The sequence below is a fragment of the Carassius auratus genome, chromosome 23 (assembly GCF_003368295.1).
Source record: "Carassius auratus strain Wakin chromosome 23, ASM336829v1, whole genome shotgun sequence".
NCBI classification, from domain to species: Eukaryota; Metazoa; Chordata; class Actinopteri; order Cypriniformes; family Cyprinidae; genus Carassius; species Carassius auratus.
Genome location: NC_039265.1, coordinates 9,735,755 through 9,807,843, shown reverse-complemented (window position 1 = coordinate 9,807,843; position 72,089 = coordinate 9,735,755). Strand labels below are relative to the sequence as shown.

The 72,089-nt window shown below is 35.9% G+C and overlaps 2 protein-coding genes across 3 annotated transcripts in view; one reads left to right on the top strand and one right to left on the bottom strand.

The window, feature by feature from the left end:
* Nucleotides 1–15,065, top strand: part of LOC113041243 (podocan-like) — a 16,291-nt gene extending 1,226 nt beyond the window's left edge. Inside the window, exons 2-10 of one of the 2 annotated variants that reach the window (XM_026199672.1) lie at nucleotides 1,085–1,456; nucleotides 3,510–3,603; nucleotides 4,357–4,421; nucleotides 7,200–7,309; nucleotides 7,386–7,542; nucleotides 10,047–10,162; nucleotides 10,296–10,953; nucleotides 12,321–12,469; nucleotides 14,444–15,065. In XM_026199672.1, the coding sequence (XP_026055457.1) occupies nucleotides 1,184–1,456; nucleotides 3,510–3,603; nucleotides 4,357–4,421; nucleotides 7,200–7,309; nucleotides 7,386–7,542; nucleotides 10,047–10,162; nucleotides 10,296–10,953; nucleotides 12,321–12,469; nucleotides 14,444–14,597 (1,776 nt within the window). In that variant the 5' untranslated portion in view covers nucleotides 1,085–1,183 and the 3' untranslated portion in view covers nucleotides 14,598–15,065. Of the gene's footprint in view, nucleotides 1–1,084; nucleotides 1,457–2,823; nucleotides 2,908–3,509; nucleotides 3,604–4,356; nucleotides 4,422–7,199; nucleotides 7,310–7,385; nucleotides 7,543–10,046; nucleotides 10,163–10,295; nucleotides 10,954–12,320; nucleotides 12,470–14,443 lie in introns of those variants that run through there. The other variant, XM_026199673.1, reaches the window with a different exon arrangement.
* A 7,546-nt stretch (nucleotides 15,066–22,611) lies between these two features.
* Nucleotides 22,612–68,550, bottom strand: LOC113041745 (excitatory amino acid transporter 5-like). The gene is made up of 11 exons (XM_026200387.1): nucleotides 68,355–68,550; nucleotides 53,528–53,607; nucleotides 36,280–36,495; nucleotides 33,209–33,251; nucleotides 31,828–32,062; nucleotides 31,625–31,724; nucleotides 30,483–30,716; nucleotides 28,583–28,777; nucleotides 25,496–25,630; nucleotides 24,849–24,948; nucleotides 22,612–23,023 (listed from the first exon to the last, which is right to left on the bottom strand). The coding sequence occupies exons 1-11, from the start codon at nucleotides 68,493–68,495 to the stop codon at nucleotides 22,760–22,762; spliced, it is 1,743 nt and encodes a 580-aa protein (XP_026056172.1). The 5' UTR covers nucleotides 68,496–68,550; the 3' UTR covers nucleotides 22,612–22,759.
* Nucleotides 68,551–72,089: the final 3,539 nt, after the last annotated feature.

Genomic DNA, 72,089 nt, shown 5'->3' with positions numbered 1-72,089 from the left:
AGGTCAAGTTCGACCGATGTTCACATCAGGCTAGCATTTCTCTTGGTTTTAGTTCATGGTTGCGGTTGGGAACACAGTTACAACTATCCTGTTTGACTAGGATGCTGTAAACAAATGATGGTTGTGAGGAATTTGGAGCAGTGTGGTTATTGTTCAATAAAACTGAAACATTCACATAATTTTTATGAACACACTCGTGTTGGCTAGAGAAAGCCATAGATAGATGACACCCGTTTGTGATTGTTGGAACTCATTCCTGAATTTTTTCCCAGTTCATTTTCCTTCCAATTTCACAGTAGTCTTTGGGAATGCTGGGCTTCAAGGTGTTTGTTTGAACACATTGGAGAAAACTGCTCTCAGATCAGGGGTTCGGTGCTAGATGAACCCAGAGCTGAGGTGCAAATAACCACATTATCATTTGGAGCACCACAGTAATTGCTGTTGTACTTTATATGGCTTTTCGCTAATGTCAAAATATAATCACCCCATTCAACTGTCCTGTATCAACCCAATTTAAACTATAGATATATATAAAAAAATTCTGAACTCCTCTATGAGAAATTAAAGGAACAGTTCACCCAAAAATGAAAATTTGCTGATAATTTACTCAGCTTCAAGCCATCCAAGATGCAGTTTGTTTCTTCAGGAGGATTGGATTTAGAGAAATGTTTGCTTGCATCCCTCGCTCACCAATGAGTCCTCTGCAGTGAATCAGTTTATGTCTGATGAAGAGAAAAGCTGCATGTTTTATAAGAAAAAATAAGTCATTATTAATGTGTTTTAACATTAAATGGCCAACATGTGGCAAACAAACCTGGAAATTTATGTTACTCAGAACTTTGACTGAAAATAAGAGTATAGACATGCAAATTGAATTCTGATAGTGTAAGTAGGATATATGATGTAAAATATTCTAGTTCATATAGAGAACTTTTACTTATGATTGCAGGATTTGAGATGTTATTTTTCCATTCTTTTTGGAAAACTCTTCTCCTTTTGTTCCTTATTTTGTAGCATATAAATACTCTTACAAAAACAGATTCACTGATTGAATCCAGAAAGCATCAATTCTTTTGAATCACAGGTCACAAGTGTCTAGCTGGATCTGTAAAAACCATTCAGAGAGGGGCGAGGGTTTTCAGATCTGGTTTGACACGAGGGAGAGCACTGAGGCCCGGAAGCCATGGGTCAGCGGCGCGGCCTGCTGGAGCTGCTGGGTTTGGTTCTGCTGGGCTGGACTCTGGTTCGAGGTCAGGTGGAAACAACGGACATAAAGCTGGATGAGGAGGACGGAGAGGCGGAGGACCCACCCGTAACAGTGAGAAATGTGGAGCTACAGATCTCATGTCCGGAGAAATGCAGCTGCAGCGAGGAGGAAGCGGTGGACTGTAATGGAGTCAGTCTCACGGAGTTCCCCCAGGATTTATCCGAACTGACCCGTCAACTGTCCCTGCAGGTGCGTGGGTTTGTTTCCAGATTCGGAGCGCTTCCCCATGCACACTTCTCCTGAATCTTTTGCTTCTTGTTTATTTGGTGATCTGTCAGCCGTAAGCATCTGAAATGCTTGGGATGTTAGAGTTGGGAGGTCTGCTCCTCTTCAGCTGATTAATTTATTCATAAATCAAAAATTTCACTCATTTAAAAACTAATTTTAAAAGTATTTTTAATTGTTTTTCAAAGGTCTCTTATGCTCAGCAAGGCTGCATTTATTTAAGCAAAATATAACTAAAAACTGTTGTGAAATACTATTGCAATTTAAAATAATAACTTTTTTCTATTTGAATGCATTTTTTTATATAATTTTTATTGTGGTACAAAGCTGATGTTATTTTAAAACGTATTAATATTTGACAATATTACTGTTTTTACTACTTTTTTTTTTAAAATAAAACAATTGCAAACTTGGTTAGCAGAAGAGACATCTTTCAAAGTTTCACACACACACACACACAAACGTATATGTATGTATGTATATATATATATATATATATATATATATATATATATATATAGATAGATAGATAGATAGATATACACACACACATGCACATATAAACTAGTTAATATATTTTTCCAACACATTAAAGCGTTAGATCACCTAAAAATGCCCCTCATGTTATTTCCAACCTGTATGCTTGCTTTGTTTTAAGAAATACAAATGAAGACAGAATGCAGAATGTCAAGATTATTTCAATTACAAGGCTGTTGAATTTCAAAAAATACGATGCACCATAACAGTTCAAACGGCTGGTGCATATTTCAGTTCTTCAGATGTCATATTACAGCTTAAATGTGATAAACAGATGAAAGTCATATCAATGTTCAATGAGAAAATATGATGGGTGCTTGTATTTTGACTAGGCCTTTCAGTTTAATGGTTTAATTTAGGATGATTAAAAGAAACACGCTAATTATCACACTTTGTGATGTTTTAAATGTAAAAGTTGCTATAGTTGTATAAAAAGGTCTGCTTAATTAAAAATGTGCATGTAATTAAAAACAAACTTTGTAATTAATCACACAAATTCTGTATTAAGGGATCCTTCCGCTGTTTTAGCAATTGACACTTCAACTCAATCAAACTCTTTTGTAATTCTTTACATAAATTATTCATTTTAAAAATAATAGACAGTCTGATAACTGATGATGCACTAGTCTGAATATGGAAATGCAATTAAGATTGCAAAGCAGACTAAATTATTTTATGGCTCCAGAAGTCTTAAAACTTAATGTATGTAAAACTTTTAAGGTGCTTTTTTTTTGTCCTCTTGGATCTTGAAAGCATCCATTCCCATTCATGCAACTTTTATTATTGTATAGAAAACAGCAGCCGGGACGTTCTGCTAAACTTCTCCATTTGTGTTTCACAGAAGAAAGAAAGTTGTAAGGGTTTGGAACAACATGAAGGTGAGTAAATGATGACAGACAACCCCTCTGAAGCCTGACATATGAAATAATAATCCGAAAAATTACATTTATTGAAATAGTACAGTTTATCAAAGCTTTAGTCAAAATATCTAAAAGAAATATTTGCATATGTGTTTTTAGTTTAGTATCATTTGATACATCATTCTTTTATGTCTCATACAGTATAATATGTTTAGATAAAATAACAAATATCAGTCTTCACTCGATATCTGCCAACAATATGTCTTAGTAAGATGATATTTAAATGCTTACTTTTATGATCAAAACATAATGCCATGCATTATGCAATACAATGATGACTGGTGTATGTTTGAGCAAGTGAACCCAAGATCCTATAAAAGTTATTCTAACATTTATTTAATAACCTTCAGTATAGATTTGACAGCAAAAATACATGTGAAGCCCGTGCTTGATGTGGGTGTTTGTACAATTATACTAAAAGGCCTTTTACTTGCTAAAAAAAGATAAGAACTGTCAATCAGACGTCAGGAGGCATGTGCTTTTCAGCAACGGTTTGATCATGTTGATATGTGGCTGGTGTCACAGGGTTAAATGGGATTTGTTTTTCTGTCCTGTCCCAGAATAACCAAATCACTGAGGTCACGCTGGAGCACCTGTCACGTCTTGAGCAGCTGGAGACCCTAAACCTGCAGAACAACCGGCTCACGACGCAAGGTACGGCTGATGAGAGAGAGGGTCAGGGCAGGACAGCAGCTGAAAACAGCACAGAATAATCTGTTACAGAGAGAGAGAGAGAGAAGGGAAGAGTGCTGAAAGAGCTGCTGGCTTCGGATCATTGGATCTCTTGCATGTGTGCTCAACATGACTGTTTGAAGTGGAAATGAAGTTTTTAATTCAATAAATCGGCAGAAACATCAGAATACATTCCTTTAAAGCATAAGTGTGGCCAAAAATGAAATTCCTGATATTATTTACCCCCTCTCAAGTTGTTCAAACACATACATACATGCACACAACGATGCATTAAATTCATCAAGAGTGACAGTAAACAGATTTTTATGTTTTTAATGTACCAAAAGATTTCAGTTTCAGAAATGTGCAGTTCTTTTAAACGTTTTATTCATCAAAGAGTCTTAAACAAAATATGAAGCGGCACAACTGTTTTCAACATTGATAATAATCAGAAATGTTTCTTGAGCTGCAAATCAGCATATTAGAATGATTTCTGAAGGATCATGTGACGCTGAAGACTGGAGGAATGATGCTGAAAAATAAATAGCATTTTACAATATAAACAAAAAAGAAAACAGTTATTTGAAAGTGTAGTAATATTTTGCAATATTACTGTTTTTACTGTATCTTTGATCAAATAAATTAGATAAACATTAATAATTCTTTAAGTGAAACATGAAATGAAGGTCAATAACGTACAAGCAATGATGTGTGTGTGTGTGTGTGCATGTGCAGGCCTTGACGATGAAGGGTTTCATATTCTGGAAAGGCTGAGTTATTTATACTTGGCAAATAATAAGGTGAGTCATCAATGTTTATTCTCAAACTCTCATCTCTCTCTCTCTCTCTCTCATTCACTAACTTGAATGCAGATCACAGGCTCAGATGTGAAGCTTTCCTGGCTTGAGTTTAACGAGGCTATACCCTACATTTTCCCTGAACATATATCATTTTAAGAAAAGCTTTTGCACCAAATCAGTTGTAATTTAGTTTTCCATGCTTAGAATGAGTTGTTTTTGCTGCTGTACGTTTAAGACTCTTAAGGCTAGAGTAGTTGGCAGGGCATTGCTTTGTGGATGCTATTATGTTGCCAGCATGTATCAGCATATTGCTAATCAGATAACAGGGAATATTCTCAGTTCTATGGTTAACGTTCTGGCAAGGTTCAGTCAAAGTCATGAACAAAAATTTTTCCAAGTTTAAATGGGATTTCTACATCATAGAACTTTTTCCTGTTCCAAAGGACTTTCATGGTTTATTTTAAAAACACTTTAAATTTTCCTACTTGTTTTGGAATGTTCAGAAGACATTCAAAAGTAACATTCCATTAATGCTTCCAAAATCTTTATGGAATTTTAACGTTCACATGACCCAGAAAATATGCCCTCAAAACATTAAAAAAAACTGGACATTTGAACAAAACAACTAAATCTGTGTTTCTATTTATCATGTAATCAGACTTGCTCTGGTATGATTTAATTGTGACATTTTTCTTGCCAAAGTGCACGCTTTTTACAAACTACTAACAGAATTAGATGAGTCTCTAGAAATAAAACCTGTAAAATATAGAGTTTTGTTTAATGCCAGGGGTTTCGGTCACGGCCCCTGAGAGTGACTCACTGACGTTCACTTTCCAAGACTGAAGCCTTTCCCAGGTCTGTTTAACGCTGACTGGTGGGAGCTGGAGTTTGATGTTTATGTTGGTTTATAATGGTCAGTCGTGTTCTGTCATTGGCAGCCAGTGTGGCATGAGCTGCTCCCCTCAATCCCTCGTTCCGTCAGTGCTGTGGATTGTTCTTATGCCAGCTGGTAACAGCGATGGCAAGGCTTTAACACACACACTTGCTCTCTGGACATACCGTGCCAGCTTTCCATGTTAATCACCCAGCTGTGTGCGCCAGGCGGCGGGAGCTAAAGCAGTCCCGGCGACCTCTAGAGCATGCGCTGGACAGATTTGTGGCTGATGGACTTAAAAAAGGATAACGGCAAGAGAAAGAGATCCTACTGAGATTTTATCTGACACTGGCCAGTGTAATCTCACCGTCCTGCTGGAAAAGCAAGACAAAGACGCACCAATGAAAGCCAAAGCACACAGAAGAATGTAAGACATGTAACATTCATTCTTGCTGTACTGAGTCAGTAAATTTGGCACATTTTGCTAGCTTTGTGGCTTAAAATACATGCAAGGTTTTCAAACTTGTTCAATGCACTTAATAGCATGTTTGTGAGCAGATGATTAATTGAATTCAAACACACAGCTTTTGGCTTCCTAAAACATGAATTGATGGACTGAGGGTGAGTACATTTTCAGTGAAAAATCCATTTACAACTTGAACATGATTGGCATGATTCCATGACACTTATTGACCTGGGAGACAAAACTGACTGTGGAAGAAGTACTTTATGCATACTGTAGTGACCCTAAAAAAAGCAATGCATTATGCATTGCCAAATTTGCCTAGCTGAATCTGAAGTACAATGTTCAGAAGTGAAACACATAATTAAAGCTCATTACTGAAAATAGTTGAATGGCCAAATATGACACATGCACCACTATAAATGTGATCGTGCAGCTCAGTAACTGCACCATTTTATATCTTCTTTCGTTTCTCTGCTCATACATCTCTCTTTCAGTCTGTTCACTTCACACTGTTATGCTCAGAAGGATCTCTGGAGACCCTCATCTCGCTGGAGGTCTTGGTCACAGCACTAAGAGGCACAACACACACTTTGTCTCTTTCAAAGGCTCTTGTTCATGATTTCCTTGAGCTCTGAATGGAATATTTATTTTGCAAACATTACTTTAACTTAAACAAAAAAATGTATTATTATTTTTTTAAAGACAAAATATTTCTCAGTGAAGTACAGTGAGTATGCAACATTTGAGTTGCATAATAAAGGAGAGCCAGGCTTTTCAATGCAATATTGTGGTTCTTTTTATTCATTGTGCCTGGATTTATTTTTTCTTTTTAAACAAAAACACCATGTTGAAGCCACAAAAAAAGGAAGAAGAAAAAAAAAGTGGAGCTTTGCATTTGTTAAAAATAATAATAATTTTATTCAGCACGGATGCATTAAATTGATCAAAATTGACAGTAGAGTCCCTTCTTGTAAAAAAAAAAAAAAAAGTCTGAAAAAAATCCTGGTTTCCACAATAATATGATCAATGTTTTCAACATTGATGATGATAATAATAATAATAAAAATAATAATAATCGAGGAACGATGCAAAAAATTCAGCTTTGTTCACAGGAATACATTTAATTTTAAAATATATTCAGAAACCCCTATTTTAAACTGGAATAACATTTTACAATATTACTGTTTTTTTACTGTATTTTTTAATCAAATAAATGCCGGAAGTAATGTCTTTTAAAAACATAAAGAAATCTGGCCAGCACTAAACTGTGTTAGTTTAGCTCTCTTTCTTCTCACATAATGAAAATATTTCAACCCAAATCAATCTTTCATGTCCATTTATTGCTGTATTTGGTAACACTCCATATAAAGAAGCCATTCCACTACATAGTGTTTATTTAGTCATAATAACTGACTTGTTTTGTCCTTTACACTTGTAGCTCACAGCAGCTCCCAGACATCTCCCTCCCTCTTTGGTCAGCGCTGATTTCGCTGCTAACCAGCTCACTAAAATCTACCCCAACACGTTCGGCCAGAAGCCGGCTCTAAAGTAAGCCTGAAGCGCTCTCTCCACAAGGTTTGTGTGTTGCTTTGAGACTCAGTATTAACTGTGTGCTGTGCTTCAGGTCAGTGTATCTCCATAACAACAAGCTAACAGATGCCGGTCTGCCAGAGAACATGTTTAATGGATCAGACAATCTCGAGATCCTCATTATGTCCAGTAATTTCCTCCGTTATGTCCCTAAGGGTCTCCCCACCGCCCTCAACCGCCTACACCTGAAGGTAAGACCACTGCGAGGCTCATTAAAAGGTGAAAAAATGAGTACAGTCACCATGTAGTCAGTCTTATGTCATTTTAAACCACTTTCGTTCTCCTAAGAAATACAACTATACATTGCACAAGGTCTAAAGTGGTATTTTCTCATAAAAAGCACCATCAAAGTGGCCTGTAAGCACTATATTTCAAATCTTCTGAAGCTATAGAAAGCTTTTTAGTGAAAGGACTGTTTTGAGCAGATGAGAGACTGATTGTGCTCTTACATTTAATAGTTTGTTTGAGTTTAATTCCAGGTGGTTTCCCGTTGTTCAGCCTGCTAGAATGACCTGAATGCAGGTTGTAAATTAATGACTTGGATCTTTTTGGATTTTCTTTCAGCCAAATGAACTAATATTTATTCGTGTCATTCTGCACATTTGAAGAGTTCAATTAAAATGTTGTATTTTCAATTGCCAAATTCCCCAAGCACATCCCGTATCCAATCTTTGAAAATAGTCTGAAGTAGGTATAGTCATTGGTGCAGCCAAAAATAAATTTGAGTAAAAAGAGATAAGTTCCCCTCCTGATTCTCTAATGTGTCTTAGGGTGCAGATCTCACATCTCATTAATGCTCATCACGGACAGTCTTGTTTTATTCAAATATGCTGCATCATGATGTGGTTGTCTCATTGTTACAGGGATAGTTCGCCCAAAAATGAAAATGTTATGTTTATCTGCTTACCCCCAGGGCATCCAAGATGTAGGTGACATTGTTTCTTCAGTAGAACACAAACTGAGATTTTTAACTCGAACCACTGCAGTCTGTCAGTGATATATTGGAAATCAATAAATAAATAAAAAAAACATACACAAACAAAACCAAATTAAACCCTGGGAGTCGTGACGATACATTGATGTGTAAAGACATGAGACGATCAAACTGAACTTTTTTTTTTTTTTTTTTACCTCTGATTCACCACAATAACCGAACTGTCCTGAGAGAACGTTCACTTCTTGTTCTTCAGCTAACGCGTTGTTTTCTTCTTCTTGCTTTACGGCAGACTTCTAAGTGCATTACCACCACCTCTCTCTCAAGTGGACCATTGGTACTCATAATTGAGATTGTAGATGAAGTGAAGTGACATTCAGCCAAGTATGGTGACCCATACTCAGAATTGTGCTCTGCATTTAACCCATCCAAAGTGCACATACACAGCAGTGAACACACACACACCGTGAACACACACCCGGAGCAGTGGGCAGCCATTTATGCCATTTATTCGAACCCCCAACCTTAGGGTTCGGAGTGAAACTCTCTAACCACTAGGCCACGACTTTCCTAGAGATAGAGTGTGAATGGTCAATATAAGTCTGTGATCTGCCATAAAGCAAGAAGAAGACTCGATTATGGTAAAAATCAGAGGTAAAAAAAACAATATAAATACTGTTCAGTTTCTTGCACAGACCAATCGCTTCATGTCTTTACAGATCAATGTATCGTCACGAGCCGCAGGGTTTAATTTGGTTCTGTTTGTGCATGTTTTTTTTTTTTTTTTTTCTGAAAGCCGTGATTCCCATCCACTTATATTATAAGACTGACAGACTGCAATGGTTTGAGTTATAAATCTCAGTTTGTGTTCTGCTGAAGAAACAATGTCGCCTACATCTTGGATGCCCTGGGGGTAAGCAGATAAACATCAGATTTTGATTTTTGGGTGAACTATCCCTTTACTGTCAAATGTGTGTGGTTTGTCTTGACTAGGGTTTCACAATATGCCACCACCATGAGCCAATATTTCCCTTAAGAAAAAAAAAAAAAAACTTCAGGATAAAAAAAAAAAAAAATGAGTAGTATATTGTTTTAGCTTATTTAAATTTTTAATTACTTGTTACATCATTTAGTACTGAATTAACTAAAGTTTAACCATTTTAAGAACATATGTTGGATGGAGCGTTTTGTTTGTGTGTTTAAACTTATAAACTTTTTTTTAATACTTTTTATGTAGCAGATTTCAAAAGAAGCATTTATCCATGCTTCATACTACTAATGATGATAATGTTTATAGTGATACATTTGCTTGTACAGTAGCTTGCAGTTAAGGTTTACTTTGCTTTACTATTTTTATTTTATTTATATTTTTTTTGCTTGTAAAATTAAAATATTAGCAATATTCTAGTTATCAGCCATGATATAAAAATAAGTTATCTATTGAATTTCTTTTTTTTATGCAAATCCTTCATTTTTCATTTTATTTTGTGATCAAAATGTCACCATCGATGCATTTTTTTTTTACAATTAAATGTCTTTAATGGCAAATGTCATTGGTTCATTGACATCAAACCAAGCATTATACGTTTTGATGCAAATTGTTAGTTTGGGTGAACAAAAAAAAAGAAGAGAATTGCAGCAGGACATCAAAACAAAAAGCAGATATGTGTTATATAAGACACATAATGGAATCATTGCATCAATGCACTTCAAATGCAGTTGTTATGATTACTTTTTTTATTTTTGTCTGTTTCTATGCAGAACAACAAGCTGGAAAAGATTCCCGCAGGTGCGTTCGATAATTTGTTCCATCTTCGAGAACTCTACCTGCAAAACAACTTCCTGAGCAATGACGGCATGGACAACGAGACCTTCAGGTCAGCATGACTGAACAAACCAAGAACCAATTTACCTTGCACTCTTTCTTCTGCATGGCTCTCTATTTCCTAACCTTCTTGTAAAACCACTACCTGAGCTGTAACTGATGAAAACTATGCCTTCTCTCATCAGTCACTTGAACAGTCTGGAATATCTGGATTTGTCCAATAACAACCTGAGCACGGTTCCTCTCGGGCTTCCTCGAAATCTCATCCTGCTTCATTTGGAGAAGAATTCAATCCAAAGCATCACAGTGAACGCATTGTCGTCCATTCGAAACCTGGAGTACCTGCTCCTCCACAACAACCGGCTCCGCTCCCGCTCCATCCATCCGGCCGCCTTCCAGGGTCTCAAACGTCTCCACACCGTCCACATGTACAACAACCTTCTGGAGCGCGTCCCCCGCGGCCTTCCTCGCCGCGCCAAGACCCTCATGCTGCTCCACAACCTCATCAGCGAGATCGGACGCAACGATCTGATCACGCTCTACACCCTGACGGAGCTCAACCTCAGCTACAACCGCCTCACCAGCGCCAAGCTCCACAGAGAGGCCTTCAGGAAGCTCCGCATCCTGGAGACCCTGGATCTGTCGGGAAACAAGCTGCAGACGCTGCCGTTGGGTCTTCCCAAGAGCCTCCAGGTTTTGAAGGTGAATGACAATCAGATGACCGAGATACCGGAAGGAGCTCTGATGGGAATGAGTTCGCTGAGAGAGCTCTATCTGACCAACAACCAGCTGAAGCTGAACTCCATCTACCAGGGAGCTTGGCAGGAGCTGAGCGCGCTCACGGTGAGAGATCATCCGTCACTCGAGACATTTTATAATTGTTACTTTAATGATTCGAACAAAGTGTGGCAACGGTGTATGAATGAAAATTTAGGAATGCATTTTACAGAGAGTGGAACATTTTGGGGCTGGTGCTTGAGACATTACTGCTAATTCAGTTTTTCTGTAATAAAAAATACTACAAATAATATAACACATGATAAATTCTGACAGACTGCTGTATGGGCTCAGGAATATTAATGAATACATATATACGTAGAAAAAATGGGGTGAAGTGATCAACTAGATTACAATCTTGACTAACATTATAAGTGAACCTTATAATTTACTTGAAGATTTTATTTCATATTATTTTATCATTTTTTATATTTAATATTTTTATTTTCTGTTTATTTGTTATGTTCGGTTTTGCCTGTGGGATAAGTAATAAATAATAAACAATAGATTTATAGAAAAATGGGATAAAGTTTGTCAAGTGATCAACTACATTACAACTATTTCTGTGCAAGTAACCCTGACAAAAAAATATAAGTGGACTTCAAAAAACTTCAAAAGTTTATTTTATTGTGTATTTGCTTTTGTTTTTAAAAAAAAAGTTTTCCCCATTTTATTTTGTTTTGCATGTGGGGTAAGACTGTAGGGGAAAACAGACTCTATAGTCTAAATAAATAAAAATATGTTATATATTTTCGCTTATAGTTTTTCAATATCTTATTTTTTTATTTTTTATCCCTATAGTGAAAGCTTGTTTTTCTGTTATCAGCTGGATAAGAAAAGCAGTTGCTCTTAATAAATAGCAAATTTATAAGAAAATGATGTAAAGTTTGTCAGGCGTTCAACTAGATTACAAATGTTTTTATTTATTAAATTAAATTAAATTAAATTAAAATGAAATTAAATTAAATTAAATTAAATTAAATTAAATTAAATTAAATTAAATTTTAATTTTAATTTTAATTTTAATTTTAATTTAATTTAATTTAATTTAATTTAATTTAATTTAATTTAATTTTATTTTATTTTATTTTATTTTATTTTATTTTATTTTATTATTCGATTTCATTTCATTTCATTTTGTTTTGTCTTATTTTATTTTGTTGCCTGTGGAGTACGTAATCACAAAGAGAGCTTGTTTTCCATTATCAGCTGGATGAGAAATGCAGACCCTCTGCTCTTACACGAGAAAAAAAAGATAAGATGTATAAAGAAGCAGTCTCTTTCATTGCATGATTTCCTAAGAGATCTGTTTCCAGCTAAGGAAAGATTCTGCTAGAACGTAATGTCCAATTTCCCATTTCAAAGGCTTAGCTGAATCTCCCTTTGATAAATGGAGAAAGCGGATGCTTGAACATGTTTTATGTGTGCTTCAGACTCTGGATCTCTCCGGTAACATGTTGTCACACGTTCCTCCTGACCTCCCCGAATCTCTTGAGTTCCTCCACCTGCAGAACAACAGGATCAGCTCCGTTTCTGCCACAGCTTTCCTCAACACACCCAACATCAAAGGCATCTTCCTCAGGTGACTCCCCGGTCCTTTCCTTTTTCTGCCTTTTCACTCATTTTACTTTTGCATCCTTTAGCTAAAAGTCATAAACTGTTTAGCAACCCCTAAGATATCAAACTCTCATGTAAATGTGATTTTCTCGCACATTGGATTTTATGAGCTCATTTTAATAGCTGTCATTATTTTGTTGAACATATATAAACACCCAAGCAAGCAGATCATCCGTGTCCTCAGATCTGGGTTTTATTGTGTCTTTCTTTTTCTGAAAGCGCTTGGATCTGCTCTGCTGTAATGGACTCAATATCGAAGCTTTCACAGCTGCACTTTATGCCACAATAACGTGAGGCAAGAACATTTCCCATAAAATCATACAGTAACAGCGTTCAGACTGTAAACGGAGACTGAGAACATGTGGAGCGAATGAAAGAACGGACAAAATTGTTTTCTCATCTTGACCTGATTATCGGTTTCAGAAACATGCAAACGCAGAGATTTTAGGAGATGCAAAACCAGCAGGTGCCACGGCAGATGAACAAATGACTTTCAGTATTATAGTTATTTGGGGGTTTTAACAGAATATATATTTTACAATTATAAACACTCTTTTTATGTAACATTTTGACAATGTTACAGCAAATAGGTCACTATGTCGGAACAATACATTGTGTATAGCTTATAATAAAATTGTATGAACAATACGTATATTTCAGTATATGGTGCAGTAAAAATCATAATAAAATCATATGTACCTCAGTGAAACTACTTCTAAATATTTACTATGACTAAATTATTTGTTAGAATTAAAATAATAATTCATACTTGTAATAAATCCATCATAAGTATGGTTGCATTTCATAATTTTGGTGTTGAGGATAATACGAGTAGTTTATGTATTTTAATAATGCATTTTGAAGATGGATTTGTTTAGAAAGGCTGAAAATGAGGAAACATAGTGCAATTTATTTGTTTTTAAAATTATAAATGGTTTAAGCAGTGAAAATGTTAAGTTTTTACTGAGAAAACCATGAACAGATGTATTTTTGTAATGAAAAGAGCTTTATTGAAAAAACTATATCAGGTAATTTCAATTTACAGTAAAATGTTAACCCTTTAATGTCACTACACTAAAAAAAAAACTAATCTGTAAAAATGGGTCACAATGTACTGTAGTTATATGAAGGATTTTTCTGTATTGACTTATTTAATTTACAAGTGTGCTATCTTAATTTTTAATTTTGCACTTAAAATGTCCTTAAAATTGCTGAATAATGTCCTGGCAGAAAATTTACAGTACATTACCTTTTGTTTTTGAACCAGTGTAGACCTACAGTACATTGTCCTTTAATCTGTTACATTTCAGGAATTTTTTATAAAATACATTAACAATAAAGCATTGCAGGAGCAATATAAAAGGAACAGTTTGTCCAAAAATTGTAATGGTCATTCGCATTGGAAAAAGAAGGCAGATCTTCAAGAAGCATTAATAACAGTGAACATAATTGTCCAATTGTGATGTATAGAGTTGATTCCCAAACCTAATACTCACGTGGGAGAGGCGATTCCTCTCGAACATAATGTCCTGTCTGCTTTCTACAGTCCATCAACAAAAAGATGGAAGAAAATGAAAAAATGGATTCATGTGCGTCAATAAAGCACTCTGTGCTCAGTTTCAAGTGGACAGACATGAACTCGATGGACGTTTCTTAATGGACATGCCCGAGCCATTACAACCCATGTCAGAGTAACTTTTGGGCAATTTAGCTAGTCTGTACAGGCTCGTCCTCGCTGGATTCCTGTTTGATTTGAGAACATGTGACGTTTCAGGATGAAGCCACTCATCTTTTCTGAGAATTTGCTCCACTCGACCGTTTAAACCGGAATGAGTCTCCAAATTGCTTTTGATTTGCAGGTTTCATTTGTGATGACTTTGAAAACCAGCCTTTATATGCATTAACTCTTTCTCTGCATCTCGTCCGCTTTCTCCTTCAGATTTAATCGTCTCTCAGTTCATTCGGTGTCCGAAGAGTCTTTTTCTCACCTGTCCAAGCTTCGGGTGTTGGACATTGGCCACGGTAACATCTCTCCCAACCGAGGCCAAGCCGAGGAGCAGGTGGAGGAGGAAGAGGAGCCTAAACTTTCATGAGTCACGGATGGAAATAACAGTAAAAAAAATCATGCCCTGAACTTTCCTTCACTCAAAAATAAAACAAAAATGACAACCAGTTTGAGATTATAAATTCATTGTGGCAGCTGACAGAAAGTGAGTATTTCCAAACGCAGTGTTTGATTACATCCCAGTGCATTGGAAGATATTTTTAGACATGAGAAAGGAAAATACTAATTGTGCTACTACGAATTGCTGTCTACTAATTAAAAAAATGTGGCTTTATATTGTAATAGATGCAATAGTAAGAAATCCAAAGTCATATGGATTAATATCTGGTGCAGGATGCTGGAAAACTGTATTGGTTGTCTTTTATTTTTAGTTTTTGTGGTGTTTGCTCAGTCATGGCTCATTGCTCATTGTGTTTACATGCATAAAGCTGTTCTGCTGTGCTATGAAATTATAATTTCTTGCTCCAGAGAACAGGCTCTGGGTATTTTTTCTATAAGGGAAAAAAATGCTTTTATCTAAAGTCATATAATAGTTTTGTGAATTTAAGTCTTAACACTCTTACATCTAATTTCATATTCAAAAATGGTGCATCATTGTGCAACACTACATTTATGACCCTGAACCACAAAGTCCACTTAAGTCGCTGGGATGACATCGAGATGATAATGGTATAATTTCCAAAAACTTTCACTTTGAAGCCTGTTTTCAAAAGTACCCCATGACCCCACCAATCCAATTGAAATTAATTAAAAACGTCCAGAGCATTTAACTTTAATTTATGCGTTGAAGGTTTAAAAAACACTTCATTCCCAAGAATGCACTCAAAATTCCTTTTTCTTTTAATTACATGGAATTTCACTTTCTGTAATTTTAGTTCAACTTCTTGTCAGGTTACATCAATTTTATTCGATTTGAAAACTTTTTTGGTCATTGTGTAGAAAAGGCTTTAAAAAATTCTCCTTTTTTGGACTTGTTGGGAAACAGGGATGATATGAGGGTGAGTAAAAATAATTTTATTTTTAGATGAACCGACTCCTAGTTTGACAACCTTTCGAGTCTGATAACTGATAATTTTTCTCATCATCATCTACAGGAAAATTTGAACACCTCTTCATTTTGTTCAGACATATCTATTCTTCAGCATTACTCATCATAGTGTGTGGTGGTTTTCTCGGAAAATCGTTTTCAGAGCGTAATAAATGGAAAATTCTTCTGTAGCAGATGGGGTGTATGAACTGGTAGTCATTTCACAGAAATATTTTAATTATAATTATTTCCTGTCTGAACTAATGAACGTAAAGCGGTGGGTAACTGTATATAATACATGGACAAACACATCTTGTGTAGACAGAAATCTCGCCCACACTATACTAATTTGCTCTACTTTTTTCCTTCTACTAAAAGCTCAAGATTGTGAGCCTGTCATCCTCGCAATACATTGCATTGAACATGTATTGAACACTCCCAATCTGAATAATGATTTGCAAACCATTTCAGATCAGGACAAAGTGCATTTATCACAATTATCATGAACCTTCGAGATCCAAAGTTTAGATATGAATGAAAAGATTCACGAACCCGTTCCGAAGTCCCTCGCTTCAAGTCGCCATCTGAATCATGATTCACAATACTCAATTTCACCCATTTTAAAATGTGGACCCCCTCTTTTGATATGTTTTTTTTTTTTTGGCTAGTGAATCAAAGAGTTTGAATCAATCAGAGCGGTTAAATAATAAATGACTCACTCACTGAATCTGTGTCTGTTCCTCCAAGGCTTTAGCCATGACAGTTCTAGCTCAATTGTTTTATGGCATTAACTGAAATCAGCATAAAAAGATTGATGTTTACAAATCCAACACATATTGGGCTCTATCATACACCCGGCACAATGCGATGCAAGGCGCAGTGCAAGTGTGTTTGCTAGTTTCAATCCGGCACCGTCATCTCAGAAGTGCATATAGAACTTTGTGCTTGCCACTTACTCACATTATCAACTCCTCTCTTCACTCTGGAACATTTCCTTCAGTGTTTAAGCAGGCTCGGGTAAGCCCACTGCTGAAGAAACCATCTCTAAATCCAGCGCTTCTTGAAAACTACAGACCGGTATCCATTCATTGCAAAGAAACTTGAGCGAGCTGTGAGTCTTAACAACCTGGAGCTTAACACGCTCAAAACAGTGGAGATGATCGTGGACTTTAGGAGAAACCACCCTGCACTTTCCCCACTCACCATCATGAACAGCACTGTGACTGCAGTGGAGTCATTCAGATTCCTGGGAACCACCATCTCTCAGGACCTGAAGTGGGACAATCACATTGACTCCACTGTGAAAAAGGCCGAGCAAAGGTTGTATTTCCTTCGCCAGCTGAGGAAGTTTAACTTGCCACAGGAGCTGCTGAAACAGTTCTACTCAGCCGTCATTGAGTCTGTCCTGTGTACTTCAATAACTGTCTGGTTTGGTTCAGCAACAAAATCAGATGTCAGAAGACGTTCGGCAGGTTTGGACTGCTGAAAGGATTATTGGTGCTCCCCTGCCCACCCTTCAAGAACTGTATACATCCAGAGTGAGGAAAAGGGCTCATAAAATCACTCTGGATCCCTCACATCCAAGTCACCCCATCTTTGAACTTTTGCCATCTGGCCGGCACCTCAGAGCCGCAAACACCAGAACAGCAAGGCACAAGAACAGTTTCTTCCCCCAGGCAATCTACCTCATGAACAGTTAAATGTTCCCCACTTATGCTTATAAATGTGCAATATCCTTATATTTATTTGTTAACCCTCCATCCTAGAACATTCCTGCATCTCAATCCTATTCCATTATCATTTATAGCACAATTGTTTATACACTTATTTATTTGCCAATTTGTAATTCTCCTCTCTTTTTTTTTTGTCTGTGTGTTGTTGTCTCTGTGTACTGGAAGCTTATGTCACTAAAACAAATTCCTTGTACGCGCAAGCATACTTGGCAATAAAGCTCTTTCTGATTCTGATTCGGATCAACCAGCTCTCTATGTTCCTTGTACAGAACAACCTCCTAGACAGCAACCAAACTGGGTTCAAAAGCCTGCGACTGGCAAGAGCAACTTCCAAATCTCAAGGCTCAGTACTTGGACCACTTCTCTTCTCCATCTACATGACGTCATTCAGCTCACATTACTCCTCTCCTCATCAGGCTACACTGGCTACAAGTAGCTGCTCGCATCAAATTCAAGGTACTGATGCTTGCCTACAAGACGACCACTGGCACGGCACCAACATACCTAAACTCACTAGTTTAATCTTATGTGCCCTCCAGAAGATTTTGCTCTGCAACTGAACGACGCCTTGTGGTGCCATCCCAAAGAAGTTCAAAATCACTCTCAAGGATCTTTTCCTGGACTGTGCCCAGCTGGTGGAATGACCTCCCGATCTCAATCCGAACAGCTGATCCTCATTTTCAAAAAACATCTAAAGACTCATCTTTTTCGCCAGCACTTAATCAACTAATACTAGTACTTACCTTTTCATATTCTTAAAAAAAAAAAAAAAAAAAAAAAAAAGCCTGGCTACGTGTTCTGTGCTATAACTGACACTTGTCATGGCACTTATGCTGTTGTTGTTTCCTTGTTGGTCTGATTGCTTCTATTGTTCTCATTTGTAATTCGCTTTTGATAAAAGCATCTGCAAAATGATTGAATGTGAATGTAAATGTAAAATAGGGCTCATTCAGTTGAGGTAACCCATTTACTGATAGCTAGTAATCTGATTGTATTAGTCTATATAGGGTTATAGTTGATGTAAAAAGAGCAAATGGGAGAAGATGAACAAGAGCAGATGTAGCCTATATCTTGTTTTTCTCTTCAACAGCACAGGCCTACATTTTGCAGTCTTAATTGTAATAAAATAACTTATGAAATAACAGCTGAGGGAAACAACATTAACATGCATTTGAACAAACGAGAAACTAAAGTTCAATTCAATTATTTCTCCTCTCAGCTAATAATTGGACGCACCTAAATATTTATCCTTTACACAAAGTTACATTTATTTAATTTAGTCGAGGTCATATTTTATTTTACTGGCTTGTTTTCCAGGATGCATTAGCATCTAATTTCGCTAGTTGCAAACAAGTTACATATAAATACTGTTGTGTGTGTTTGGACAAAACCTTTAACACCACCAACAAAAGATAAGGTTTTTTAAATTATTATTATCCTACCTCTAAATTAATTTTACACTCCCAACTGTGCATAATTACATGTTTGTGTTTGGCATAGCAGCCCTGCTATTTTTCCCTTAACAGACCATATATTTGAGTTTCGGTTCGTTTTTTTTCGTCGTTATGTGCTTGTTTGAGGTTAGTGGTTTGTGCAAATCACCAGTGCTAATTGTGCAATAACTGCTACTAACTCATCAGATTGTGCAAGTAAGGTTTGGGTATTACCACACACATTTATTATTGATGTTTATTAAAAAGGATAGATTATCTGAAAGGTAAGAAACATGGAGTCCTGCATTATTTCCCGATTCATCACAAACAAAAGATTGTATATAAAATACTTTATTGATGCATTATTTTCCATAGTATTATCAAAATATTGGCCCATGAATTCTATCATGAATTATCTACATACAGTTCAGAGGAAGTGGGGGATATTTATTGGTTCACAGATGGTCCTTTATGTGTCATGCTCAGGGTCCAAAAAAAAAAAAAAAAACATTCCCTAACCAACAAAATTAAAGTAAATATTGGATTTGGTTACTTAATTATCTCCTGTTCATTTCCTGTCTTTTGTAGGAACTTCAATGCAGCGAAATACATTTTTCTTTATTGTCTTGCTGTATATATATATATATATATATATCAGTATTTTAATGATCTAGAGGTAAATAATGCTGTTTCTAAGTTCAGTGTATCTACTCAAGGAGAAACCATGTCTGTCAGCGATGCACATCCACATCAGTGTGTAAACTTTAATTTTATCACCCACAAACTCAATGTTGATTAAATGCAACATATCTGAAACGGTGAGTGATGTAATATTTAGTTTATTTCCTTATGAAAAAGTTGATATCACAAAAAAAAATTGCACCATTTACACATTTCCAATAAAGCTGCTGTCATATAAATATCCGTAAGTCTTTTCTCTGCAAAGGTGGAGCAGAACTCAAAGATTCTGTACCTGTGCATCAATGTCAAATGCTGAGAGAGGGATTTCAGCCTAATTCAGTTAATCACAAAGAGCACATGGAGCACTCTATGTGTGTCAGTGAGAAAAGCTGTGAGTACAGCTGAGCGCTTTAATCAGCTCTTGAGAGAAGACCGCAGCCAGCCATGAACCGTCCTCCGTGCCACGGCTTTACTGAGATGGGCCTTCATAATCAGCACAAATGAGAGTGAGCCATGCTTCAGCAGAGATTAGAGACCATGACAGACCACGACACACATGCTTGACCGCAGAGAGAAGCCTGAAATATACTCAACACAAGTATGTGAACGCACATGCTTTTTCATTTGGCTATGAAATCTAGGCCTATAGGTTCCATATTCATTATTTCCGCAAGATGTGCAATCACTTAAGTGCTCACTTAAGTAAATTTATAGAAATTAAAGGGGCTTTCGCGCCAGAGGAACATTTCATAGTTCCTAGAACTAATGATAGAAATACCCACTTTTGGCATGTTTGCATCGAGATAACAGTGCTGGTGCTGATGTCACAATCCAAAAACGCCGGTTTCGCGGTCTACACAATAACACTGAAACCGGAGTTTTAAAAAAAAATCTTCACACTGCAAGGCGTTTTCAAAAAAAAATCGGTTTCAGTAACCTGGAGCTGCATTTGATTGTGGACGAAGGGTCAAATTGCATAGAAAAAGCTGTGTTTTTAAAATAACCACGTGTGTGTGGACAGGGCCTCAGTTCAGAGTAGGGTCTAAAACAGTTCTATAGGAACTATCAGTGTATGATTGGCCAAACGCATACGAAACACAATGTAAAAGTTAAAAATACTTTTTTTAACGAACATGGAACTCAACGATAAAGGCATTTACCTGTTGTCTGCAGCATTGTGTTCGTTTCTTAGTCTCGATGATATGTGACACTGCAAGTTGTCTTAGGAGATTTAGCAGATTTAAGTCACATATATTTGTGCGTTTACATTACATCTCTGTTAAGAAACCCACATCACACAATGAAAAACCGCTCAGATCACGACATCGATCCTCCATTCACTGGATGTTGACGTTTGTAAATGCTGCACAGTCCCTGTCGGCCGTTTCAGAGTTCCTGCTGCCGGTGCAAATGCAAATGCAAGCAGGAAAATGGCATGGGAGAAATTGATTTTCTAGGAACGCAACCATGCAGTCACTCACCAATGGAGCCTCTGCAGTGAATGGGTGCCGTCAGAGTCCAAACAGCTGATAAAAACATCCCAATAATCCACAAGTAATCCATTCCAGTCCATAAATTAGCATCTTGTGAAGGGAAAAGTTGTGTGTTTGTAAGACAAGACATTTGTAACTTCAAAATGCTGCTCTCGTCTGAAATACAAGTCCTCTATGACTTCATAATATTGTTTTCTTTAGTGATAAAGTTGTCTCAACGGAATCAGCAGAGAATATCAAGCACTGTTTACAAGCAGAAAAGTTCTAAATGAATATGTGGGTGGATTTTGATGTGAGAGGAGGACAACAAGGGAAAGACTTTTTCACTAAAAAAACATCATTATTATGAGTTACAGACTCGTATTTCGTCCAGAAGTAATGGGTTGAACGGTAAAAACATTTATATTTACATTCGCATTTAGTCATTTTGCAGACGCTATCCAAATCTATCCATAACCTGTGGTTTTCGTACAACTGAGGGATACATAAAGCGATTCTTCTTAAACAGGCACAGGAAGTGCTTGTATGGTAATACCAAGTTTTAGACATTGTTCAAATAAGTACAAGCTAACGATGAAGGCAAGTAGTTTCGAAAGAGCTGAGATTTCAGCTGTCGCTTGAAAATTATTAAGGATTCAGCATTGCGGATAAGGGTGGGAAGATCATTCCACCAGCCAGGAATGGTGAATGGGAATGTTCTGGAAAGTGATTTTGAGCCTCTCTGTTATGGCACCATGAGGCGAACTTAATGCGAGCCGCAACCGGAAGCCACTGCAAGGAGATAAAGAGAGGTGTAACATGGGCTCTTTTGGGTTAATTGAAGACCATTAGTGCCACTGCATTCTGAATCATTTAGAGGTTTGATTGTGATTGATGGAAGTCCAGCCAGAAGATCATTGCAGTAGTCCAGCCAAAAAATGACAAGGGCCTGGACAAGAAGTTGTACAGCATGCTCCGTTAGAAAGGGCCTGATCTTTCTGATGTTGTGCAATGCAAACCTGGAAAAAAAAACTGCTGGACTGGAGTGATGTGGATTATTGTGATGTTTTTATCAGCTGTTTGGACTCTCATTCTGACGGCACCCATTCACTGCAGATGATCTATTGGTGAGCATCTTGGATGGACTGAGGGTGTACATTTTAAGCAGATTTTCATTTTTGGGTGTACTATTCTTTAATGTGAACAAAGGTTGATGCAAGTTCCACAGGATTTGCTTTTGATGAGTCAGTACAATATATAACTTGCTTTGTTTCCGTAATCGGGCAAAGTATGTTTCTGCCCTAATTTAGCATGATAAATCACAGAAGAATAGTTCAGTAGTTTAAAACGACAGTCAAAATTGATCTTCACATACACCTGCAAGCTTTAAAATATTTTACATGGCCTGCTTAAAAAGACAAGACATAAGATATAAAATTTTATATAAATTATGAGAAAAAAATAACAATAAAAAACACATAAGAGTACATATTTATGTTGTATTTACAGTTCACTTGTGCTTTTTTGACAGTCTAGCATTACGCTGCAGGATGTGTTTCATTCTCAAGGCCTTGAATGCATCGCGCTACGACCCAAAGAAACCAGCTGGCTTTGTGTTGTGGACATTGACCTGGTTTCTCATCCCATCCCGGCATTATCTAACACACTGAATGGGTCAACCAGGATGTGCTGCCAAGAATGGCATTACTGGTTTAGTGGCCCATGTGAGCAGGGTCAGACCATGTGTTGGTTGTTAGAGAAAAACTGCAAAGGAAGTCATTCATGTCCCGTAGTCCATTCCTATGTTTTGTTTGATCATTTTCAGTCTGCGATTTCAACGCTCGCTATACGTTAGTCTCCAGACCATTCATGTCGATGGCACAATGGTCCTTGTCTCTGTGTTTCAGGTGTCGTGGTGGTACGGGCGGCTTTTTCCGATCGGGCGGCGGCGGACGAACCCCTTCCTCCAGCTGCATAAGACGGGCCACATCTGGAGGGATGTGCTCAGGTTTGCCCCCTGGTGGCGGGGACTGGAAACTACCATTGTTCTGCTGACAGTTCGGCAAACCCTGGTTAGTCATGGGCTTTGTTTCACAGACGAGAGGGACCTACAGAGAAACGGGGAAATGCTGATTCAGTATTCATTTTTGTGCACCGTTTAACTCAAATCTCTGACTCCAGTCAGCCTACCAGAGCGGTGTTGTGGTGACACAAAGCTAATATAAATAGTAGCTGAAAAATTTGGAAAAGTTGCCTGAAATACGTTTTAGGAAAAATGCTCCTGTTTTGCATGTATTATGAGCATGAGATCTTGTGCAACAATTTCAAACTGAAAAATTTAACATTCCTTTTAGAATGACATCAGCAATATATAATATATACATTTAAGGTGTGATGTAGAAGAACGCAGATATTATATTTTATATCTATTTGAGGAAGGAATCAAGGTCTCTCTATATGACTGTCAGATTAGTGTTATCATTAACAACAACAACAAAAATATTTAAGAGCATTCTTGTTAAGTGAAATAAAATATAAATATTAGATAATCAAAGTGCTAAAATTACTAATGGAAATAAAAATAAAAATGGAGAACAAATGACTAAAATATACTAAAAATTGAATTTACAAAAAAAAAGTAATTTTTTATATCTAAAAAAAGCACATGAAATTATAAAAGAAATAAGCTAAAATAATAAAAAACTAATGAAAAACATACATAAAGAAGTAGATAAATAATACTTAAACAGCAAAGAACTGCTGCATTGCTTATATTACAGTCTTTTAATACACAATAAACAAACATGCTTCACATCTTTTGGTGGTGTGGTGAATGGGTTAAATCTCAGATCATGTAATAAAGATTCAAGCTCTGTAATGAGGAAGCAATAAGCTATCATTATTTTACTCTTGAGCTAATTTGTCCAGATGAATGGCACCTAATGTAAGTGTACTACAAGTGGCTCTTAGTTAAATCTGTCTTCTGAATGACCACTTAATTACCAAGAGAGGAAAAATAAGATTGTCACAGAAGCACTCACATGTCCTGAAGAAACGGGCAACAACATATTGTGTGCATAAGCCTCAAGACAAATATGTTTTCCAAGCCATTTTTCCATAAATCGGAAGCCTATGTGTCTATATTGGATCTGTCTGTAATTATCTATTTTCTTTTTTCTTACGAAACAATGTTTCCCACCTTGTCGTGACTATCCTGCCTCTCTGTTTGTCGATATCTGCTTGTAATGGTCACGATCTCTCCTCTCGTCACTAAGTTTGTCCTGATTTACAAAACCTCAGTATCTTTGTTATTACAGCAAGGTATAAATTAAATGACCTGTCCTTTTTGTCAAGGAAAATACATTGAAACCCACTCTAGATTTCTGTGTTTCAGGGAATTGTTGTTTTCCATTCAAATGTCCATCTACCTTTATTCATCTGTGTAAAAACTGTCGAAAATTACGTTTACACTTATGTCTTCATGAGACGCTGACAAATACATGAAATGTCATTCATTGTGGTCCGTGACCATGCAACTTGTAATTTTTGATTTGAATAAATTCAGTGAAATTTCTTTGTAGGGTTTTGCACTATTCATAATATATTCAAAACAGCGCTTCACAAACCCCACTGAGAAGACACAATGCTAGGGAAAAAACTCCTTTAGATGATAAAGAAATAACCTTGCGAGGACCAAATTCAGTCTTTGTGTTTGTGTAAATATATGCAGGTGTAGTGCATTTAAGTAGTGACTTAATAGTAGTAGAAATAGTAGCTACATATATTTCTTTTAAATATACGTATTTACTATTTTAAACAATAGTAATTAAAACAAACCTTTTGGACACTACTATAGTTATACAATTTATCCTAATTTAAATAAAATAATGTATTAGTGAACTTGTCAGTTGTATTCTCTCTCAGGTAACTCACCCCATCTCCCTCTTTAATGAAGTCTTTTCTGCAGATATGGGCCATGATTCCTGTGGCCAGAGCATCTCCCATCACATTGACCATGGTGCGGAATCGGTCTCTGAAGAGGTGAGGACAGATCAACAGAATTAACTTAATGCATTTTAAAAACATAGTCAGGATAAATACAAATGATGGCAAATGTACAACCAAGGCCAAGAGTGAATGATTATTTGACTTTGTTTCAAATAATTTTTGAAAACTCTGATTGGTGTGAGACCAGTAAACTCTTTTTTTTATGATAATAGTGACCATTCGTCACTTCCTGTTGAGTTGATTTCCTGTCTAAGAGGCCATTCACACAGAGCATGTTATTGTATTTACAGTACAAGCGCAGCATACAGGGCAGCATAATGCGAGGACTTGTGAAAAGTTGAACTTCTTGTAACTCATAGAGCATTTTAAATATAAAGCATTCTTGAGGCTAAAGAGGGCAATTCCCAGATACATCCACCGAGTGCATATTTAAATAGAAAAACAATGGAAAAACAGCACAGTAGAATGCAAAAACATACTGTGTGTGACCAGCCTCCAACTGTGCATTGACAAAAAGGGGTTTCTACCTAAATGTCAAGATATCAAAATATCAAGCACATGTCTATACTTACAGCGCCCAATCAACAGCGATAATGAGAGTGATGTCATCAGTTGGCAGTCCGACGGATGTCAACACTATCACCATGGTGACCAGGCCGGCCTGTGGGATCCCAGCTGCACCGATGCTCGCTGCTGTCGCTGTAATACTGGAAAACATGGTCAATTAATCATTACACAGCAAGCAAAACGTTATGAAGGACAAGCAACACTGTCGCAGTGAAGCTTTTTCTTTATTTAGGTTGGCAGATCATAGACTGGATATACTAGCACTAATTGCATGCAAATTTAATGAATGACTGAGGCCTTTGTGCAAACAGTAATTACAAACAAAATCAAACACAGAATGAGCACCTGCACACAACATTCTCTTGCATGAATGCTTTCATGCATATGCAACTCATGCACCCTCGCAGGTGTAACATCAGTCAGCTTGTTCGGGGTTTAATGCACGCTGCCTCATTGAGGAATAACATATATCAATGTCACACTTCGATCTGCACACAATTTATAATGCAAAGGGAAGAATAAAAGATACTCTGACCTTCTCTAGTGAAGTAATCAGTCTCTAATGAGAAACACTGTTTGGTATTTTAGGTAGATCGTTGCAAAAGAGCCACTGACAGCGAAGCTTAAATATAATGACATAATAGTTTTGAGTGATGTTATTTTTGAGGACAACATCTACAGTAATTTGTTACTCATTATAAGAGATCACTAATTACGGAAAGTGACGAATTACAACATTAGGGTGATTGTGACCTCTTAATTGGGCATTGCACTGCTTATGTGGACAGTGTAAAAGCTGTGGCCTGTTACTCATGCATGAAAATAAATAATAATTATATTGAGTGAATGCAGTAGTAAGAGTAGTGCAATAAATGTGCATCACTATTGCACTGCTTACATGCAATAATTATATGCTTCTGTTACATTGATTACAGTATAAAGACTGTAACCTGTTAATATAGGAGTCGCAATAAGTGCATGCTGCTTGCTACGCTTATTTGGGCTAAATTAATTCTGTAACCTGCTAATTTAAACACTGCAATAAATGCATTCTGCTGTTGCACTACACGGGTGGGCATAGTCAGTTCTTTAACCTGTTAACATAAGTGTCTCAATAAATGCACGCCGTTATCGCACTGCATGCAAGTGCAGTAATTTCTTTATCCTGTCAATAGATTTTTGTTAGAAATACATGCTGCTATTGCAGTGCATAAGTGTGCAAAATCAATTCTGTAACATGGTAATATAGGTGTTGCATTAAATGCATTCTGTTATTGCTCTTCTTACATGTGTAGACTGAATTCTGTGACCTGTTAATATAGGTGTCACAATAAATGCATGCTGCTATTGCACTGCATAAATATACAGTAAACTCTATATCTTGTTAATATAATTACAGCAATAAATGCATGCTGCTATTGCCCTGATTAAACATCACAAGCATCCCAACACTGGCAACAGAGCATATGAAAGCTAAATATGAGAGACAGAGATGACTGATGGGAAGACTTGGGAAGGCACAATTGAAAATTGCATAATAATCCAGTGGTAAGACAGCCATGTGACAGCGGTGTTTATCCCTGTAACAGCGCTGCCCAAATGCTCTCTTGCCCTCCGTCCCTGTCTATATCTCTACACCCTCCATTTCTTCATCTGACCTTCCATTCGCAAAATTGCAAGGTCTTTGTATCACTCTGTGATGTAGTGCACATAGTGAACTCTGAAATATTCACATCTACTTATGCGCTTGATGTTGCTTTTAGTCCAGACGGGCTGACAGGAACATTTATGATTCTGTAGCATTCCAGACCTGACGACACAAAAGCTCTGAGATAACGCTGCATGGCATATAATCTCATGAACACATCTGTGCAGTGGCGGATGTCTTGTGCATGCATAAATACACCCCACATGAGCATGTGCACGCTCACATGGATGGAGGAAATGTGAAGTGATCTGAAAAAAATATAATAATAATAATAATTTGAATAGTAAAGAATTTAAGAACGATTCAACATGTTTTATATTATATTATATTATATTATGTTATATTATGTTATGTTATATTATATTATATTAATTATATTTACACCTTTTTCATTTCTTAAGCAGGACTAGATAATGCATACTGTGAGTTTGTCACATTCAGCACTTTTGCAGGGAACTTGCATCAAGTTTGACAAATGTCTTCAAACAATGGGTGAGTAGTTCAACAGCATATATTGCGTCATGAAATGTTTCTGTTTTACATAACAATTAAAAAAAATTGCCACTCTGCTGTTTGGTAGCATTCTGCTTAAACAAGTAGAGTGAATATTTTAACCTGTTAATTAAGGCGACAAAATAAGTACACCCTACATGCAAGTGCAAACAAAGGAATGGAATTACCATATTCTAATCTGCAGATGCATAGACTAATTACTTGTGTTATGTGTTATTTGTTTCACTAAGTTTATTCATGTTAATATGTGATTTACACAATCTGCAGTGGAAAAGTAAAACAGGCATTTAACACCTGCAAACACTAGATCATTAGATAATCGAATGCATGGCAGAAACACTTTCCTTTTGTTTTTAATGAGAATGTTTCCGTTAAGGTCGTTAGATGTTTCTGTAGCGCATCCATTCAGATGCATCAATGCAAAGATGGATCTTAAGAGGTCTTGAGTTCTTTTCATGTGGATTTCAACGGCATCTCTTTTTCCTGTAGCTCAGAATCAGCACAGCATGAAACTCTGGTGTTGATTATTTATATATTATAGGATAAAATAATGTAAAACATTTCATAAGTTATTTGGTTTTAATTTTGATTATTAGAGCTTACAGCTCATGAAAAAAAAACAAGAATCTCAAAAATAATAAATAATTTAGATAAAAGATTTAAAAAACAGAAAAGTTCAAGTATTTACATTTATGCACTCAATAATTTCAATCATTTAAATCAAACATAAATTAACATGCCTATCTAAACCTGTCTCATATGGTCAATATATGAGCATTTCATTATGTTTGCACAAAAAAAAAAAAAAAAAAAAACGTTCAAACGTACATTACTTTTTCAAACTTAATCATTCAGACTCATTGTTTAATACCTGATAGTGATGATTTGGCCGAAGTCAAGCTCGTAGTTGTTGACCTGGGCGATAAAAATGGCTGCGACAGCTTCATACAGCGCAGTGCCGTCCATGTTGATGGTGGCTCCCACGGGCAGCACGAAGCGAATGATCCTCCGGTCGATGTGATTGTTCTCCAGCAGGCACTTGAAGGTGATAGGCAGAGTGGCAGAACTGCAAATGAAAAAAAGATCTCAGTTTTACACAAATATCCAAGGCTACAAGCAAAAAGTCTTAAAATAAACTCATAAACTCAACATTTCTCATCATATTCAAACACTTCCAGATTTCATCTGCATGTTTGTTTGTTCAATATTATTTCCAGAACACTAACAGAATCCGTAACACATTAAATCCCTTGTGAGAAAATCCATATATTAATCAGTGTAAGAAATGCTAATAAAGATGTTGAGCAAATCTGCGTGATATTTCACCAACTGTTACAGCAGTTTCTCTTTAATACAAAAAAAGACTTCTATTCATACTGGATGCAAACACTGAAATGATGTGACTACTGCAAGAAAGACTGAAGTAAGACATTGTGTTATGAATAAATTACAGATGAGTGTTGTGCTGTGGAGCTTTATTTTCAAGACCCTCACACACACACACACACACACACACACACTATTATGCTTGTGTGTTTCTGCATTTTTGTTTTAAGTGGATGCTGTGGACAAAAGTATAAAACATTTTTATGAAATTCATCATGATGAGAGCTTGGCAATATTTATTTAGTTTTCTCTCTTCCATTTCTCTCTCTATAATGTATTTTCCTGTGTCAGGAACCGTGGGATGGGAGAAAACGTGTTGTTTGTCACATCAGTATGAGTGGAAAATAAAAGAAATGTCTTGCAATTTAAATATATTTTTAGCCAGCTCGCTTAGTTACTTGCACAAAGGCAAGAAAATGAACAGGATGGAAATAGTGAGCTGAAGTTTTTAATATTTATCTTCAAAGGTTTGGGGTCAGTAAGATTGTATTATTATTATTATTATTATTGACTGATTGATCAAAAGTAACAGTAACTATCAAATTTTTTAGTAACTAAAAAAGTTTATTTTTTTTTTTTTTCAAATAAATAGTTATTTTGAACTTTCTATTCATCAAAGAAAGGAATTGTATCACAATTTCCAACAAAACATGAAGCAGCACGACCATTTTTAACATTGATAAAAATCAGTTTCTTGAGCATCAAATCAGCATATTAAAATGATTTCAGAAGGATCACGTGACACTGAAGACGGGAGTAATGATGCCAATACAGTTACTCTAAATTATAATACTATTTCACAGTTTTACTGTTTTTACTGTATTTTTTGATCCGATAAATGTAGCCTTAGTTTCAAAAGCATTAAACATTTTGAACTTTTTAACATTAGTGTATGTGTATAATGTAGTGTATAATATGTGAGTGTGTGTGTGTGTGTGTGTGTGCTCTTGTTTTTGTGTCATATCAGGACACAACTTTGTATAATGACATGGGTATGACACAGGTATTACAAGGAGAGGGTGACTTATGAGGACATAACCCATGCCCCCATTTTTCAAAACGCTTATAAATCATACAGAATGAGTTTTTTTGAGAAAGTAAAACTGCACAAAGTGTCCTGTGAGGGTTAGGGTTAGGTGTAGGGTTGGTGTAGGGCCATAGAATATACAGTTTGTACAGTATAAAAACTATTATACCTATGGGATGAACCCACTTTTGACAAAAACAAACGTGTGTGTGTGTGTATTTTCTGAAATGTTGATATCAATTAAACCAGAAAAAAAAAAATCCATCAAATTTGTTTCCACCAAAACTGACGTAACTTCTTGGAGGATGATGATGAAACGAACAGGATGAGTATGAAACGGTGTTTGCGTGTGTTGTACCTGGAGGACGTGGCCAGAGAGATGAGCAGGGCCTGCAGGATTCCTCGGATGTAGACGATGGGGCTCTTCTTGGTGATGAAGAAGTACATGCTGGGCAGGATGAAGAGGCCGTGCAGAATGAGGCCCATCACCACAGTGATAGCGTAAAAGCCCAGCTTCTTCCCCATCGCAGACGGGTCGCTCATCTCCAGGATCTTACCGGCCACCAGAAACACGATGCCAAATGGGAAGTACCTGCACAGTAAACTAGCTGTAAGTATATTCACTAAATATCCTCTAATTTTACATTACTTAACCATTAAAGCATACTATATTGTTATTGATACATGTGATCAAACTGTTGCTGAAAAACCTTTTGCACACAATCTACTTCACGCCTTCTGTCTTCTGATTGATAGTTTATGCATTTTTAGCAAGCAAAAGGCCTTTTTGTGTAATTATAACTTCAGCATACGCTTCTTTTTGCCTGTAAAATCTTTAATGATTTTAATAAAGCAAATGTAAGTTTTTATATTGTTAGTAATATTTCAAGTCCAACACTTACTGAAGCAACTTAGGTTTACTTGATTATCCAGACATCATATTTTAGAAAAATCAGTGAATATCAAATATGTTAATCATCATTGTATTGCAGTGCATTATATGTTTAGATCATAAAGCTTTTAACTATCATCTTACTAAGATGTATCATTGGCAGATGTAGAGTGATGACTGGTGTTTACAGTATATCATTTTATGTAAATATCTTGCTGCTTTACAATAACAGCTTTAAAAATAACGTCTTTAAGTTTCATATTTTTTGTCAAGTTTTGACTTCTGAATAAAACTTATTTTTATCAATTTTCAATTTATTGTACTGCATGAGTTGTAAAAGTCTAAAGTATCTTTTAAAATATATATTTTTAAATGTTTTGTTCGGTTAAGTATAAAAATACAAAATAAATGAATAAATATTAAATTAAAATTTTCAAGTTTTAGATTAAGTAGATATTGTGTTATAATTCTTTTTTATGAGCTAAATTAATAAAAAAAATATATATATATTGTATACAACTCATTAAAATTTTATACAAATTAAATGAATATTTTTTTATAATAAAATAAATGATTTATTAATTTAGCTCATTTCAATATAGTCTTACCAAATGACAATAGCGACGATTTTCAGCACTGCTTCATTGAGACTTTGGCAGAAGTTCACCAGAGCACTGCCGTTAGGACCCATCCTGCCCAACATTATGCCTGTGCAAAATTAAGCATCAATATGCAAATATGAGATATGATATGAAACGATTGACACATTTATCATCCAATCCGTTTGTTGTCTCTGTGCCAGTGTTCTCACCCATGGTGGCAGAGAAGATGACGATCCCCAGGACGTTCATGCCCTCGCTGGTGCCGGGAAGCGTCCGCATTACCACGTCAGGAGGTGGTGTCAGATCCAGCTGGAAGTTCTGGATGTCCGTCCCGTTATCGTCCTGAATCCCGTAGATTAGAGCGCGCCGAGTGGTGGTTTCTGTCAGACTGGTGGCCACTGTCGTCTTGGGAGTCTTCATTATGGGGACACTGTTGGTACGATACTACAGAGAAGAAACACTAAATGAATCTGTAATGAATTAAATTTGCTGTACTCACACTCTGTCCATCCTAGATGTAGATGAGCTTGTTTCTTCATCAGATTTGGAGAAACGTTGCATTACATCACTTGCTAACCAATGGATGTGAATGGGTGCCGTCGGAATGAGAGTCCAAACAGCTGATAAAAACATCACAATAATCCAAAAGTAATCCACACCGCTCCAGTCCATCAGTTAATCTCTTGTGAAGTCAAAATGTATGTGTTTGTAAGAAACAAATCTTTAATTGTTTAATCGTTGCCTCTGGCTAAATCCTGGCTAGAGTCCTTTATCCATAATTTTGCTTTCTGCAGTGGAAAAAGTCATCTTGTCTGAATTGGGAGAGAAATCTGCACAGATCAAGCATAGTTTATAAGCTAAAACAGTTTTAAACAAATATGTGGATGAATTTTGATGTGAAAGGAGGAAGCAATTATAATGGATTATGGACTCATATTTTAGTCAGAAGCAATGGTTTGAATTAAAAAAAAAAAAAATCTTACAATCTTACAAATCTTTTTTCTTACAAACATGCAGCTTTTCTCTTCACAAGGCATTAACTGATGGACTGGAGTGATGTGATTTGATTTGATTTGATTTATTTAATTATATCAAGAAAGCCTTACAGTAAACATAAAACAAAAAGGCATCAGATACAATCGAGGATAGAAACACAATAAAGTCCAGGACTTATTTCCATTGTGGTCCTCATTGTGGATTACATCTGGATTATTGTGATGTTTTTATCAGCTGTTTGGACTCTCATTCTGACGGCACCCATTCACTGTAGAGCATCCATTGATGACCAAGTGATGCAATGCTACACTTCTCTAAATCTGATGAAGAAACAAACTCATCTTGGATATAAAAATTTTTATGTGCTTCTAAACACATAATTAAATAAATTAAATGCTTCTTAACACATAAAAAAAAAAAAAAATCAAATGTCTCAAAGTCTGACTTAAGTAATAAACAATCCATAAGCAGATCAGTTGCCTTATCTTAAATGGTAAAACACAGCATTATACCATGAATTTTCATTGTCCATTTTTTCTTACATACAGTGTAAGGATTGTGACTAATAGTTCACGGCTATCTATGGATTGTTACCTGTTGAAATGTGGCTTGAACGAGGTTGGCTGGAAACATGTTTCTGTTTAGAGACATAAAAAACATCAGAGTTATACACGTGCATAGAGCAGCATTGAACTGCACTGAATACTTTCAATAGGACTTTCCTTGAAAATATATATTGTACACAACTTATAGTAACTTTCATACAACTGTCCTTGCCAGTTCCTTGGTGTGTGCACATATAAAAAAAAAATTGTCGAGGACAGAAAAAAAAAATAAATAATGGAAGGCCAACAAATGCATAATGAAAAATTTATTTTCTGCTGTTGAAGGATGTCGACATTTTCAAAGATGGCCATAAAAGAAAATGATTCATTACCCATTAGAGGGTGAATTCAATCTAGAGCCATGTGTGTGAGGTTATTCAGTGCAAAAAATTGCACCCTATTTACAGATAATCATAAATTCAGGAAACCAATTATGTATTGGTTTGTATGGAATAATGTCGGTACACCTTTATATGAAATATTTAATAAATAATATTTAATTTGATTTAAGATATTCAATATTTATTTACTTTCAGCATTTCCATCACAAAACTGAAATAAAAAATGCATCTATTTTTTGAGTTGCTTTTTTGTTTGAAAACTGAAATTGTAATACTTTCTATCTATTTCAGATCTTCAAGATATGGAAGCAAGTGTTGATCCTAACGGCCAGATGCAGTGAGTACAAACAAAAGCTTTTTAAATAATACACTACAAACTTTTCAGAAGCCAGAGTCTAGGATTCCTGTCGAAACACACATGCTTTTATTTTTCTTTTCTTTTCTAAAGAAAGAAGATGTGGGATTGTTATCAGAAGGTGTTAAAGGAAGAATCTACAACACATACATTTTGTACTTTTTGTACTGTTTGTACTTATAGATATGCAATGTTTAAAGATTCTTAGATTCCATATATTTGGTTTGTTTTTATAATAAATGAGATACAAAATTTAATACCATTAAATTTAACATAGCTGTTACACTAATTTGATTTGAAGAACCTCTTTAAAAACACACAAGACACACAAAGCAGTATATTAGTATATGTATATACTTCAGATACAAATACCTGTGAAATCTAATAAGACCAGCCTGGATTGGCAGTAGTCATATTGTGCTGTATGAACGGATAAGATTCATTCATTAGCATCCAAACACAATCTGTGCATGTGAGAGCCGCTGGAGCAGGACCAGATGTTCTGCATGATCCCAGTGCACTAATCACATCAAGACAATGTCCTGTCTTAATATCTGATAGAGTTTCCTGCAGGCGGATGCTGGGATAATTCAGTATGATGCAAATGTGCTGTTAGTTTGGGTCTACGTAAAAAAAGCTGGTCCGGCTTGTGTGGTGTTTTCACACTGAGGCATAAAGCGCTGTATTGTTGCAGAAAAATAGCCGAACCCATTGAGTTTTCCTCTTTTGCTTTTATGGAATTGAAATTAAATGTTCATAACCAACTCTCAGAAGCCTCTCAGTGTTCTGCACGTCTGAAAATAGACGCTATCTACACACTGTAAAAATAAATAAATATATAATTTAATTTTATGATTTAATCATTTTTTTAAGTTTAGTCAACCGAAATATGTGTATTAAGTTGTCACTTAATATTAAGTTACATAAAATGTCAATTTGAAATTTATTTAGAAAATGTTTAGTCTGTGAGGTAGCAAATTATTTTAAGTTTAATTATTATTTTATAATTTAATATAATTGTTATTATTATAATTTGTTTTATTATCTTAATAAATTATTCTTATTATAATTATTCTTATTATTACATTGCAGTAGTAATGGATTTCACAAAATATTTAATGGAAAATAGGTGTGTGAATGCATTTTCATAGGTCTTAAATGGGTAAACTTAACTTTCCATTCCTTTCCTTTCCTTACCTTACCATTCCATTCCATTCCATTCCATTCCTTTCATTTCATTTCATTTCATTTCATTTCATTTCATTTCATTTCATTTCATTTCCATTCCATTCCATTCCTTTCCTTTCCTTTCCTTTCCTTTCCTTTCCTTTCCATTCCTTTCATTTCCATTCCATTCCTTTCCATTCCATTCCATTCCTTTCCATTCCATTCCATTCCTTTCCTTTCCTTTCCATTCCTTTCCTTTCCTTTCCTTTCCTTTCCACTCCACTCCACTCCACTCCACTCCATTCCTTTCTTTCCTTTCCATTCCATTCCATTCCATTCCATTCCTTTCCCTTTCCCTTTCCCTTTCCATTCCATTCCATTCCTTTCCTTTCCTTTCCTTTCCTTTCCTTTCCCTTTCCTTTCCATTCCATTCCATTCCATTCCATTCCTTTCCTTTCCTTTCCACTCCACTCCACTCCATTCCTTTCTTTCCTTTCCTTTCCATTCCATTCCATTCCATTCCTTTCCTTTCCTTTCCCTTTCCTTTCCTTTCCATTCCATTCCATTCCATTCCATTCCTTTCCTTTCCTTTCGTTTCCTTTCCTTTCCCTTTCCTTTCCATTCCATTCCTTTCCTTTCCTTTCCTTTCCTTTCCTTTCCTTTCCATTCCTTTCCTTTCCACTCCACTCCACTCCACTCCACTCCACTCCACTCCACTCCTTGCTTTCCTTTCCTTTCCTTTCCTTTCCTTTCCTTTCCATTCCATTCCATTCCTTTCCTTTCCTTTCCTTTCCTTTCCTTTCCCTTTCCCTTTCCATTCCTTTCCTTTCATTTCCTTATTGAGTATTTTATTTGCAAACATTCGGACACTGTTTTCCAAGTTACATGCAATTAATGTGCTATTGAATATCGGAGTCTAAGGGCTAATTTTTTTACTTTTAGAGAAAGCGAAGGATAGTAGATGTTATTGTTAATTTGGTCTTCAGTCTAATGAACTCACAGGTCTGTGTTGGGTCATGAAGAACTACATTTGGAATCAGTGAAAGTGAACATTCATAGCTAAACGTCCCATAAAATACAGAATCTTCCCCTATTTTAAGGTAAAATGATGCGTCCCGTATCAAATCAATATGGAACTATCCCTTTAACCCTTTAACTCTGTTTTCTCTCTGTGTTGTCTTTAGGAGTACGTCTGACCGTATGAGATCCAGGAGAGCGTCTGCCGAGCTCATGATGGGTTTCCCACTGTCCTCGGAGTCCTCTTTCTGTGCCATTCCGCCCGGATGGATGATTAACACCATGACGATTCCCACCACCACAGCCAGGAATGTGGTCCACAGGTAGTACGAGACAGTGATGAGACCCAGCCGACTGGAGCACTTGGCATCTAGCGCAGCCAGACCTGACATCAGACTGACAGAGAGCAGACAGACGCATGTTCATGTCAAAACAATAGAGGTTTAATACAATGAGCTTTAATTGTAGTGTTTTTTTCTCTCCACACGTTTGAATGTCTACTACTTAATTATATCATATCTGAGCAAAGAAATTAGGACAACCATGCATTTTTGACAATGATTTAAAGGGGGAAAAATGAATTCAGTGTAATAATAGCTCACAAATATTATATTAAATATTAAATATTTCATTATTATTATTATTATTTTTTTTTTTTTTTGAAGAAGAAGAAGAGGTCTTGTAATCACCAAGGTATTTATTAGATCAATACAGTTAATCGGTTAACCTGACCCCCCATTATGGGACTCACAGATGAAAGTGCTCTACCAAACGTATAATTGTAATAGTTTCCTACTTCGGTGTGTTAAAAACATAATTGTGGTGTCTTTAGTAAGAAGACCCTTTGGGCTTCACTTTTTATCAACCAGATTTGATAACGCCCAAAAATATTAAAAGTTATAGACACTGAAGTGCCTTGGATTTTTTTTTTTTTACCACTCTTAAATATTTTTTTATTTGATATAAAAATACATGAAATGAGTCCTGGATCAATCTAGAAAAGTAATGGGTTGAAAGCCACATGTCTCATGAGTTTCTATTTCAAATCTGAATAAAATATCATGAAAAATGAGACTCCTGCAAATATTTATATGAGACTATGTCTACACCCCACCCCCCAAATATAAGAAAATATATTTCCCAATAGTATTGAAGGCTTCTACAAACTATTTAGTCAGTAAACATACCACTGCATAGTTTTTTTTTTTTCAATTATAAAACACTAGACCGAAACGTAGACATCATATGAGTGATTTATCTGAGCACTAGAAAAATATAATAAGATTAATCTGAGTAAGAAAAATAAGAATAATAAGGAAAAAAAAAAGATTTAACTTGTTTGCCAATTACAGAAAATCCTGAGATTGCTAGAAATGCATCTTTTACAATGAATTACGATGCAAATAAGTGCTGATGGCCACTTATACAGATGGTAAATAACACAAATGTGCCATAAAGTAAATAATCCACTCACTCTATTCATAAAGACGCGTTCACTTTGATAGCCGTGGTCATTCAGTAATAGCGAGCTGATTTGGGCTGATTTGCACTCAAACAGATGGTAATCATGCAGATACATTCACATTCAACATAAAACACACTCTCACATATATAAAAACTGTTTAAAAATAAAACAAACAAAGAAAAAGGCGATCGCTTTAAGTTCCGCCTCCATCAGCTGACATGTGCGTCAGAGCGCGTCACCAGCTCCCAGGAGAGAGCGCCAAATTCAAATATACTATCTTTCGCCTATTTTTCATTCATTCTTTTTTCCGGTGGATCGCCTCATTCTGTTTGTGACACTTTACGCTGCAAAACCATGCCATGTTTTTACTACCAAGACGCAGTTTCCGACCGTGAGTTATTCCATAACTGACGCAAACAATTCTGTCGCTGAAGAAATGAAACGTAAACAAAGGAATTATGATCCATATTACAACGTTATTGCTTCGACTAAACGTGCTTCATGAGATGTCGTTCAGTGGACCCTTACCTTCCTAACTAAACCGGGATTTACAGCTGTGGATGTTTATGACTCGTTATTACGACGGATCTGGTATGTACAGGGTCTCTTTTTTTCATGTTTTTTATGTGTACTGCTTACACAAATGTAGCAAATACAGTCTTTATAGGCTTTCCATTGAAAAACAGCGATCTGTCGTCGATGCTTGAGGCTTAGATCTTTATAATGATACATAGATTGTCAAAATTAAATTTGGCCCGTTTCATTTAATCTATTCATAAACACTGACACGAGCGAGTTGAGTGGCTTTGAGGACGAGGGCGTCGGGGTGCAGGCTACAGGAATATTGTGAAATGTTATTAAAATTTCAAATGAATTTTCAGCATCATTACTCCAGTCTTCAGTGTCACATGATCTTTCAGAAATTATTCTAATATATTGATTTGCAGCTCATTTCTTTTTATTATTATTATTATACATGTTAAAAGCATGTGTGCTGCTATATTTTGGTGGAAACCAGGAGAGAGAGAAGGTGCCCTCTAAAGAACTGCTCTATCAGACGCAGATGACATATTAATGGCTGCAGCAGAAATCTAACTTTTTCTCATTCACATAATTGTCTTTTCCTGCACAGAATGGCTTCAGGCTTGATGATTCTGAGTACATTAATGTTTTGATACTTACAGTCATACATGAGGATGTTGAGAAATTGAGATTAATATTCTGCTCTCTCTTTTAATATCTATCTTTTATGTTTTATCCTTTGACTTGGACCAGTAAAAGAAACAGCAACATCTTGACTTTTACATGACCCAGAGGATGCTCTTTCAAACCTCAGGACAAAACTTTTAGGCTTGCATTGCTTAAAATTACTAAAATAGTCAATAGTTGACTACAGAAGAGGTATAAATGAATGTGGATAGCCGGGATGGGTCAATCCTAAACAGACATCAGTTTTCTGGAGTCGTGTTGTGTTTTTGTGCTGCAGGCAAGTGTTTGTGTCACACATAAAACACACAAGCAAACAAAAGAGCCATTTACCTAAAAACAGAACGGCAAAAACTAATCTCTGATGAGCAATAGCTAGTAAAGTTGTAACCGAGACACTGTTTCAATGCTGTATATTCACTTTTTTATGGCCTGTGTTCTGTACATGTTTTACACATTAATCCTTCAGTAAAAAATCAAAGCCATAAAGCAAAACCAACCAGATCTGAGAAAAAAAATTTAATAAATAAAATAAAAATGCTGCTTCACAAACTTTGATTTAAAGCACAAGTATCTGACAATCAGAAGTAAAGACAAAGTTACAAGAAGTCTTTTATGAAAGGAATCCGCTTCTCATCTCATGAATCACTGCGAGTGATGTGTACTTTACTATTGATAAAAAGTTTGGCATATTTAAGATTTTTGAATGTTTTTGAATAAAGTCTCTTATGTTCACCAAGGCTGCATTTATTTGATGCCCTTCAAAGTTCAGGGGAACATTTAATGAGTAATTTACTTAGAACTAAGTATTTTTGTTAAGCAAGAATGACAGTAAAACTTCAGAATTACAAAATGTTTTTATTTAAAATAAATGCTGTTCTTGAACTTTACATTCATCAAAAATTAATAGTTTCTAGAAGTAGCATAACTATTTTCAGCACAATAATAATAAAACAAAATGTTCCCTGAGCAGCAAATCAGAATATTAAAATGATTTCTGAAGGATCATGTGACACTGAAGACTGGAGTCACGATGCTGAAAATTCAACTTGCATCACATGATTAAATTGCATTTTACAATATATGTAAAAAAATTTTTTTTATATATATATTTTTTTATAATATTTCACAATATTACGGTTTTTATTTTTGATCAAATTAATGCAGATTTGGTGAGCATAAGAGTTTTCGTTTATTGTATGATTGATAGATATAAACTCACAATTAACATTTGAGATTTGTATTCCATGGCAGAAAATAAGCTTTCACTGAGGTTTCTATGTCCTTCTCATTCTGAGTCTAACATGGCACTGCTGATGTAAGGTCAGTGTAATGGGCATGTTTGCATGACCCTGATGAGCATTGTGGGTAATCTGCATCCAGCTGCAGTGACCTTTCAATCTGGACTTGCATGCTGATGGATTTATTAAGGAAATAGCAAATCTATTTCTCTCTCTCTATATCCGCTCCTGTTGTCCGTGTGACTTTAGACCCTCGCTGACCTTTTTCAGTGGAGAGGAAACAATCATCATCAGAATTATGAAGCATATGTTGAACTACAGTCATAATCTTAATGAATGGATGTAAAAAACACTGTAGTGCCAAAAAATGCACTTCACAATGCATGAATGTCAGTGCATTAGATGACGTCAAACTGACTGGCATTTATTGGAATGTAACATTGTGCAAGTGTATTTTTAGGCAATACTCAAATTAATTGAAATTAAAATATATACAACAATAAATGTAATATACAAAATGAGGTGACATTGCAAATACCTAGTGGCTTTGCATGGCATGACTGATAGCATCTTTAAATATAATTGCAGGGTCCTGAAGGATAAAAGGATTTAGGGGAAGATAAGATGTTCACATGTACTTTTAAAGGCAAAAATGATGGCTTTCAGGTCTCCTGTAAATGTCACATCCAACACATCTCCACAGAGAGTAACGCACACAGCCTCTTTTACTGTGAGAGGGAAGAAAGCCTGGCCGACACATCTCCATCAGCATCATCTCAGTCAGTGACTGATCGCATGCCTCGGTGGCTCGACTTCAAAACAACAAATCCCCTCTGAAGCCCTGAGCTGCCTGACAGCCAGATCAGCAGCGTGCCGTGACCCGAGATTTAGCTTCCACAAATATCTACATACAGTACACTCTTAGATGAAGCGTGTGGCTGGAGAGATGGCTGCCTTTAATTACCTCTCTAAAAATTGTATTGTGAAGTCTGTTCAAGATATTTCACCTTTTTTTTTTTTTTTACAAAAATCTGCAACCTATCTAAGGGTTGTTCCTCCCAAAAATATAATTAAAATCCATGCTATATATTGTCAATAACAAAGTTTTATATTTTAAATAATTGTGTAAGCCTCACAGTGTTTTGAAAGATCAAATGCCTGCTTTGCTCTTTTACATCACCCACACACACACACACCCACACACACACACAGTGTGGCCAAGTATACTGTCTTCCTGCAGAATTGGGCTACTTTAACACTGTTGGCGAGGGTTGTTTTTCATGTCCGCAGATTGAGTTTTGGGTTAGTTTCGAGTAGCAATTTGCCGGGTTTTGTTGTGGAACCAATGTATGCCAATGTATTTTACTCTTAGCAATAATAACATTGCCTATTTGACGGAAAGGCTTGCCATGTTTTCACAACAAAACTTGCCTAATTGCTACTTGAAACTAGCCTAAACTAACCGCTTTTTCGAGGGGATCCCCTGGTACAAAAAATTTCGTTCCTGGGGCTAAAATACGTGTTATTAGGGTCGCTTCAACCTGTAGTGCTGACATGAAAACAACATGCGGCAACAGTGATAAAGCAGCCCAATTCCATGGGAAAACCACAGACTTGACAACACTGTGACGGATGTTGATGTCTACAACGGACACGAGTGCTGTCTTGGCGTGACCACAACAGCTTCAAGTTCACAAATAAAACAAAGATTTGCGCGAAAAGAATGATTCGTTTTCAACTGAGAATTTGTTACAGATATGGTCTGATCTAAATAATAATATGGGCTGCGAGAAAATAATAAATCAAAAGAATGGGGCAGCTATGAGTGCAGGCAGTGGAATGACAACACTGGCCCTCGCGGCCCAAAATAAAAAAAGAAAGAAAACCGACCGGGTGTACCAATCAAACATGCTACCTAAAATATATTTGTATTGTTTTAATGGTAAGGGTAGGTATGGACAGGTAGGTTTAGGGTAGGGGTAGGTGAAAAAGCCTCAAAACACATGAATAAGATGCTGGTAGCACAATCTGATAGTTAGCATTATTCGCTATCGATTTATGCTACCTATCTTTTTAATAGGAGGCACAATCTGAGTGGGTAGCACAAATCGTCAAAACAGGGAATCCTCTTGACTCCCGATTAGCCTGGCCAAAACTGAACATGTTTGAAGGTGTAACTAATTTTCAACATAAAGTATATAACATATTCATGCAAAAATAAAACCTACTTCGCAAGCTGAATAAATTATCAGTTGTGTAGGCTGAAATCTGTTGCAATGACTAAATTTTACACTATTTAGCTTTTGACACTCTAGCGGTTGAAGCTTAAAATGACAAATTATTGTGGAAGAACATTGTTTTGGGCCTAACATGAGGGGTGCAACATAGAGCTGCACGATTAATCGTTAAAAGATCGCGATCTCGATTCAGACACCCTCTCGATCTCATTTCTAAAAGACGACGATTCCCCGAGTCTGTTAAACCTTTGACAAAGTCTTACCGGATCATTCAAATCCGTGCGCGCAGTGCCGCTGACACAGAGAGAGCTCTTACCATGTTTGGTTAAGAAACATCTTCACAAACAGTCTTTTCAACTACACAGTATTATATCTGTCTTACAGTCATTTATATTATCACAGAAATACTGGGATAAAGTTTATAGTTTAAATATAAACATTGATGTCTATATGGCAGCGATCAAAATATAACAAATCCCCTTTTGAAAGTACTGCGCTTTAAATAACGTTTGTGTTGATTGCATTGTTTCGCCAATAGGTGGCGACAAGTGTCTTAATTTATTTGTCAATGAATTAATTTTTCATTCAAGAGAATCGTTCAAAAACGCTGATTCATCCAGAAATGAAACAAGTGTAGTAGGTCTATGAGTGAGTCGTTGAATCAGTGATCTAAACAACTTTTTCATCATTCTAATATTAAAAAAACTGGGGTTTTAAATATATTATATATACACTACCAGTCAAAAGTTTTTGAACCATAAGATGTGTAATGTTTTTTTAAAGTCTCTTCTGCTCACCAAACTATATTTATCTGATCCAAAGTACAGCAAAAAACAGTAAAGTTTTGAAATATTTTTACCATTTAAAATAACTGCTTTCACTTGAATGTATTTTAAAATGTAATTTATTTCTGTGGTGTGCAGCTGTATTTTCAGCATCATTACTCCAGTCTTCAGTGTCACATGATCTTCAGAAATCATTCTAATATGCTGTTTTGCCATTAAAAAAAAAACATTATTATTATTATTATTATTATTATTATTATTATGTTGAAAACAGATGAGTAGATTTTTTTCAGGTTTCTTTGATAGAAAGTTCAGAAGAACAATAATTGTGTGTAATAGAAATATTTTGTTATAAATGTCTTTGTCACACTTGATCAATTTAAAGAATCCTTGCAAAATAAAATAATTAATTTATATACTTGTGATAATGATAATGTTAATAGTAATAATAATAATAAAGAATCGTAGGAGAATCGTGATCTCTATATGAGATCAAAAAATCGTGATTCTCAATTTATCCAGAATCGTGCAGCCCTAGTGCAACAACATCAAATCAGAAATCTGTCTTGTGAGCAAAGTATAGTTTATGCCGCTGTTGTTTTGATTTAAGTTGTTTTAAAATGCTGACATTAGACATAACGACCAAAGTAGTAACTAGTTTAGGTATTGTTACTAGTATAAACATTGTTTTGTGAACCTAGTCAATACTGCAAATGTGATCAAATGCAAACTGGTGTTTTATTATGAGTTCTGTCGCATTTGGTTTTCAGTTTGAGGTTTAGTTGTTGTGGCTTCAAGTTAATTTTACAGCTTATAGTAGCCTGATCTTCTTTCTTTTATTTATGGTTATGATGTAAACACACACTGATGAATGGTGAAAGCATGCAGTTTCCTGGAAAATCCGTCCGACCACTTTCAAATATAATGATTATATACTTACTGTAGTGATTTGAAGGCAAAATAAGTGTGTGTGTGTGTGTGTGTTTAAGAGGTGTCTATAAATGAGAAAAAATAACTGGTGATGGTAGCCTATGTTTCTAAAATTGATTGGGGATTTTCACTAAAGGATTTTTTTTTCAGGGAATAACTGTGAAATTAGCTGATAAATACACCCCCATAACTGTGCTGAAAGAATATCAAATTAATTGATTGAGAGCTCCGTTGGCTCTCTCCTTCATCCTGTTTCTGTTTGTGTGTTTAACACCCTTTCATGCTGGTATCTTTAAATGCAAATCAAAGCAGTGAACTGTTTGAGCGTGTATGATTAAACTTGAATTGGTTCAGAAAAATTATTTCAATTATTTCAAACCAAGCAGATTGCAGCAGATTTCTGAAGATCATGTGACACTGAAGACTGGAGTAATGGTGCTGAAAATACAGCTTTGAGCACAGGAATAAATTACATTTTGAAATGTATATTCAAACAGAAAAAAGGTTTTTGAAATTGTAATATTTTACAATATTACTGTATTTTTACTGTTCATTCATTGCAATGTTTCATTATTTTTAAAGTGTCAGCGAATCACTGTGAATACATCACAAATATTCAATATATGAGTATTTTCCTATGGATGAGCACATTGGTTGAATAGAGAACAGAGCAACGTACAATGCATAAACACATACACCTTTTGAGACTTTAAGTCATCAGGCCACATCTTTGAAAGTGTTTCAAGGATTCAAAAGCCCTATAATTATCCTAAATTAGTCAGGTGTTATTTATATTCTCACATATGAGAGATTTTTATGAGGAACACACCGAAATGGACATCTTGTGGCTTCATTAGAGTTCAAGAGAGAAGATGATTCATGAATAAATCATTCTTTTGTGTCAGATCTTTTTAAATCAATCATTTGACCCAGTTCTCAGAACTCAAGTTCAGCTCACAGATTCAACGACTGACGATTTTAATTAAAACATGACTTAAATATTGGTTTATGGATTTGTGGTTGCTTAAAAGCATCAGTTGCGTGGAAAACACTTACCATCATATAGTCTTTATATTTAGTTTGTGTGTGTGTGTGTGTGTGTGTGTACATAGAGGAAAGCTGGTTTAGATCAACATGAGAAGTTACAGATCTCATTTTTATGAGAATTAGATTTCACACTCCCCCTGGTATAACTGTTGCATACTGTTTTAATAAATTAAAATGGATAGTTCACCCAAAAATGAAACATAAAAGAAGATATTTTGAAGATTGCTGGTAATCAAACAGTTGGTGGTTGCCATTGACTTCCATAGTAGGAAAAAAAAATACTTTGGAAGTCGATGGCAAACACCAACTGTTTCATTACCAGCAATCTTCAAAATATCTTCTTCTATGTTCAACATAAGAAAGCAACTCATGCTCATTTTTGGGTAAACTATCCCTTTAAGTTTCATTGTGAATCTTGGTAGAGACTGACAGAAGCATCCCTTACGAAAGGAAAATATATTTACCAATATATTTCTTAAAATATATTGTGATATATTGTAATATATTATTTACCCTTTTTATTTTCTAATATTTTATATATTTGAATACATTTAATAATATATTGATGATACATATATTATATAATATATTGCAAAATATACAAATGATTGCCGCTTTCAATATATTGCAATATATTGGAAAAAATAAATATATATAAGAATATATGCCTAATATATTACATGATATTTTCCAATATACTGCAATATATTTTTGTTTCATAAGGGATGTCATCATTGTACAATCGAATTTGATTACATTTATCAATGCTAAACAACACGTGTCACTCATGACAGCGGCTGAGCTGAGGTTCACTCCAGTGTCAAATCTCACATGAATAGAATTATTCTGAAATTGTTTTTATTGGCTCCAGTGCATCACCTCTGATTGTTAAGGAGGTCACACTATCATATACAGGATCATTCGCAGGGTTCTTCATATGTGCCTTTATATGTAAGGCTTTGTGCATTGAATGGTTGACTGGTGTAAATAGACTATCAAAGAACAAAAAATGATTTAGGGTTTTTCACTGTTGTTTACATCAGGCCTTGAATTGAATTGAGCTGGACAAGGACACTTGTGTCTTCAAATTTGCATTTGGTTCATTATTTTAAAAAGTTGACCTTTTTTATTAGGCTGTTCCACCTAGAGCTGCAGGATTGATCGAATGCGATTGTCACACAGTCCAAACACACACAGTTCACAAGTTTAAAGACCACTAAAAACAGAATTAATTTAATGAACTTTACTGGAATATTATTAAAAGGAAAAATGTTATACAGTTAAATGCATCAATCTGGTGCACTCTGGAGTTCAAAAATAAGAAATCCAAACCATGTTCAATATGCAAATTAAACAAAGACAAAGTCGTATTTTTCACCTGTTTGTTGAAAAAATTATTTTATAGATATTTGTGCCAAATACATTTGACTTTCAAGAGCAAAACTGCACTAGCATCTGATCTACTGAATAGAGTAAGACTGCCTGTTAAACAGTGTACAAGACCAAAAGCCACTAGATTATGGAAATGCGTCATATCTGCATGTTTTGATTAGACATGCTCAACTGCCAAGAAGCAGAAATCAGATTTACCGACATCAGTTACTGGCTCTCACTATGTCCTGGCAGATATTCATCAAATTATAGGCGCGCTCAACTCCCACGACGTTTAATCGGAGCGAGTAATAAAGTTATCCAGAAATAAAAGAGAGAAAAAAAAAAACACACTCTGAAGATATCCTTTTATAAATTTATTCGTACCATGTCTTACACAGACGCATTTCGGCCTAAGCCTTCATCAGAAATTCATCAAACCCAGAATCAGAAAGAAATAATAAAAGAGCTGGAAAGCACTGCAGAAATAGGATTTAGTTCATTTAAGTTTAACCGTGATCTATTTTAGATGTGCCTCTTATGAATGGCATGGCAACAAGAAGACAATTTCTCCAAATGACGCTCCTGTTATCTGATACTTGTGAACTTTACCGTGCAGCATTAAAAAAGATATAAATTAGCTTTAAAACTTCTAGCACAATACATTCAGTTATAAGTTCAGAATGGACTTCTATGAATTCTATGCATTCTATTTTTTTTAAAGCGCACTGTCATATAAAGTTATGACCTTGTTAATGAGGGTTGTTTAAAATCTAATTTTGTGTAAAATTGTCTTAACATTCGCTGTATAATTGAATAATAGGTCAAAGATGATGTTGAAAGTCAAGCCTGACATTATTTCTGATTCATCTATTACAATGGAAAGTAGGTCAAAAAGCATTTCATATCGAGATACATAATTAATTTTTAGATTTCTGCCTGTACCTTTTTCTATTTTCAGTTTTCAGAGAAAACTAATTAAATTTCAGCTCTAAAGCAGCTCGGCAAAAGATGCTTTAAAAAGTGCCATTATTCAGCTCAATTTAGTTTCAGTTCATTTCAATAATTTGAAATGAGTTCAATTCAGCTATACATGCAACTTTACAGAAGACCATAGCATTATTATCATTCAGCTCAAGTTCTGTGTTCAATTTGGTTCAGATGTCATTCTCATCTATAGTGTCAGTTCTGTCAGATTGATGATAATACTGAATATTAATTGTCTTTTAAGATTGTAAATTGTGCGCAGAATAAACTGTAATCTGAAGACTTGTAATGCATATTTAAAAGTAATCTAAAATGTCCCGTTTCTCACTAATTAAAGCTTTCAGAGCATTCAGTATTCCTTACAAACAGTAATTGACTGAGACTGCTAGTAAATATCTGTTTTAGAAAACAATATATGTCCTGTGTTGATCCATAATATGGAAAGCCACACGTGCAACCAAAAGACAGATATTAACCAAAGGCAATTACATTCAGTCTGACATGATTTTATGCAAACAAAACGTGCAAATGATGGACATTTTGATTTTAAGATGTCAAGTGCACTTGTGGTCTACAACAGAAGCTCACATGCAAGATATATTCTCAGCCAATTTGTGAAAGAGGAGTTATTAAAGGCTATAATAAACAAGAACATAAAGGGTAATTTAAGAAACACTACAAACTGCATCAGACAACCTCTCATTTTGTTTCTTAGAGTCTTCACATTGATTTTATAATCCATCTAATGCATCTGAAGAATGCTCAGATAGGTAAAAATAACTTGGTTGGTTTTCTTACACCCCTCAGTTTTGTAGGAGCCGAACAGAACAAGCCAAAAGTCATGGACAAAGTGATGAAAAACTGAAAAATTGACGTGAACCGATTGCAAACACCAAATAGCCCAGAGATATTTTAAGGTCATTAAACTGTATGTTCTGTGACTGAGATAGAAAAATGAGCAATCCAAACTCAGGGCACATGCTGTAATATTGAAAGGTTTGATGGACTGTTTGTTGAAAAAGGGTCAAAGGTCAATATTTCATAACTTGTGTTATAGAGCATCACTTTTCTGCACATTGATCATTTTTGTAAAAGTGTCTTTACTCACACTACTAACTTTGGCGAATCCGTTCATTTGGGCAAATTATGTAAGTTATACTTCATTTTATTTTATTTTATTTTAATTGTCTCCATTTAGAATAAATGTAACGCTAATACTCTAATTGGTTTGTGTTAGACAAACACTACATAAAAACATTCCCCAGCTGATTGATTATATTAAATATGACAAATCTGTTATGCATTCATTTCTAGAACTTAAATTTGACTGTTCGATAAAGCCAGATTTAAAATGTGGGTTTCATTTGATTGACATATTAGAATTAAAGGGTTTTTACATGGGATTTTGGATTTCTCTTTTTTATCACTCTATAAATGAGAAAGCAGTCAACAGCCAAAAAAAAAACTACAAAAAAAAAATATATATATATAAATATATGTTTTTGGGAATAAAATGTTATTCCAAACCCTCTGTAAAAGCCTTCAAAATATAGATAGGAATATAGTTGTTAAGAATAAATCTTTCTTATAAATCTTTCTTATTGGAGTGCATTTTACATACATTTTTTGTAAGCAGCATTTTTTTTAGCGTGTAGTCTGAAACAACAATGAAAATGCATAAAAAGCCAAATAGCCCATCATCTCAAAATTCACTAATGCATGAAAAAAGTTTGCCCTAAAAAGACATCCTTCACATAATTGCTGCAAGGCTGTTTTGTTAATAGATTGAAGCTATTAGACACAGATTTTACTGTAGTTTTCCAACTTTTAGTAGTTTTATTAGCACGCCAAGTATTAGAAATGAACCCAGTCTGAAACTCCACCAGACTACACCACTACAGAGTGATAAACATCAGCAATCGTACAGAATAGCTAGACTGAAAAAAGCTGTTTGTTTAGCCTGCTGACATTAGTGGGTGTTTCAAAAGTAACCTGAACTCTAGCGATGTGTGCTGATGTAGACTTTAGAAGCAAAGGACCTGTTTGAGACCACAAATAAAATCCTCTTTCACAAAGCTGCCAGGGTGTCAGGGACAAAAATGAAGAGGCTAAAAAAAAAAAACACGAAACAGTTTACCTTTCCTGAACTCTTCAGCATTATATTGTTAGTCGTGTATCCTCACCTCAAATGTTCTTCAACAAACTTTCATCTCTGATTCTCACAGTATCTGCTAATATGAAAACCAGTGCACACTTTTTTTTTTAAATGTATCATCTATTTCATTTTTAAATGTACAAGTGAGGACTTTGGGATGAAATCTACATCCCAGTAGGACAAAGTATTTTTTACTGTGGTACTTACATGCATTTCTGTCTGTACCTGGCATAATGCACTACTGCAAAAAAAAAAGGACACGCAGTATTTGTTTTTAAGCAAAGTCAAAATGACATTAAAAATCCCCCTGTTTACTTTCTTAATGCAAGCTCCTGGTCTTATACTGAAAACACAGTTTACCTGTATAAACATCTTATATCATTCTTTAATCCGGACACATTTACTTGAGAATCAAAATGACTCGATGAAAAATGTTCTGAAAAATTATCATAATTGAGTTTTTTCTATCATCACAAATTGTTTTAGTCAGCAATGCATTAATTATGAAAGTAAAGGAATTGTGTTTCATGTTGAATTTAAAGTCTGACACTTTTATGTCCCACTTGGCAAATTATTTTGTCCCACATACTGGAACATGAACTTTTTTTTTTCAATTACAGTTCCTTAATTCAGGACAGACACTTTTCCGACATTGATGAAGTTTTTAATGAGTTCTTTTTAGAAGATGTGGAATGAATGTCTGTATGAATTTGAGGCATTCGGTACAAGACAACCTTAACTGAACCAGTCATACTGGCACATATTAATTTGAGGCTTATCAGGAGAAAAAGAAGAAAATCCCAGAGAACTAATATGCGAATAATACTCTGTCTGCATGATTAAAACATTTCATAAGCTGAAGAGAATGCAGCACATAATTCAATTACATCTCAGACAATAGAACTGAATGTGTAAAACAATGTTTATGGCTCTCCAGTCTCCACGTTATTATACTTTGACACATTAAAAGGCCATATCATGAAATAATGTGTGTGTGTGTGTGTGTGTGTGTATGTGTGAGAGAGAGAGAGAGAGAGAGAAAGAGAGAGAGAGAGAGAGAGAGTATAAAGTTTCATTTAGTAAAGTCAGTGGTCAGATGAATACCAGGTTGTGCTCTTCTTCTCATGTACGTGAGACACACATAGCCTACACCATGTTTTTTTTCATCCGATTTTGAGCCAATTATTGGCTCATGCGACTCTTTTTCTGAGTTGGGCTAAATTTCTGCTTTGTTGTGTGATGTTTGTCGTGCAGTATCCATGCAGTGTACAGGGAAAAACAAGAAGCGACACGTTTCTCCCGCCAGGAAATCAGACGGTCTGATGAATTTCTGACATCCCTCATGAAGGTATTGCACAGTTGAAGCAGAGCTACAAAAAGACTGCTCTGAACTCAGTGCTTTTTCTCTAAGTGCGCCTGTGCGAAAATAGAACTTGAACTATTTAATCTTTAATGCTGCAAGAAAGAAAACAAAAAGATCTTTTGATAAAATAATGTTATTATCATGGGAAATGTGAACCATTTGTCCATTTTGCAATTAGTGCTAAAGACAAACACGTCCCAAAATTATACATATTTCAGTTTTAAGCCATGAAGACGAGCCAGTGCATGCCACACAAACACTGTGCAAACTGCATGAGCGTTATGCCCGTGAAGAAGTATTAAACTCCAGTCAATTACTTAAAGGTGCAGTAGGAGATCTTGGAAAATGCTAACTTTAGCCTGATAGCACTGAAAGTGAACGTCCCACCCTCCCTGCATTCACCATCCAAAGCCACACCCCCTGAATGCATAGACAACATTACTACAATAGGCAAAATCAGTGGTTGCCAATTCCAGTCCATGTTCCGAAGTGAAGTAAAGCCCTGCTCAACGAGTAGGGAGCAATGAACACTGGGTAGGGATCATATCGATCAGAACACAGTTCATGCACGTTGCTCACTTCGAAAGAGTTCTAAACTCTGGGTGTGTGTTCACAGTGTGTGTGTGTGTTCACTGCTCTGTGTGTGTGTTTACTGTGTGTGTGTGTGTTCACTGCTGTGTGTGTGCACTTTGGATGGGTTCAATGCTGAGCACGAATTCTGAGTATGGGTCACCATATTTGGCTGTATGTCACGTCACGTCACTTTCTTTCCCTTTCATTCTGGCTCTGTCTTCAGAGCGTACTTGAACGCGCTAATGATGTATTCTGTAGGTAGAAAAGCAAATTAAAATGCTTGGATCAAGCATTTTGATTGGACGAACATTTTCTGGTACTACGCCTTAAAAAGTCAAAATAAATACAGATAAATACATTTAGACCACTTAGCTTAATGATTGCTATATCGGGATGCAAAGAGACTTTCAACCAGCATAACAAAAAAGGTTTCTGAAAACAATCACCTATTGCAACTTTAAGCTACAGAAAGTGAAAGTAAAAACTGACCTAGCTGTCGGCATCTGACGTTTAACGGCACACATTTTCTCAGAGACAAGAGACATACTGGGTATATAAAAAAAGATCTCTTATGGGGCTGATATAGAACCTACTGTACGTAGTGAAACAACAATAACAACATAATTGAAGTATTTTCTGTTAAACAATTTTTATATTTTCATTGATGACGAATTTTAGAGGAATTTTAATTATAGGCCTATATGGGTTCTTCTCAAACGGAAGGCTGCATATCTCGGCTCCCACGTCATCAAACGTCACTGAAGGCCATCTCAATCGGAAGGATCCTTGCAAGGCAGCCTTCGTTTGGAGGTTCTTCATTTAGCTGAATTTGAAGGATGCATGGGATGTATCCTCAGCAACCTTCAATCACCCGCAATCCTTTGTAGGTTACCCATTCAATTTCATGAAAATAAACTGACAAAAAACGAGTCAGTACTGAGCTTCTCTGAATTTACTATGCCACACAAACTTACAGCCTTATTCTAGCATTTCCGTTTGAGAAGCACCCATTGTGTAATATGTCTAAATGTTTTAAATCAATGTTTTCAATGAGGATTAAGCTGATTTGATCATTTATTGTCCCTGCATAAGTGGTGCAATAACGAGCTGTGAAATTATAGCAGGGCAAATGAATTATAGACCTATAATAATATAAACTAAAAAAATATAATCGATAGCTGATTATTTTTTTAAAAGATATATCTGGCTATTATGATTTTGCCAGGTAAGACATGTTACTGTATCAACATTACTGTCCAAAAATATAGACTAAACCCAATCCCTACTCCTAAACCCAACCTTGCCTAATTTATTTTTAAAATCAGAGAGAAATGATAGCTTTAACAAGATTGTAGAAGCACCTAACCCTGATTGTAGGCCTAAAACAGATATTTTCCTAAAAGGTTATCCCTTAGTTCTGATTGGTTGATTGGAATGTTGTTCCAGGATCAACAAGGATGTGGATCCAGGAACATGCTGTACTTGGTGAAATCACGGTCACCCATCCAATAGCTCTGTGTTTTCAGGAATAGATGGATGAGAAGCTCTTTATTTAGCACAGCTGGGCCAATTTCTTTAATGAGGTACAGTAGAAGCTGGTTTATTTGTAGTTTATGGCAGGCATCTGAGATGAAGCCAAGACTGCTGGGTTTGCCATTTATATTAATAACTTCAGGAAAACAAGCTAAAACCGTGAAATGTTTGGAACATGGCTTCTACGAGTTTCAAGTTAATTTAGGTGGCTGAGATTGATCAAAAGTGGCATCTATATGTTTCTAAATCAAATAAATGCTGTCCTTTTAGTTATCAAAGATCTTCTATCACATACTATAAATACTATCACAGTTTCCACAATATGTACGAAGCAGGTCAACCGTCTTCAACAGAATTTTTTTGTTTTGTTTTTTGAACAGCAAATCTGAAGGACCATGTGACACTGAAAACTGGAGGATTGATGCTGAAATTTAGAGACCCCAAACCTCTGAGCAGTGGTTTAAACAAGCAGAGAATGAAAATCTATAGACATTAAACCAGCTTGTTATCCATCGAGAGCAATATCAAGTCTTACCTGGACACAACCAGAGGCAAAATCAACATCTTCAGCATCCTCATCAGCAGCTCTCCAGGAAACTGGAAGTATTTCACTTCCTAGAGTAGAAAAAGAAGACACAGCAATCAACAAAACACTGACCGGTCACCAGTTTTCCACACAACTGAGAAATGATGTCCCTTGGCACAAATAATCTAATCAGGCTGCTCTTCTGTTGTGTTGAGGCCAAAATCAACACTTTGAAAAACTTAAATATGAAATGCGTGAAAAATCCTGGAAATTGAAGACTCATCTTCTGATTTATTATCATCTAGAACAGTAATTCTCAAAGTGTGGTCCGCCATCGCCCCCTAGTGGTCCGCGAAACGATGACCTACACTAGGCAAGTTTTTGGAGCCAGACATTGATGTGTGATAAGCAGCACCACCCGTCTCATTAATATTCACGTTAATATTCAAGTTTTAGATGGAAATCTCAAAATCTAGAATCCACAGATCTATTAGTTTTGTAATGTACTAGTTTTTGTTTCATGTGTAAAATCCCAGTAATTTCAGTTATATTGGACATTAAGGGGAACATTCTTTTCAGCATTTTATTGTTACCATAGTTACAACCATAGACTTCCTATACCCACCACCTCAGTTTTAAACTAATGGCTCTTTGGAATGGCATTAAGTGGGACCTAGGCTGTTACAGTATGTTTAATTGCAGTTTTTTTCCACATGTGCAGTTTGTTGTTCATATTAAGCTGCAACTCATTTCACATTTACTTTTTCAAATTAAATAAAAATGTATATAATAATTTCTGATCATATTATTGCATTTGTGTTTGAATAATTAGTTTTTTACTTGAAAAAGCTGCATATTAAACTTAAATTTAGCTTATCCTTCCTATTTTGTTAGTTTTTGGGGGCGTGTTAGAGTGGGATTCTGTTAGGTGGTCCTCAGAAAAAAATTGGAAGATAAAGTGGTCCTTGTGCTGAAAAAGTTTGAGAAACACTGATCTAGAAAATGCAGCTGTTTCCTTGTCAAATTTAGTTTCATAATCAAAAACTCTGTCAACGTTTTTTCTCACCCTAACCAGATGTAAAAAAGGCTGAGGAGTGCAAATAGCAATAAATATTTATATGTAGAAATAATGCTAGAGACAGTTTCATGGTTTCTGTAGGTTTTGTAAAAGTAATTTTGTTGTTGTTGTTTATAAAAGTTTTTTTAAGACCTTTAAGACAGAAAATTTGTAAAGGGACAAAATTAAATTCCAGATTAAAACAACAACAAATATCTGCCAATGGGTTTAGAAAAATTAAATATTCTTGATTTTCAAAAAATTAAATAAATAAATAAATAAATAATTGATACCATTGACACATATTTGTTTTAGTTTTAAGTAATAAGCTGAAATAATATTGTTCAGTTTTGTAGAAAATAAGACTTTATATCTTCTCTTTGCTTCTTGAGTAAATATATCTTGATTTAAGGTTGTTATATTGTATTCAGACAAAGTACTGATTATAATTTTTAGTATTTTGTGTCTGCGCTGCTTATTATGAACAAAAATAAATTGATTAGTATTAAATTCAATTAATTCGCTCAAATATTTTGTACTTTTTAGGCTTTGACAAGCTTTTTTTTATACACCCGATTTTTGGCAAATTGCATGGAAACCAGTGTGTTATCCAGTTTCTGAACACAGCAAGAAGTTTAACTAGAGAAAGTCCAGAACAGCAGGAATCGACAGATCTTATTGAGTTTCCCGTCATCTCCCTCTAGCAGTGACCGCAGTCTGAAACTAAAGAAACTGCCCAGTGATAACGCCCAAATCTCTCTCTCTCAGTGGTTGGATGCTTGGCCTGCGGTCAGAACTCTGAGAAAGCCTCTTTGCTTTAAGCTCTGCTGGTTTTGTGTCGTGCTATGAGAGCAGAGGGCTGCCAGAGCCGAGAAATTAATCATCTTAAAACTCACAGCAGCACTGCTCACACAGACTCACACACAATTATACAAATATTTCAGACTATTTTAAATTCTGTTTGGATGAGTGCTTGCTGATTAAATGCAAATATTTAAATATCTAAATGTCGAAATAATTGTCATGCATACATTCACACAAAGATTTAAGTGCAAATATGCATACAGGCACAAACGGTGGAAAGGGAATGGATTTAAGCAATGCAAAAGAAGTTCATTATTTTTCTTACACTATGTGCCTGTTAGATAATTTTTTTTCATGTATGCAAATTAGATTTCTGTTCGATTCCAATTTAAGTGAAAAAAATACAATGTGCAAAAATACAATGTCCCTCCACATCACAACTTGCCCTTTTTAAATAATTGATTTAGTCTTGAAGGCTGTTGCATCAATTTGTGTGGTATTTTTTTTGGACTGTTTAGATTTGCATGGCATAGAGATGGCATGGGTGAGGATAAAAAAAAAAGATCTCAAGGAAATAAATGATTGTTATAATTGACAGCATATACAGTACAAACTAAAATCTATACATTATTTCAATGCAAAAAAAATATTTACACAATAAAATTAGGGGTGCTCCGATCACGATTGTCCGATCGTTAATGCCATCTCGTCAGTAAAGCCGGTTCTCTAATCAGCGGTAAATTCCATCAGGTGCGTGATTTCACATAGAGCAGCTGTTACTACACAGAGTCGTTGTTAACTGAGAAGCTGCGCAAATCCACATTCATTATAAGTGTTTATTTGTGCATCTTCTCAATTAACAACGGCTCTGTGTAGCAACAGCTGCTCTATGTGGAATCACGCACCTGAGGGAAATTACCAGAGCACCCCTAAAGGCGGGCATACACTGTGCGATTTCTGTGCGATTTCGGCAAGGTACTTCACACTTCTCGCACTGTACGAGTAGATCGCATGCAATGTAAAGCCAAAGCTCACGATTTTTATGCGTTAACTGTACAGTCCGATTGTCGAGTTGCGATTTGACTGCTCACACTATACGTGAGGAATCAACCGAATCAACACGTAGGATCCCTCAGAACCCGATAAGTACAATATCAAGTGTCTCCATTTACACTGCATTTCATAAAATCAGAATAATTGTTGCGCAAAAAAAAAAAAAAAATGGTGGCCAAGTTTCAGTGCTTCCCTAGTTCTTTTTGTTATAAAAATCTACTTGTCCCACACAAGCATAAATTGAGCCCTGCGGTTCAACCAAAGTTTACTTTGGCCCTACATTGAGAATTTTGCGTTTTTGCTCACGATGAAGAACTTCCATGCCGACGACATACTAGCATGTGTAGAATCGCCCAGGGTTGCCAGGTTTTTTTTTGGGTGGGGCTCCCCTGGTAAAATTTGCATTCCAAGGGATAAATAAATATAACATTATTGGGGTCATTTCAAACAGCAGACATGAACAACAACCCACAGCAACAGTGTTAAAGTAGCCCAGTTACACAGGAAAACCGCGGACAACGCTGGAATCAACAGACTGACTAGCTGGTCACCGCTCTGGGCCAATCATGTGGAAAATTGGCAAATTCTGGTCCCTTGCTGGATGACCTATGCATCTTTAGCGTTATTCTCAGAAACAGGAAAAAACCATATTGTATATAAAAGTGTGCTTTTCAAGTCAAAATGACCTTGATCAGGTACAAAAGACTGTAATTACTCTTTTTAATGTCATTTATCCTTATAGATTTCATTTTTGAAGAGGAACTTCTGGGAAGGTACGTGGCATATTATCTCATTAAAAACTTTACTATCTGATTGCTGCAACATTAAACAAAGTTCTCTTCCTGCCTGAATAGATTAGATAACTTTAATTATAGTGGAAGCCACTTCATTGCAGGTCTTACTGTAGAAATTATGAAAGGAAAGTTTTTTTTTTCACATGTGCAAGATGTACAGATCCATAATTTACAATACAACAATGATTGCCATTATTTCTTTAAGAACATCTCATGCTTGTTTTTGAATGCTCAATTTTTGCTGTAATTGTAATGATATGCCTTTGTTCCTTCACTCTGTAAAGAATTGCAAAGCAGTTGTTTAAAAATTAGCCATTGATTTGTGCATAAGTGGCTCATCTGTGTGTGATAGCAGAGGCTGGATGGCATGCATGTGCTCCTAAAGTGTAACAAGGAATATTATGTGAATATTTGATTATTAAAGTAGGGCTGGGTGGCATACCAAACAACTATACAAATGCATCATGCAAGATTCTGAAATTTATATGATACAAAATGCCTAGCGACACCATAGGTTAAAATACATTAGCAGATGTTACTAGACTTTTCCTGGTTGATTAAACACAGTGCTTTAAAGAATAGTTCACCCAAAAAAAAAAAAAAAATACTGAAAATGTCCTCACTCACTGTCCAAGATGTAAATGAGTTTGTTTCTTACTCTTAACAGATTTGAAGAAATATGTAGTGATGTAGCATGTAGTAATGCTGTGGGTTCGAGTCTCAGGCCGGTAATGCCACGACTGAGGTGCCCTTGAGCACTTGCTTACCAATGGATGCTCTGCAGAAACAACTGATAAAAGCATCACAATAATTCACACCACTTCGGTCCAGTAATTAATGTTTTGTGAAATAAAAATCTGCAAAAAGTCATCTCGTTTGAATCAGGAGAGAAATATGCACAGATCAAGCACCGATTACCAGCCAAAACAGATCTGAACAAATATGTGGAGTATTTCGATGTGAGATGACAACACGGGGTGGACTTTTTCACTGGAGGCAGTGCGTTTTTATGGGTTATGAACTTGTATTTTAGCAGGAAGTTTAAGTCTGAAGTCAAAAACATATTTACGTCATATTGATGGACTGGAGTGGTGTGGATTACTTGTGGATTATTGTGATGTTTTTATCAGCTGTTTGGACTCGATTCTGACTGCACCCATTGATTTAATTTAGTTAATATAACAAGTTAATTTCTATTCAAGACAATATTTTTGACAGCATCCTCATTTAACAATTTTTCTATACAAGTGCCTAAAACTTTTATCTGTTCTGTATTTTTGCTGGTAATTTTGGCATTTCTGGCTCAATGCATGACAAAAAAATTCACAGCTTTTATGTATTGTAATTAAAATCTACAGATGCGAATAGATAGTGTAATAACATTTAAATGCACATTTTGGATATTTTCTTTCTGCTTGTCTTAGAGGAGACAATGAAAGCACATTGCACTGATGCCAAATAAATTAAGAATTTTATTAATTTGAAAATATTAATCATTAGGAATAATCTAACTTTTGGTTTCTCCATAAATTATGGGATGTTTACAGAGCAAAATAAGAACATGTCTTTCTAGCAGTAGCCTATGTGCTTTAAAAGCCACTCCAGTGTTTCTTGGTCAGACTCTAAAAAGCAATTTAGGCATGAGTGCTCCAGTGCTCTTGCAAAGCAGAAAATATTAGTAAATGTTTAAGAGCAAAATCTCATGGAGCCTGAACACTGAAAATCTGAACCATCACTGCAGAGCCTCATTCAGACTAAACCTCTGAAACTAATGAATTTCACTCAGTTTACATTGTTGACCAGTAGCCTACTTCTGGTACTGTACCTTTACAATGTCACAATGTTGAAGAAAACACTTGAGAAAGTGTGTCTCTTCCGCAGCTCGGTACGTTTTCAAATCCTTTTTTAGTCTCGAGCAAGACTGAACGACATTCACGTTACATGATTTTACAGATTTTTATGTATAAAGGGCGACAGCGCACCGCAGTAAAATTAATTATCATTCATGTTTTCATAACCTCTGGCCAAATTCAAACACAAAACTAAAATGAAATCATCTTAGAAAGCAAGAGGCCCCCTGGTGTTTTGGGAGCCCTACACAGCTTGCGTATTTTGCGTACAGGGAGAATTGGCTCTGATTAGCCTACTTAGAAAATGGCATGTATGTGTGTGTATATATATATATATATATATATATATATATATATATATATACACACAAACACACCTGCTCCACCACCATCACACTCAACACCGGGGTACCACAGGGCTGTGTGCTGAGCCCATTCCTCTACTCCCTCTACCCCCACGACTGCAAGCCTGTGCATGGATTCAACTCCATCATCAAGTTTGCAGATGATACCATGGTGCATGGGCTCATCAGAGACAACGATGAGACTGCCTACAGGGAGGAGGTACAGCACCAGGCCACATGGTTCGCCGACAACAACCTGCTCCTTAACATCAGTAAGACAAGGAGCTCATTATGGACTTCAGGAAGAAGAAAGGAAACATGCATTAACCCATCCACATTTTACAGGATAGTTGTTGAACGTGTCTCCGGCTTCAAGTTCCTGGAATCCCGCATCTCAGATGACCTGACCTGGACCACAAACACCTCCAGTCTGGTCATGAAGGCTCACCAGTTTTGGTTCTTAGGAAACAAAAGAAGAACCAGTTGTCTTCAGCCATCCTGGTGAACTTCTACCAGTGTGCGATCAAGAACATATTGACCAGTTGTATCACAGTCTGGTATGGGAAATGCTCAGTTGCTGATGGCAAGGCACTGCAGAGGATGGTGAAAACCGGTCAACGCATCACAGGGACAACACTTCCTACTACTGAGGACATCCATAGAAAACACTGTCTACGTCGAGCTCGCAGCATTCTTAAAGGGGTCATATGATGCTTTTTACAGGTCAATTTTTTGTGTGTTTGGTGAAACAGCATATGTTAACATGCTTTTAATGTTAAAAAATACATTATTTTTCTAAAACTGTACATTCATGTATTTTCTCTATGCCCCGCCTCTCTTAAACGCGTCATTTTCAACAGAGTCCAACCTTCCAACAATCACAGTCTGCTCTGATTGGCCAACTGACCCAGTGCATTGTGATTGGCCGAACACCATAAGCACTCGTCGGAAATGTAACACCCCTTTCCATAATCGCGAGCTTTATCCTTCAAAATAAATGTAAAGACAGCTTTCACCTAGATACACACAGCATCTCCCTGACATGACTGCTTCAACACTATCTATCCATCTATCCATTCATCCATTCATTTTGGGTGAATCTGATTTTCTGTATAGTTCAGATACAATACTAACATCATGGTGACAACACAAAGAGTGATTCCTCAAGACCTGCTTGAAAATGTCCACTTATTACTCATCAGAGGAATTGAGCTGAAGATCAGCTGCTAATCAGGTAATATTGTCCTGAATCAAAGAATATATTTCCTCAAACAAAGAGACTTTCAGCGGAGTCATTTTAAAGCCCACTAAAGTTTTCTGAAATCATACAATAGTACTGCATGATGAACATGATGATTTCTAAGTTGATAATGACTTCGGATACAAAACAATGGATAAATAGGATGATTAACCTTTTCAGAGTCTGACAGATGTGGTTTTTCCAAGACAGACACGTTCCTGGATCAATATTACTGTCCAAAAATATAGACTTAACCCATTCTCTATCTGGTCTCAAAACCTAACCCTACCCATAACTTATTCCTAAAATCAGTGTGAAAAGATAGCTGATTAACAAGGGTGTAGAAGCACCTATCCCAGATAGGAAGCCTAAAGCAGATATTTCCTGAAAAACGATCCCTCACTTCTGATTGGTTGATTGGAATGTTTTTCAAGGTAAACAAGGATGTCAATCCAGGAACATGTTGTTCTTGGTGACATCATGTTCAGCATCTGTAGCTCCATGGAAAAGAGAATTCTGTGCTCTTCAAATCATCTTTGGGTAAAAAGAGTAATACAGGTCTAGAAACAACATGAGTGTGAATACATTTACATAGTTTGTTTCCTGTAATCTACACAACACTGACACCTTGGTGTCCGATGTGGCCAATAAATAAATAAATATTAGATGAGTATTCAAATATCCTGCAGGCTTTTGTATGTTTTCTGTCTGGATATGTGATGACGTCTATACTTTATAAGTGCAGCGAGGCCCTCAGGATAAATAGATATGGAAACACAGCTCGACTTGAAAGGAGTAAATCACACAAAATAAAAATTCTGTCATCATTTACTCACCCTCATGTTGTTTGCAAACATGTAAGACTTTCTGTCTCTCTGGGTTTTCATTAAAATACAGTTAAAATAAGCATCATTAGGATTTGTCCAGCTAAAAAAAAAAAAAACACTGTAAAGCAGATTTGTATTACATCTTATAGGCTTCCAAGGCTATACAATAGCTACCTGTATGTGTGAGCAAGAAATTAACATGTTATTAGTTATTGACTGAAATCATTAATTCTTCCAGACATTCAGAAGAAATATATGTTAAATTTATCCTATTATTCCCTTTTTTCTGTTTTAATTTTAGTTAGTTTTAGTTTAAATGTTTTGTTTTTTTGCATGTTTTTTTAAAAATATGTCTGTATTTAAATTTTTTTTTCAATGTTAGTTAATTTAGTACATCAAGTGAAACTAAATTTAGTTTTTACTAACATTTTGAAGAACTTTTTTATTTTTATATTTTCTGTTTTCATTTTAAAGTTGTATTAATTTTGTAATTGTATATATATAAAAATTTCTATATAGTTTTTATTCTTTTTATTTTATTTTTATTTTAGTTTTTTATTGAGGCCTGTTTCCATCACAAAATAAAACTGCATGTTTATATATCTGAATTGTGAGGGGGGAAAAGTCACAATGTAAAATATAAAATGTTGCAATTTTTATTATTATTATTATTATTATTGTGTGGTGGAAACAAGGTTCCATTTGGGTTAGTTATTTTAGTACATAAAGTTAAACTAAACAAAAATGAGAAATGTTGCCTACCGGAGATAAAATAAGTTTGAATAATGTTTTTGTTGTACAGCACACCAGATAAATGGACCACTTTCATGATGCTTTTAAGGTGTTTTTAGTTCTTTTTGAAGCATGAAAGCTCCTATATATTGCATAACTCAACAAAGAAGTTGCACATGTCACTTCTTCAAGTGTCTTGCTCAAGGACACAACAGAATCGCAGCAGGATCTCATTTAGGGCCACACAAGCTGCAGCCTTCAAAGGCTCCAGCTGGCTTTCTGAATGTTTGAGATATTTCCAGTCACTTCATATGCAACATTGATTTTATACCAGTATTTTACAAATGCACACAACAGAATCCAGCTGAGCTTCAGTCAGAGTTTGCATTTCTGCTCACGCTCCCATGCTTTGACACTGAGATATGAGTCCAGTCCCAGTAAAGCACTCTGTCTTTTAACACAGCGAGCAAAAGAGCCTCCCAAATCTGTCTTGTTGTTGGTAACGCAAAAAAACATAAGGTACGAAAATATCAGAAATCAAACAATTATCCATCATTGGGTAATTTTTTTTCCCATGTAGTATATTTTTGTGTAGCATCTCTAGTTTATCTTACTGCAAAGAAAAGAAGTGCACTTCATTGTACTGAATATGCACTTTTAATGTACTTCAGATCTTAAAAGTGTATATAAAAAAAAAAAAAAAACTGTACTGGCAGATAATATAATATTGATGAGTAAATGTACATGAAGTACACTTTTAAAAATTGCACAGTCTGATAACGTCAGATAAAAGAATTTAACTGTAATACATTTTCATTTAATTGCATTTAGCATGCAAAATATAATCTTGTTTTTTTTTTTTGTTTTTTTTTGCATAAAAAAAGTATCAAGTAAAGAGCTAATAGTCAAGCTGTTTTTGGTGTTTTCCTGGTCCAGTTTGGTCTTTTAGATGGTCTGCCAGGCCCAACAGCTGGTAGTCCAACTGGTCAACTATATAAGCCTGGATAAACCATGATAACAACCACAAATAACCTTCTTGGACCAGCTAGAAACTGTAAAAACCAGCTAGCACTATTTGTTCAAATGTCTTTTCAAACTTGCATGGTTTTTTAGTATGATAATGAACATGAATGAGCATTGCTGAACTCAAGAAATGACAAAAAGATCATTTAAGTATCATTGAAGACCTCTGCATGATTCAAGCCATTATTCGTCCCCATTATTAATCCCAGAATGTCCTCATGCAATGCATATATTCCAAGGAGCTGCATTAAGCTGATTTTCAGTGAACAGCTTCAATTATACAACATGGAAAACGGTTTACAAATTGTATGAACTGCTTTTGATCTTTTTTGCTTGATGACTTGACATTGACTTTCATCACTTCCATGAAAGAAAGAAAATGGAATAATGAACATTATCTTTTTTAATCAACGTTTTCTTTAAACTGGATTTGGCCAGATTTTCCAGCGTGGTTAAGACTATGTAAGCATGCACACATTTTTGTGATCATCTGTGACTATCACTCTCAACACATTTCTAATTTCTCAATGCAACTGTTGAACATGTGCACGCTGTGTCTTCTTTTGGCTCATTCAACGTAAACCCGAAAATAATCTCACATCTGAAATAGAATGAAGAAAAACTGCTGCACTGATTGAACTAACTGCACGCACAATACAATGCTTATAAAACAACAACTGCTCTAACAAAAAAGCTTCTTCAAAGTTCCTGTAAACACTTTTGTGTCCAAATGGAAGTGTTTCATCTCCCATTTGCTTTGACAGAAAACAGAAGCGCTTCAGACTAATGTGATGCATGACTCATGATCACCTCTTTGCGGCCTGCAGTATTATTTTGGTGCCAGCGCTGAGATTGCGTGGAGTCATTACATTGCTATCGCTGAGCTTTACTCACAAACACAAAGCCATTCCAACAGATGCTCTCCACAATACAAACAACAAAAGTGTGGGAGTCTGTATTGTCAGATGGCTTTGTGGAATAAGTTTGCAAATCTGTCCAGGAAGAAGGACAGCAGGGTTTTGCATTTATCAAAGTTGAATGTATATTGTAGGAAAACAAACATAAAATCCAATGGCTCTGAAAAAAAAAAACTGATGTCAAATAACACTTTGTTTGCTTATAAAAAGACACCATTAATTATACACTCAACAGATCAATCACTTCAACATTATTATTGTGTTGATCTTGTCTTTTGCTCTGCTTTGTTTTCTTTTTTTTATATTGTCCTAAAACTCTGAAAGTAAAAACAAATCATGAAATTCATGATTATAACCACAAACACACATGCACATACACTACTGCAAATTTTAAAAGTACAATCAATATTTTTTACAATGTTTCTGAAAGAATACAGTAAATACAGTAAAAACTGAAATATTGTAAAATATTTTTACAATTTAAAATAAATGCTTTCTATTGTAGTATACTCCAGTCCTTAGTGCCACATGATCCTTCAGAAATCATTCTAATAATACTGATTTACTGCCCAGTTAATCAGTTATCAATTATTATTGGTGCTAAATTGTTCTATTTATTATCAGTGTTAAAAAATTATCAATGTTTATCTGCCAAATACTTATATAACTGTCACAATTAAAAATTTCAATTAAATATTTAACAATTTAGCATTTTTTTCTGTATTTTTGATCAAATAAATGCAGCCTTGGTGAGCATAAGAGACTTCTTTCAAAAATATTTCAAAAATCATATGTGAGTATATGAGTGTATTTGTTTAAAAATTATTATTATTTTTACAAAATTCTATATTATTATTATTATTATTGTCTATCTGCAGGTGTATTTATACCATGTTGTCTATACCATGTAGAAATATGGCTGTGTGTATGTCTAGTGCTTTCAGGTTAGTTAAGTCCTTTCTTTGTCCTCTCATGACTTTCATTCATAATTCATACAAATGCACCACACATCATAGGCTCTTGATCGATATTTCTGTTTGCTTTTGTATAAAAAGAAATCAATGGAGAGAAATACACACACACACACACACACACACACACACACACCACACATATATATGTATGTACTATTCTCTATAAATATCGGACATGGGTGTTTGTGATATTTGTGGAAGCTAGTCTTACACTTCCTGTCCCTAAAAGGACTGAATGTGAATCAGTGTGAGTGAGTGAGTGAGTGAGTGAGTGAATGAGTGAGTGAGTGAGCGAGTAAGAGAGAGTGTGTGAGTGAGTGAGTGAGTGTGTTGAGTGAGTGAGTGAGTGAGTGTGTTGAGTGAGTGAGTGTGTGAGTGAGTGAGTGAGTGTGAGAGTGAGTGAGTGAGTGAGTGAGTGTGTTGAGTGTGTGAGTGTGAGAGTGAGTGAGTGAGTGTGTTAAGTGAGAGAGTGAGAGTGAGTGAGTGAGAGTGAGTGAGTGTGTTGAGTGAGTGAGTGTGTCGAGTGAGTGAGAGTGAGTGAGAGTGAGTGAGTGTGTTTAGTGAGTGAGTGAGTGTGTTGAGTGAGTGAGAGAGTGAGAGTGAGTGAGTGAGTGTGTTGAGAGAGTGAGAGAGTGAGAGTGAGAGTGAGTGTTGAGTGAGTGAGTGTGTTGAGTGAGTGAGTGTGTTGAGTGAGTGAGTGAGTGAGTGAGTGTGTTGAGTGAGTGAGAGAGTGAGAGTGAGTGAGTGAGTGTGTTGAGAGAGTGAGAGAGTGAGAGTGAGTGTTGAGTGAGTGAGTGTGTTGAGTGAGTGAGTGAGTGAATGTGTTGAGTGAGTGAGTGAATGTGTTGAGTGAGTGAGTGAATGTGTTGAGTGAGTGAGTGAATGTGTTGAGTTAGTGTGTTGAGTGAGTGAGTGAATGTGTTGAGTTAGTGTGTTGAGTGTGTGAGTGAGTGTGTTGAGTGAGTGAGTGAATGTGTTGAGTTAGTGTGTTGAGTGAGTGAGTTGAGTGAGTGAGTGAGTGTGTTGAGTGAGTGAGTGAGTGAATGAGTGAGTGTGTTGAGTGAGTGAGTGAGTAAGTGTGTTGAGTGAGTGAATGTGTTGAGTGAGTGAGTGAGTGAGAGTGAGTGAGTGTGTTGAGTGAGTGAGTGAGTGTGTTGAGTGAGTGAGTGAATGTGTTGAGTTAGTGTGTTGAGTGAGTGAGTGTGTTGAGTGAGTGAGTTGAGTGAGTGAGTGAGTGAGTGAATGAGTGAGTGTGTTGGGTGAGTGAGTGAGTAAGTGTGTTGAGTGAGTGAATGTGTTGAGTGAGTGAGTGAGTGAGAGTGAGTGAGTGTGTTGAGTGAGTGAGTGTGTTGAGTGAGTGAGTGTGTTGAGTGAGTGAGTGTGTTGAGTGAGTGAGTGTGTTGAGTGAGTGAGTGTGTCGAGTGAGTGAGAGTGAGTGAGAGTGAGTGAGTGTGTTTAGTGAGTGAGTGAATGTGTTGAGTGAGTGAGTGAATGTGTTGAGTTAGTGTGTTGAGTGAGTGAGTGAATGTGTTGAGTTAGTGTGTTGAGTGTGTGAGTGAGTGTGTTGAGTGAGTGAGTGAATGTGTTGAGTTAGTGTGTTGAGTGAGTGAGTGTGTTGAGTGAGTGAGTGAGTGTGTTGAGTGAGTGAGTGAATGAGTGAGTGTGTTGGGTGAGTGAGTGAGTAAGTGTGTTGAGTGAGTGAGAGTGAGTGAGAGTGAGTGAGTGTGTTGAGTGAGTGAGTGAGTGAGTGAATGAGTGTGTTGAGTGAGTGAGTTAGTGAGAGTGAGTGAGTGAGTGAGTGTGTTGAGTGTGAGAGAGAGGGTGGTGTATGAAGTGAACTAAACATTAAGATAATTTCCTCTCACGAATAGCAATGGACTTGTTTACGCTGTGTCTCAAGAACATAATAACCATCAAGAAATAATCTCTCAATATTGAACGCGAAAATGCTGTGATGGCAAACAATCACAGCCAATTTAAACACATTTTGAGATTTCAGGATGGAAGAGATACCACAAAAATGTTTACATTTAACATACATTTATATAAATGAGATTGCCATGTTCTTGTAGGTCAACTAACAGAGCTTAACTACTGTAGCAATATGAAGGTCATGGGTTCATTTCCAGTGAATGCATGTACTGCATAAATCACTCTGGATAAAAGTGGATGTCAAATTCATAAATGCACATAAGATTTTGTTTTATTTTTAGGTCCAAACTGGGTTTCTCTTGCAAAATAAGTCAATTAGTTTTTTTTTTTTTTTTTTTTTTTTTTAAAGAGCTCATTGCAATTTATCTGAAACTGTAGATAGCATCACCAACCTGCTTTAAATGCCGCGAGGCTAAGGAGCACTTGCTTAATGTACAATTACTAAGAGCATTTGTATGATTGGACAGTAATCCCCGGCCGTCACACCAAATGGTCTGTGGAGGTTTTATTTTTAGGTGTGTTTGAGAATCATATCAAAGGTTTTGATGCGTACACGAAATGAGAAAGGGAGAAACGGCCTCTTTGTTTGTCCATTCTTTCAGTCGCTATTGCTTCGATGTAATGAAGAACTAGAAAATACCACACTGCAAAAAGAATAAAAAATGTAGTAAAAAAAAATTAAGAGATAAAATTATTAAGAAAAAAATATATCTGTAAAAATGTCTGTCAGTGGGGTCAGAAAAATAATAATGCTTTCCTTTTGAATTAAGTTTATTTTTCTCACCCCACTGGCTATCTTTAATTAAGTCACAGTTTGTAAAAGTCCTTTAACTTCTTAAGTAATTGAATATAGATTAAAAATGCAGTATCATAATAATAATCCTAATGTTATTTAAAGTTTCAACCAGTTTCAACCATCAAATGCATTGCTGTGACTAATAAAAACAGATATTCAGGGGGAAAAAACGAGACCAAATTATTAAAGACTGGGGAGAAGTCATGGTGTCAACCAATAATAATAACAATAATAATAATAAAATTAAGGAATTCAATGGGGAATTCAATTTAATTGAAACCCCATTTTGATCATAATCATAAAAAAGCCCTGATTTTAGGCTTCTACTGAAAAGTAAAAAAAGACCATGAGGAGAAGTTTAGCCCATACTGAGGGAAATACAGTAGGAGAGGCTTTTATGGGAGGTTTCTGGGGAGAGTTTTACATTGTTTTGGTGGCTTCTACTACAACCGTTCATTGTTGTACATTATTAGGGGTCGACAGGAAGACTAACCTGCTCCGAGAGGTTTTTGGAGCGCAGAAAAAAGCCGAGCAGACATCCGATAACAACGGCCAACACCGAGAGGATGAGCAGGCCGTTCTGCTTACAGACCCCTTTAACCCGAACCCAAACTGCATCCAGCGCCACAGCCATCGTGTGTCCCACGTCCACAAAACACCAGCCACACTAGCAGATCTCCATACATCCACTGCCCAGATCCAGATGGGAGACGACCCACGCAGATGGACAAGAAAGAATGGACTGACTGATAACAATGTGTAGGTAATTAGTACGGGTTGCTCAAGATCTGGAGAAAACAGTCATACTCTCTTTTTTTGTCTTCACCATGCAGCGATGGACTAAGAAGATCATAACACTTTTCTAGCATCCACTGTTTGCAGCCCATTCGGGACACAACAGCTCCACCCACCTTCCAGCTCCACCAATAGGAAGCGAGCAAAAGCATCAATCCTATTAGTGAAAGCACGCTTTGTAAAGGGGTCTGTGGCCTGGATTACACACACAGATCATCAAACGAAGATAAAACTGCCTGGATCTGTTCATAAATGACGTTAGAGGGAAATAGTTTCATTTATGGGTGTGTGGATGTTTACAAGCATGTATCAGGTGCATTTTGGGGTTAAAGCACAACATTTTTATTTATTTATTTGCCTTTGTTTATGCAGATTCTGAACTCATTCAGAAGGAATTCACTTTTTTGAATTGAGCATTTTAAGAGGTAAACATGTAAGCAGAAGAGGTTTTTTTTTCTTCCAGTTTTTCAGAAATATGCAGAAGACATTGAGATATGTTAAGAAATATTGAGAATGTAGTCTTTGACACAATACACATATAAACTGAAAACATGGACCGTAAAATACTGTACACTACTGTTAACAAACTTTAGGTTCAGAAAGATATATTTAATTTTTTTAATAAATTGATACTTTTATACAGCAAGGGTGCATTAAATTATTCAAAAGTTACAGTGGAAAAAAGTGGAAAGACATAATGAGAGTAAAAAGATAGTTACAAAATATTTCATTTCTATTTCAAATAAATGGTGTTAATTTCAGAATCAGAATCAGAATTAGCTTTTTGGCCAGGAATTTTTACACAGACAAGGAATTTGTTTTCGTGACAGAAGCTTCTGCAGTTAACAGAATAACAGCAACAGAACAAAAACAACACAGACTAGAACAAGTAAGGAATAACAATATACAAATTGACAATTGTATGTGCAGGTATATTACAATAGACAGTTTTGTATGTACAGGTATATTATGTGCAAATTTGAAGTGTAGACTAAGTTTGTGTGTTAGATAAATGTGTATGAGTGTATAAATAGTGTTGTGTGTTCCACAGTTATTGTCAGGTGTTTCTCCTGAAGACCACGATCATCTCCACTGTTTTGAGTGTGTTGAGCTCCAGGTTGTTGATACTGCACCAGCTCTTTAACCTCCTGTCTGTAGGCAGATTCATCTCCTTCCTAAATGAGGCAGATGAGTCTGCAAACTTCAGGAGCTTCACATAGGAGTCTTTAGATGTGCAGTCATTGGTTTAGAGGGAGAAGAGCAGTGGGGAGAGAACGTAGCCTTGGGGAGCTCCGGTGCTGATTATACGGGTGCTTGATGTGTATTTTCGCAGCCTCACAAACTGCTGCCGGTCTGTCAGGAAGCTGTTGATCCACTGACAGACGGAGATGGGATGAACGTTCTAAGAATATTAGAAAAATATATATCACATTTTCTACAAAAATATAAAATTAATGTTTTTAACATTGATAAGAAAAAAATTCTTAAGCAGCAAATAATATTAGAAGACTTTCTGAAAAATCATTTGAAACTAAGGCTTCAGATTTGCATCATAAAAATAAATTAAAGTTTTAGATTTATTCTAATAGAAAACAGATATGATAAATTGTGTAAATACTACACAATATTACTGTTTTAACTGTATTTTTTTTTTTTTTTTTAAAGATTTAAAGGTACAGTTTGTTGGACCTGCCACAAGAGGGCGCACTACCAAAACAATAACAATTGTGTGGTTTGATGACGCTAAGGAGGAGCGTAGAATGATGGGATTTGTTGTCTTCTACGCAACCACTGATGGATCAGACAGAAAGATAAATCATGGATTTAACGGATGAGGTAAAGTTTTGTAAATCTTGTGTTTGATGTCATAATTTTCAAATGCGATTTCAATGATTTGCGCGAAAAGATTATGTACAAAGTCAATGCAAAGACGCGATCAGACTATGGATCAGACGCTCTTCGCGCGGGTCTAGAGATGCGATGTTCCGCATTTGGTGTGTATGCCCCATAATACTAATCTTGTTGATCGTTATAATAGCATACTGTACGTTTTCTGTAAAGATACGAATCAAAACAACTCACCTGTCGAGTAAAACACAAGCGAGATGGGCATCTCTTTCTAGTTGAAGTTTGTTGCGAAGCTCTCTCCAACTAGAAAATGCAACAAAGATATTGATCTTCGCTCTTTCTCTCCCCTTGTTCCAAACTCTTCTCGGGTCATTTGGTTGGCCTGTACGCTTACGTTTACAGGAGCTGTCCTTGTAAACCGAACCAGCGGCAGACGGTAAACAGTAATTATGTTCCATAAATAAATAACACAATCCACCATAAAACGTGCAAGTAGATGTAAATAAGGAACTGCTTGAAAACAAGCTAGTGGTTTGCTGGACGTTAGTCACTACTTCCACATTTGTCCACGACACTGTTGTCATGTGGTTTCTACATCAGTAAAGGTGGTAACAAAAGGTAACTAACATCATCGATAGGGCGACTGCACCGCCCCGTGTCACTGTTTAGAATGGGAATTTTCTCACAATTGACAAGTAGTTGAAAACATTAGAGATATTATAAGTAATCAGCTGGACAAAATATAGAACACTAGCCTAGTGGTTTTTGGATAATTTACCGCTAATATCTTACAAATTGTACCTTTAAGTAAGGAGAAGAGACCTCAAAAACATACAAAAATTGTACCAACGTTTTTAACAGTAATGTGAAGCAATAAAAAAGAAGCAAAATGCCAGAGCAAAATAATATATAGTATGCCAAGCAATGTGCACAGTCAGTGATTTCTTTTATTATTTTTTTATCGTATGAGACAGGAGTGTTAGATGACATAATCCCAACACACCACACACATCTCCACCCCTCATTCACAATTAATCCAAAGCACCGAAGGCTAAGTGTGGCTCTCCAGCTGTCTTACTCATCAATGACCCTCAGGAGATGCACAAGCACTGGGTCAGTCGCTTCATAGAGCGAACAAATAAAGAGCTTTTAACGGAGCATGATCTGGAGGAAATCTGCTAGAGTAATGCACGCCTGTCAGATGCTTCATTAAAACCCTTCATTGAACCCTGTGAGGGAAAATGAGCATATGTCTTAGCCTCTCGTTATTCATGATGAGGGTACTAAAGTGACAGCTAAAGGTCCATTAGTGGTCAAAATAAACAGCACTACACTTCAACCCCATCTTCAAAAATGGTAATGATTCAACAACAGAAAAAATACAGAGTGCGTATTTATTTTGCTACAAGTGTCAGACATTATTTGACATACTTTGACATTCAACAAGATTTTTTTTTTTTTTTAAGTATGAAGCTGATACCTTTATTAGGGACATAAGTCTTCGGAAATCTTATCTTTTCACAAACAGCATGCAATACTCCAAAGAGAAAGGAAACCTGAAATCACATCATATGACCCCTTTAAA

What these genes read in the sequence shown, in the direction of transcription:
- LOC113041745 (XM_026200387.1), bottom strand. Translation starts at nt 68,495, where the DNA reads ATGGCTGTGGCGCTGGATGCAGTTTGGGTTCGGGTTAAAGGGGTCTGT. An exon ending in ATCGCTGTTGATTGGGCGCT is followed by an intron (nt 24,949 to 25,495) that starts GTAAGTATAGAC and finishes TCACCTCTTCAG; the next exon opens with AGACCGATTCCGCACCATGG. An exon ending in TCATTAAAGAGGGAGATGGG is followed by an intron (nt 23,024 to 24,848) that starts GTGAGTTACCTG and finishes GTTTCTCTGTAG; the next exon opens with GTCCCTCTCGTCTGTGAAAC.